Source organism: Ipomoea triloba, chromosome 7, assembly GCF_003576645.1.
Source record: "Ipomoea triloba cultivar NCNSP0323 chromosome 7, ASM357664v1".
NCBI classification, from domain to species: domain Eukaryota; kingdom Viridiplantae; phylum Streptophyta; class Magnoliopsida; order Solanales; family Convolvulaceae; genus Ipomoea; species Ipomoea triloba.
Genome location: NC_044922.1, coordinates 22,212,643 through 22,284,127, shown reverse-complemented (window position 1 = coordinate 22,284,127; position 71,485 = coordinate 22,212,643). Strand labels below are relative to the sequence as shown.

The 71,485-nt window shown below is 37.5% G+C and overlaps 6 protein-coding genes across 6 annotated transcripts; 4 read left to right on the top strand and 2 right to left on the bottom strand.

Annotated features, from left to right (window-relative positions):
• The first annotated feature begins 2,728 nt into the window (after nt 1-2,728).
• Nucleotides 2,729-5,296, top strand: LOC116025824. Its single transcript, XM_031267179.1, has 4 exons — nt 2,729-3,391; nt 3,526-3,566; nt 4,037-4,192; nt 5,056-5,296. The coding sequence occupies exons 1-4, from the start codon at nt 3,157-3,159 to the stop codon at nt 5,122-5,124; spliced, it is 501 nt and encodes a 166-aa protein (XP_031123039.1). The 5' UTR covers nt 2,729-3,156; the 3' UTR covers nt 5,125-5,296.
• Nucleotides 5,297-12,679: 7,383 nt separating this feature from the next.
• On the bottom strand, nt 12,680-13,855 carry LOC116024342. The gene has a single exon (XM_031265237.1). It carries the CDS (start codon nt 13,853-13,855, stop codon nt 12,680-12,682), a length of 1,176 nt encoding a protein of 391 aa, XP_031121097.1.
• A 7,929-nt stretch (nt 13,856-21,784) lies between these two features.
• Nucleotides 21,785-23,941, bottom strand: LOC116024341. The gene has a single exon (XM_031265236.1). The coding sequence runs from the start codon at nt 23,939-23,941 to the stop codon at nt 21,785-21,787; it is 2,157 nt and encodes a 718-aa protein (XP_031121096.1).
• A 1,339-nt stretch (nt 23,942-25,280) lies between these two features.
• On the top strand, nt 25,281-33,272 carry LOC116025716. Its single transcript, XM_031267050.1, has 7 exons — nt 25,281-25,756; nt 26,318-26,417; nt 27,255-27,320; nt 27,441-27,555; nt 28,681-28,763; nt 31,423-31,484; nt 32,768-33,272. The coding sequence occupies exons 1-7, from the start codon at nt 25,542-25,544 to the stop codon at nt 32,880-32,882; spliced, it is 756 nt and encodes a 251-aa protein (XP_031122910.1). The 5' UTR covers nt 25,281-25,541; the 3' UTR covers nt 32,883-33,272.
• An 8,284-nt stretch (nt 33,273-41,556) lies between these two features.
• Nucleotides 41,557-49,449, top strand: LOC116025304 (ubiquitin carboxyl-terminal hydrolase 5). Its single transcript, XM_031266501.1, has 13 exons — nt 41,557-41,918; nt 42,615-42,848; nt 44,177-44,321; nt 44,493-44,552; nt 44,651-44,746; nt 45,268-45,675; nt 45,896-46,036; nt 46,174-46,344; nt 46,655-46,912; nt 47,007-47,155; nt 47,671-48,213; nt 48,343-48,616; nt 49,036-49,449. The coding sequence occupies exons 1-13, from the start codon at nt 41,800-41,802 to the stop codon at nt 49,216-49,218; spliced, it is 2,781 nt and encodes a 926-aa protein (XP_031122361.1). The 5' UTR covers nt 41,557-41,799; the 3' UTR covers nt 49,219-49,449.
• Nucleotides 49,450-54,122: 4,673 nt separating this feature from the next.
• On the top strand, nt 54,123-60,210 carry LOC116025082 (auxilin-related protein 2-like). Its single transcript, XM_031266161.1, has 8 exons — nt 54,123-55,126; nt 55,970-57,629; nt 57,734-57,878; nt 57,978-58,075; nt 58,199-58,264; nt 58,631-58,720; nt 59,187-59,363; nt 59,442-60,210. Exons 1-8 carry the CDS (start codon nt 54,549-54,551, stop codon nt 59,478-59,480), a joined length of 2,853 nt encoding a protein of 950 aa, XP_031122021.1. The 5' UTR covers nt 54,123-54,548; the 3' UTR covers nt 59,481-60,210.
• The last annotated feature ends 11,275 nt before the right edge of the window (nt 60,211-71,485 follow it).

The following is a 71,485-nucleotide window of genomic DNA, read 5'->3' as shown; positions in this document are numbered from 1 at the left end:
CTCCCGCTACTGGCGTTCCCCTGCATAGAAGTTGGACTACTACTATCGGTAGCTCCCTTAGGAGAGGGCGGACTCCCAGCATAGGTAGTTGCCTTTGGGGCAGCTGGGGCATTGTTGATTCTTCGAACCACTCTTTGAGCCATGTCAAGAGGTTCAAGCAGTTGGACCCCCGAGCTCTTGACGCGGTTCCTAGTCAGTGGACCTTGCGCCTTCTAAGCAGCACCGGAGCTAGCTAGAGGTGCAGACTTGGAATTGGTAGCTTGGGCATAGGTCCTCCTGAACATGGGGCTGTTTAATGCCATTGAATGCGTTGGTAGAAGTAGTTTAGTAGTAGAGAGATGGGAGGCAGAGTTGTCCCACTGGGCGTGCCAAAATATGTAAACGCGAAATATTTGAATTGTATATATTCAAAATTCAAAGTATATCGGTTACAATAAGTAGTGTGTATCAAACGAAAAAGGGTACAATCTCTGTATAGAAGTCCTCTGATTCTCTACTAGAAGTATGCCGACTTGACGTGTGTCGAATTCAGAATATGTCGAATTGGAAGTGTGCCGAGTTCAGAGTATGCTAAACTGGAAGTATGCCTTGTTGTGCCGAGTTCGGAGTATGCCGAACTGGAGGCGTGCCGAGTTATGCCGGGCTATGCCGAGTTCTGCCGAGCTATGCCAGGTTCTGCCGAGCTATGCCGAGTTATGCCGAGATATGCCGAGTTCGGGGTATGCCGAACTAGAAGTAGGCCGAGTTTAGAGTATGCTGAACTGGAGGTATGCCGAGCTATGCCGAGTTTGGAGTATGCCGAACTGGAAGTAGGCCGAGTTATGCCAAGTTCAGAGTATGCTGAACTGGAAGTAGACCGAGTTCAGAGTATGCTGAACTGGATGCGTGCCGAATTATGCCGAGTTCGGGCTATGCCGAACTGGAAGTAGACCGAGTTCAGAGTATGCTGAACTGGAGGCGTGCCGAGTTATGCCGAGTTCGGGGTATGCCGAACTGGAAGTAGACCGAGTTTAGAGTATGCTGAACTAGAGGCGTGCCGAGTTATGCCGAGTTCAGAGTATGCTGAACTAGAGGCGTGCCGAGTTATGCCGAGTTCGGAGTATGCTGAACTAGAGGCGTGCCGAGTTATGCCGAGTTCGGGGTATGCCGAACTAGAAGTAGACCGAGTTCAGAGTATGCTGAACTGGAGGCGTGTCGAATTATGCCGAGTTCGGGGTATACCGAACTGGAAGTAGACCGAGTTCAGAGTATGCTGAATTGGAGGCATGCCGAATTATGCCGAGTTATGCCGAGTTCGGGGTATGCCGAACTGGAAGTAGACCGAGTTCAGAGTATGCTGAACTAGAGGCGTGCCGAGTTATGCCGAGTTCAGAGTATGCTGAACTAGAGGCGTGCCGAGTTATGCCGAGTTCGGAGTATGCTGAACTAGAGGCGTGCCGAGTTATGCCGAGTTCGGGGTATGCCGAACTAGAAGTAGACCGAGTTCAGAGTATGCTGAACTGGAGGCGTGCCGAATTATGCCGAGTTCGGGGTATGCCGAACTGGAAGTAGACCGAGTTTAGAGTATGCTGAACTGGAGGCTTGCCGAGTCCTTCGGTGCAAATAATTGCAGGTGCTCGGTGCAAGTAAATTGCAAGCAAGTCTTTCGTGCAAATAAATTGCAGGCGAGTCCTCCCGGTGCAAATAATTAACAGGCGTGTCCCTCGATGCAAATAATTGTAGGTGCTGGGTGCAAATAAATTGCAAGCGAGTCCTTCGTGCAAATAAATTGCAGGCGTGCCCCCGATGAGATGCATATCTTCAGAGCTTCAAAGTCTTCTGATCCTCAATGCCTTTAATCTTCAAAGTGAAGCCACTATTTATAGTGGTGGGGGAGTAGAGAAAACCTAGCAAACCCCATCCTTTGAATTTAATTTAATATTTTGAATTAAATTCAAGGAATGTACCTGGACATCATCATGTTCAGGTTCATGATTTTATAATTTTGAATTGATTTTATAATACCCACATCTTTCCACAAATTATGTGATCCACATGTACTTTGATGGGCCAAACCAAGTCCAAGTCCGTTAATTTGAGCAGCCCAATTGATAGTCTGGTCCAACTCAATTAAATATATTCCTTGAATTTGGGCCAACAGTTCAACAACAATTACTTTAGATTAATTAACTAGGCCAACCAATTATTTATTAGGTCATTTAATCAACCCAATTAAATAAATATCAGCCCAATTTAATTAATTAAAGCAACTAATTGAATAACCAATTATCAGTCACAGCCCAATAACGTTATTTGAATTTTCAGTGCTAACAGGCATAAAGGTTGGGGACTGAATTGTTGCAATTGTTGCTAAAGGTTAGCAATAGTAGTTAGTTTGAAGTTTGTTCATTGATGTCGTACGTCATCAAATCGTTGCAATTTTTCGCCCATGAGGCACGCACTGTGTTTGGTAGTTCGAGAAGGGCTGCACGCAACGCCATATATAAGGGCTTGCCGGCTCTGCCACTACAACAAAATGGGTTTTTAGCAACATATACTTACTGTCGGTTATATATAACCGCCTCTAAATAACTATTTTGAGGCGGTTATAGAAACCGTCGCTAATTTAATATTGAAACTTAAATAATTAATTGTTAATCACAATTACTTGTGGGAACCGCCACTAAATAATTAAAACTCTATTATATCAGTAAATAATACAGTAATAATAATTACTCCATTATTTACTGTCATTCTTCCTTCACCCGAACAGATCTCCTCTCCTGTCGTTCTCCAACTTCTCGCTTCCATCTCTCTGTTGCCATCGCCATTTCCGTCGTGTTTTCCTTCCTTTTTAGTCGATTCCTATCATTTGTTTTCTCTGTTTTGCCCTATTTTCCCCTTTATAGCTCTTATTATTTTCATTTTTCTCTTCGTGTTTTCATCCATAAATTTCTGCTTGCAGTTCCATGGATGCGAAAGCTACCCCCAAATGGGAGTTTTAACGATTCTAATGAAGCTGTTCAGAAGTTAGTTTCGGCGGTGTTGAATCAATTTTATTTATTCCGTCCCTTCTTTTCCACATTTTTTCCTGGTTTTGAGACGATATTTAGGGTTTTACTATCGAGACCCATTTCCAATTTATTTCTTTACGGTTTATCATAATTTCTCAATTATATGGCATTTATCCTGCACTGTAATGCTCTATTGTCGGATTTTTCTCAGCCCCGATTCCGCGATGCTCTCGCCGGAATGGGATTCTTCCAACCGTATCGCCGTCGCGGCCGGCTATTCCCCAACGGAAGAGGGCGCGGCAGAGCCGGAGGAAGCCACGATTTTTTAATTGCGCTTATGGTGAATGAATTATCTGCCCATCGCCACCTGGGATACTCTAGCTCTAATTTAATTTCTGGTAATATGTTGTCCATTATTGATGCAATTCTTTATTTGGTTGTCCTTGCATAAGGTAAATTAATTTAAATTGTTTATTTATTTCTTTATTTTTGAGATGCTGCTGAAAATTTATTATTTATTTTGAGATTGCAGGTTCAGGTCTGAATACTTTGGTGAAAATGAAAGAATTGCAGGTAATTAGGTAAAATTTGCAGGTTCAAGAGGATATAACTGAGAAATGTTGATTGCTTTTGTACTGCTGAAAAAGAATGTCTCTCATATGCAGAAAGCTTTTTCTTTTTAAAATAAATGTCTCGCATTCCTTTTTGACAGTAGGAGCTTTCATTTGCTGAATCACACTTTAAGTTGATTTTTTTTGCATGATACAGGATCCAAATGATTGATTACATGGTAAGCTTAAATGATAGTCATTACAAATGTATTAGGCTTCTAACTTGTTACTTAATTAGGCTCAAAGAAAGAGAATATTATTAAATGATCTAACTAAAAGATGAAAACAAACAAATATTAAATAAAAGGAACTAGACTGGGTGGTTGGCCATCCTCAATGAGTTACTGAAGTGATTTTCTTTAATTGTGTGCAAACATGTTTTTGTGTTGAACGTATGGGTAATCTGATGACATAACTTCTCTTTTCTGTCAGCTTGGTGTATTTCAAAAGTCAAAATCAGGTTTAAAAGCTGTTGCAAGCCCTAGTGAAATGTTTCTAAGTGAACAGCATTCAGATTATGATGTTTTAGTAGGGCGTGTTGTTGCTGTAGTTTTGGATGGATCACGAGCCTTTGTCATTGAAATTCAGGTATCTTTTTATTTTCCAGTTTGTGTTTTGGCTTTAGTGGCTCTGTGTCACATATGTATCACATCTAAGCAAATGGTATGTCACACCTCACTTGGAGTTGTATAGGTAGAAGAGCATTACTAAAAATAAAGAAAAGAGTAAATTTTTGAGTTGTATATCGCTCATTGACAAATTAAACATTTCAATATTCAACTAGGCAGCTTACAACATTACATTTGTAGAACCAAATTGAATAGTTTAGACTTAAGGGTGCTATATATGCTGCATGCAAAACTCTAGCTACACTTGGTATAATTATACAATCATCCCTGTTAGGGCAATGCATTCCCTTCTTAGAGATAAGAAATCTATTATCTAAATACTCGAAGAATTATATTAGATTGTGCCTGGAGTTTGATTGCAAGGGTATATAAGTGATTCAGACCATTTGCTGGTTTTTGAGCATTTGAGAATGTGCTTTATGACTTTTCTTCTGGAAATACTTTCTAGATATTTGTATTATTTTCCTTGTACATTAGCAGACCATTTGTTGGTTTTTATTTAGTTTTCTTACATTAATTTATCCTTTCACCCCACACTTTCTCCTATCCTCTTCCATTTTGAACATTAACATTTGCATTACACATTATTTCTGTCAGCAAGATTATCTCATTATTTTAGGTTATTGGATCTTAAATTAGAAAGACATATAACTTAATTGCCATGTAGCAACTTGTTTCTATTTGTGTTTTAAAGCAATTTCGAGTTGTCCCTGATAATTTATGTGCTTGTTGATTTCAGAGTAGGTAAGTCTGATATTTCAAATATGGTTACTGATAGTGTTGAGTTTCTTTTTGTTTTTTTACATTGATGTTATCTTCTAGGAGTTTGTGAATGATCACTTGCTGTTTCTGTTGATGGATTCAACCCAACACTCTTGCTGTCGCTGTTGATGGAGTTTGTGAAATGTTTGTGTTTAGTATGTTTTTTTTTTTCACTTCTGTTTGAATGTTAAGATGAGAGGAATTGATGGATTCACCACTTCTTGTTGCTAGAGTTTGTCAAATATTAGTGTTTAGTACTTTCTTCCCAATTAAATGTGTACATAGAGTTTATTTGTGATTGCAATACACATTTTAATATAAAGAATTTTTAATAAATATAATTAAATGATAATTATAAAAATATAATAATGTAATTATAAATTATTTAGCGATACTTAATAACCGTCACAAAATTAAAAAAAAAATTAGCGACACTTAATAACTGTCACTAAAATTTAAAGGAATAAACTAATAGTTATATTTAGTGGTGGTTAGAGAATTGTCACTAAAAGCAAAATAAACTACTCTATTTAGAGGCGGTTTCAAAACCGCCGCAAAAAGCAAAGTAAACTACCTTATATTTAGAGGCGGTTTTGAAACCGCCGCTAAATGCAATGCTATTCAATAATTCCCACACTTGTCTAAAACCGCCTCTAAATCCTTTGCGACACACTATTTAGACACGGTTGGAGAACCGCCTCTAAATAGTTTAGTGGCGGTTTTGAACCGCCTCTAAGTAACAAATTAACCGCCGCTAAATAACCTTTTTGGTGTAGTGTGCATCCTTCTTGTTAATAATTTTGCTGCATTTTTTCATTCTTGGGTATGCATTCTTGCTTTTCCTCTATGGTTTTTGGCAAGAAATTGAAGTGGAACACTAAAGCAGCTAAACAGATGGTCATTCGGGTATTGCAACTTTAGGTGACCATTTTGCATTAACTAAGGTAATTTAATTTTATACCCTCTCTGCTCGGTTGGGACCCTATGGTTCTCCTTAAGAGAAGGTTACAAGATTGAACTCTCATGCTGAGGTATTGACTTTTTAGACTGCGCGGACAACAGATAGGGTGGATAATATTCAAAATAAAAATTTATGGCAATAATTACGTTCATAGATAATTACTAATGATAAATGATTATCACCTACTTTTGCGTTAATTAAACTGCTTACTAAGTTTTGCAAATTCATTATTGCCTTTTTAAAATCCACATGATTTTGCCTGGTCTAGAGCCACAGATTTATTTAAAATGGATTTTTTTAGTACTATTGACTCTGTTAAAATGATATATTATCATTATTTTATAAAAAAATTTGTGTTATTAATGGTAACTAGTATTTTCATCCCGGAATGTATTTGTTATAATATTTTAAAAATATTTGGATCGATATATAATTAATTTATTATATAAATTAAAACATAAAATATTATATAATGCAATTGAAAAGATGGTTTGGATCGATTATGTTTTGTGATGCTATCCTTGCTTGAATTGGACTAAATACTTGTTGAATTATTAATAGCTAATGTATAGATGTAAGTATTCGGTGCTGAAACTTTGGAGATTTTATATATCAATGTTTAGGATTTGTAAAACTTGAGCAAATGTGCTATTTGAAAAAGAAAAAAGAAAACATAATATCACCGGTTAGAATTACACATTATTGAAAACCTCTTTGTGGATGACATTGGTAGTAGTAACAGAGTCCATCCTCGTCTAGAGCTAACACCTTTAGGCCATCAGGACAGGTGACTCGAGAAAAAGTCACATATAATTGACCGTGATTAAACACCAGTTTTTTCAGCAATAACCCAACATGAGTTAGTGTTTGGTCCTGACTCTTATTAATAGTCATGGCATATGAGAGCATCAATGAGAATTGTTTACGCTGGAACTTGAAGGGCAATCTCATATTAGAAGGAGTGAAAGACATTCGGGGATAAGAACTTTGGTTCCTTCATGTGTCCCATTAACTGTTCTTGCTTCGACATGTGTTTGTCAATTTTTTTACTATGAAACGCGTATCGTTGCAAAGACCAAGAGAGTGGTCTATGTTCCACAATAGCATAACAGGTACGCCATCCTTTAATGTCAATGAATGATTAGGGAGTCCTAGCAATCTCAAACTATTTAGAAATTTAGGATTGTGTGTTTCTGATAGATTTTCACTGTCTGATTCTACCTTACACAAAGATTCACAACTTAAATATGTTCGTCCTTCTACAGTGTTCATGTCGCACATGTACTGATTAATTTGGTCAACGACATCTAAAGTCAGAGAGAAGATTGCTCGGCCTTCTAGGTGCGACTCATCAAGCATGCCATATCTCGCGCTTGGGAAAGTGCTTTCCACTATAGTTGCTATGGGATTGGGTCCACATTTCAACAAAAACTCTGGCAGAATATCGATCTCAAACAAACCGTTGTATACAACCCCATCAATTCTATCTCCAATGTTTGCAATCCATTTTGAGGAAGAACTTTTTTTTTCTTAGGATTATACTATTCCTATATTCGACCTGAGGTTTCGTGTGTTGCACTTACTTTGAAATTTAAGAACTCACATTCTTTTGGCCTATGACATAATCGATTGGCTCACCTAGGGCACTCTATAATCAACCGGATAATTTTGAACTTAATTAGACATAATCTCCTTAGAACAAGTATCATTTCGTCCAATAAGTATACATGTGAAAATATTCGAAAAAGCTCAAAACTCTCAATCCAGATTTTAAGAGAAATCTTGTGCTGCTCAAGTGTTGATTCAAGAAGCTAAGCTCAAGTCAAGGTTTCCAAGTTGGAGAGAATTTCAACATTTCAACCAACCTCTACTTGGGAGAAGTAGAAAGAAACAGATCAGAGTAAACTTGGAGAAGTTAAAAAACCTACACAAGCATGGCTGCCTAGCTTTGTGATCAAAGGAGCACATTTGGGAAGACATTGTACTATCAAAGGAGATAATAGTGAAATCCTTCACAAGTTGTGAAGAAGAGTGGAGTATGCTTCGTTAACAGCCGAACCACTATAAAAACATCTCTCTCTCTCTCTCTCTCTCTCTCTCTCTCTCTCTCTCTCTCTTACTTATTGTTATATCTATTGCATTGCATACTCACGAACCAAGCCTTAAATTTTCTTAACTATAAAAACGGTGCCAAGTGAAACTAAAAACCGATAAGCTTTTTATTTCCGCTGCGTTTATCTTTTGTCAAGTTCTAACTCTTCTAAAGGGTTTCTACTTGCAAAAATTTTCAAAACCCAGTGAGTCTATTCAAACCCCCCCCCCTCCTTCTAGACTCACTCCTCTACCTCCGGGACCAGCACACATGTTTAACTAATTTTTTTTTATAAATGTTACAGATCGAAGATAATACAAGGGTATGTTTGGTTCATAGAAAATATTTGTAGGAGAAATGGATTTAAAATTCTATGGAAAAACAGTTATTAGGAAGATTGATTTTATTGTTTAATTGGTGGAAAATAAATTAATGTGAATATTGATTCTGATGTAGTAAATACGATGATCTCTACTAATATGTGCAAGTATCGAGGTTGGACCGCGTAGAGATCCTTTAGTTTGCTTATTGGTTTAAGTCTATAAGCTCGGGGAACTAAATGGAGGTCAGACGACCCTGAGCATATATATGATAGGTGAAAATGTCAAAAGTCCCCCTTTCTTGCAATTAATGCGGCATTTATAGTAGAGATGAGGGAATATGCATTAGTTTCTCGGCATGCATGGCACATGGGCTGCATGCACAAGGCCCTACCGGGGCCCTTAGCGGCCCGTCCACGTGTTCTAAGATTCCTGACTTCTTTGGGTGTCTCGCCGCCATATTCGGTTGGAGGAATTGGGCATTGGGCGCTAAGTATCACCGATCAGTAGCTTGACCCGCCCTAAAACGGTCAGGGTAAAACGATTGGTAGCCCTTTCGCCTGGTCTTCTAATGCTTTGCTCGGTTAGGGCTTAGGTTGGGAAGGTGAGCGGCTTAGGTCGGTGATGATCGAATCGGGTTCAACTCGAGTCCCGAATCCTATACTGATCAAATGTAGGCTTAGGTTGGATAGGGGATAATCCCTATCAGATTCCATTGCTTGGTTGGATTTGGAATTGTAATGAATATAGTGTATAAAGACCTATATGCCCCTACACAATAATAATGATAATAAAAGTAAAAAATGAATCACAAACGTAAAATAGTCATGTTAGCTCACTTTTTGTTCCAAGTTCCAAGTTCCATATATGGAAAATAAAATCCTACTCCCACCCTTTGAAAAAGTTTTTCCTCATAACTAAGAAAAACTTTTCATGTAGAAAAAAGTTTTCCATGAACCAAGCAGAGGAAAAAAATCTCATTTTCCTCAAATTAAAGGAGAACTTTTCCTTTTTTTAGAAAAAATTTTCTATTTAACCAAATACCCCCTGAAGGCCTGAAGGCCTGAACGTTTCTTAATTGATAAGAATTTTGGCACTAAGATGATTTTGAGTTTTTGACAAGTCGAACTTTTGCTTTTCCCTTCCTTTTGGTAAAAAAAATAAAATAAGTATTTTGAAATAAAACATTTATTTTCATTGTGCATCGATATTTTAAAGTATGAACTTTTTTAAGTATATACAAAATTTTACTAAAAATGTTGCACATTTTTACCAACCAATTTAAGAAATAATTTACTTTAAATTGACAAATAAATGAATAACAATACATTATAATCCTGTTTGGTAACATAGTTAGCTTATCATCCAATTTTAGCTTATTTGACCACTATTAGCTGTTTGACTTGGTCAAACATCCAATATAAGTGTTTAATTAATTAACTTTTTTGCAATATCTTATTGCTCCAAAACGCTAAAATTCAAAAAGCTGCTCAAAGCAATTTTTTTGATTAGCTTTTTTATAAAGTCATTTTGCATGTAATCAGCTATCAGCTATCAACTAATAGCTAATTTACCAAATATCTTTCTACAAATAGTTAATGCTATCAACCAATCAAATCCACTAACCCAATCAGCTAACAGTTATTTACCAAATACCTCATATATCTAAAAACATAATATGTCTCAATTAAGGTTATATCCTTGATTTATGTCCATCTTTTTGTATGCTAATAATTGTATACATTTTACTTTAAATGTTGTACACTTTAATGTTATTAGACAAAATTGTCCATACTACATTATTGCTATACGAAACTACCCTTACACCGTTACTTTTTAACTTCATCATTATTACCATACACCTATATATATCATATCTTTTTCCTATTCTTTAATTATCACTTTCTTAAAATCATTATATAATTAATTTAATGGTTGATTATATTTTAATTAAATTTCTATTAATGGTAAATCATATATGTGTGTGTATAAATGCATATGTATATATAATTCGAATTATAAATTTTAATTATTTGTATTTATTAATGTTTTAATATTGGGCATGAATTTTTGTGCATCACGCGTACAAAATACTAGTCAATATTTAATAAAAGCTAATCTAAACGCATTTACTTAGTACACATAAACCTTCTGACTCGTGGATCTGGTAGTGGGAGGAGAAGGGAGGTTATTCAGTAAAGAGTTACTATCGTCAATTACTAGGTCAGTTTTCTTCTACTCATCCTAGGAATTATATTTGGTTCATGCATATCCCGCCGAAAGTCAAAATATTTTGTTGGCAACTTGCTTCTTCTTTTCTGCCTACTACTGATGCCTTAAATGGGAAAAAGGGTGTATTGTTCAGTTCAGTGTTTCTTATGTAATAGTTCGTTGGAATCTACGAAGCATTTATTTATTGATTATCCTACTGTACAAACTATTTGGCATTGGGCATGTATTGAAGGGAGTCTTACGCGAGGAGGGCTATCAGATTGGTTCTTTGCAAAGTGTTTGCCTTCAGTGACTAATAATGATTGCAGGTTTGTAATGCTCCTCTGGGATATGGAATAGCCAAAACTTGTTGGTGTTTCAAAATCGACATACTACAAATTATAACATCATTAACAAAGATTTTTCTTTCTTAGAGAATTGAAGAAAAGTTAATGTGAATGAGTCTAATCAAGATGTTAGTGATAGTCAGAGGGTTGAGCGGTAGCGCGAGCCTAGTGTCGAAAAGTTCAAATTGAATACTGATGTGGCGGTTTGTCAGAATGGGGGTTGTATGGGTTTGGGTTGAATGATAAGAGACTCTGATGGAGTATTTTATGCTGCTAGGGGATGGGGTTTAAAGGTATCTACATGTCAAAGGAAGTGGAGACCCTTAGTATTCGCGAGGCATTAAATTGGATCAAAAGATTAAATATTGATAGTCTTGATGTTGAAACTCATACTCAACAAGTTTATTATGCTTTACATACTACTTTTTATAATTCTTTAGGTTTGATTATTGATGATGTTAGGAAATAGCTAGTAGTTTTACTAATATCTGATAAACTTAGACTTCCGTGTTCTAGATCTAAGATTGTAAAAGAGCCTTCTAACTATTAAATCCAATTACTAGATTTGTTAGATGACCTTTAACTATTTACTGATCTAGTGCAAAGAATAGAACAAGGAGTATTAAGCAGATAATGTGCAAAAGAATAATAAAGCAGCAAGAACACCAAGAATTGGTAACCCAGTTCGGAATCTCAATTCCTACATCTGGGGGGCATCACTCTGATTGCCCAACTCTTCATTGATCAATTCTGGAAATGTATCACAAGTTTACAGTAGAGAATCACGCGGCAACTCTAGAAATCTTCATCATCACCATTCTAGAGTTCAGCCTTGAAGAGTTGAAGAATACTGATCTCCCGATCTTCTTGAATTGAGGCTCCCCCTCAATCGTAGCGCAACTGGCTTTCAGAGTGATTGCTTGCCCAATACTTCATGAAGAAGATGCATCTTGAATCAAAGGTAAGCTTTGTTAAGATATCTCGTTATCACATATGAGGAAGCTTTCACATTCAGATCTTTTGTATATGCTCCGATCATCATCGATCACTGGAAATTTTCCTCATATATATCTTGCCCAGATTCGGTTAAGTTTGAAGCCTTCGTAACTGACTCTGATTCCTCTTCTTGTCTTGGTTCAGTGTTTCGTTCAGCAAGCTGTCTTTAAAGCCTTCTGATCCTTCTACTGAACTATAGGAAACCTAATACATCATAAGATAACTTGTTTTTGAACTATCTGCTGAACTAACAAAATTGTCACAAGGACTTGTTACAACTTAGGGAGTTTCACAAATATTTTTCTTTTTAGCAATTTTATTAACAATCTCCCCCTTTGTAGCAAGTTTCTTGGCAATTCACAACAATCTTCCTAAAACATTAGAGATAGTCAAAAACAGTGTTCATTCAAAACATAGTCCAAAAAAAACAGAATTAAACAACCAACAAAATATGAAGATGATTATATCATCATACAAAACAAAAAAAGACCATAAACTAACATGAGACCCTATTACAAATAATCTATTTGAGCAGTGGGGTTTTCAGACTATCTTCTTCATAAAAAAAAGGGTCTTCAGACTATCTTCAAGTAACCAAGTAACCAATCAAGTAACCAATACGATCTTCAAGTAACCAAGTAACCAATGTTTAGAAGGTTGTTTCTACTCCCCCTATTGCAAGGAACTTGTGAATCTGTAGCCACAAGACTCCTTAGCAAGACAAAGTAGAAAAGGCAACCCAGGTATTAGAAAAGAATCAATCAGATTCTGAGGACTCATCCTCCTGGTTGTTTGCAGTGGATTCAGCTTCAGGTGCGGTGGAATCAGCTTCAGGTACAGTGGAATCAGCTTCATGTGCAGTAGATGGATCAGTGGGTGTTTCAGTGGCAGCAGCAGTCATCTCTTGGTCTCTCAATCTCAGTTGTTCACGTAACTGCATCTCAATTGTTCTCTTTTCAACAAGTATCTGTATGATCGTGTTAAGATCTCTGATGCTTTTGTCAAGGTGCTGGGCTGTGAGTTTGCTGGTAAATGGTGCATCAAGGTTCAGAGCTGGGGCTGAGCTACTTGCATGTTCTGGAAAGATGTCAAACACATGACTTCCTTGTTTGAGTTTGGCATCAATTTTTCTGACTTGTGGTGCATCCATAGGCTCATTTGGTTCTAGTTTGAACCCTTGTGAGCGCAGAACTCCATAAATTGTGCAGGGAAAAGGCAGCTTTACCTTGCTCTCCTTAGACTCTGGTTTTCTGAAAGATGCCACATGTTTGAAGATAATGTCACCTATGTCGATAGGAATACCTTTGCCTATCTTGTAGATCAGGGTGGCCATAAGAAAGTTTAATCCTCCTCGGTGTTCATTTGGCATCCAATTTGTCATTGCTAGTTTGTGCAGAATAACATACTTTGTTGTGAGAGATTTGGCTGGCAACATGTTGGTTTCAGCAGGCCAATAGCTGTATGTTCTTCCTGTAATAACCTTTGTGATTGTATTTGCACCAATAATAGGATCCTCAATGTCACTTGCATCTATGCCCAGATACAGATTGATGGTACGTGTGTCAAAATTGTATTTGTTTCCTCTCAGCCAAACACGTCCATAAACATGTGAGCCAGCCTCCTTGATAGTCTTTAGAAGGTTTGCATAAAATTCCTTGATGGCAATAGGTGGATAGCTCGTCTGAGTTGTTACAGACTTGACAAGGTTTAACTTCTCAAACATTGGCATGAGTTGGCACTGAGACTTGAACTTTTCAACATCAGGATACCTTTCGCTCAGGATTTTCCTTTTGTTTGTTGAGTCCCATCTTGCAGCATACTCATCAGATAAGAATTGAGGGGTGATTACTCCAAGAGGTATTACGGCAGAGACATCAGGTTGCTGAGTTTGAGTGGTGTTCTTCTTTCTCTTCTTACTAGCAGTGGTTTCCATAGGGACAGGTTGTTCAGCAATTGGCTGTTTTCTCTTGGTTTTTCGTGCTGGTGAAGGGGTTTCCTTCTCCTGTTGTGCTGTGGATGACCTGGTTTTTCACCTTGTGACAGGGGCGGAAAAGACTTGAATTTTTGCCACAGGATTTTTGTCCACTTGTTCTTCTTGGATCTTCTTCTTTCCTTTAGCCTTTTCTTGGTTCTTCTTCACTTGGGACAAAGGCAGATTGTCTTCTTCATCAGTAGGTTCTGCAACTTGTAATTCTGGAGGATTTCCTGTTTCAAACTCAAAGTCTAATGGAGAATCATCAATGGGATTTGTAGGTGTTGCTTCAGGATTTGGTTCAGATTGAGGTTCAGATCTAGTTTCATCAGTATGAGAGTTTTCTGACTGGATGGGGAGAGGATTTTCAGGATTTTGATGCTCGGGGATTTCTGCTTGTGTGGTTTGTGGTGATGGTAGAGACAGAATTTTATCTTGTGTGGGTTTTGTGCTTTGTGGGATATTCAGGGGAATAGACAGTCTATTTGTGAGAGAGGTTGATCTTCTGTGTTCATCCATGATGTTAAACAAGTTGAGTTTGGTGAAAAGGGAAGCAGGAGGTTCAAGTTGGTGAGGACCATATGCTACAGCAGACTCTAGGTTGACATTATCAGGCACAGGTAGATTTTTATCAGGAACAGGCAATTTTTCATGTTCATCATCTATTGGTTCTTGTTTTACAGACACTAAGGGCATAGGTTTTTCTACAGTGACATTTTCTGGGTTAATTTCATCCTCAGTATCTGATAGAACAATTATATCCTGAAAAAAATGTTAAAGGCAGAAACTATGCTGTTCATGTATAGTCATTTATTGAGAAAAAAAATGAAGAAAGGAGGGTGTTNAGGGAAAAGGCAGCTTTACCTTGCTCTCCTTAGACTCTGGTTTTCTGAAAGATGCCACATGTTTGAAGATAATGTCACCTATGTCGATAGGAATACCTTTGCCTATCTTGTAGATCAGGGTGGCCATAAGAAAGTTTAATCCTCCTCGGTGTTCATTTGGCATCCAATTTGTCATTGCTAGTTTGTGCAGAATAACATACTTTGTTGTGAGAGATTTGGCTGGCAACATGTTGGTTTCAGCAGGCCAATAGCTGTATGTTCTTCCTGTAATAACCTTTGTGATTGTATTTGCACCAATAATAGGATCCTCAATGTCACTTGCATCTATGCCCAGATACAGATTGATGGTACGTGTGTCAAAATTGTATTTGTTTCCTCTCAGCCAAACACGTCCATAAACATGTGAGCCAGCCTCCTTGATAGTCTTTAGAAGGTTTGCATAAAATTCCTTGATGGCAATAGGTGGATAGCTCGTCTGAGTTGTTACAGACTTGACAAGGTTTAACTTCTCAAACATTGGCATGAGTTGGCACTGAGACTTGAACTTTTCAACATCAGGATACCTTTCGCTCAGGATTTTCCTTTTGTTTGTTGAGTCCCATCTTGCAGCATACTCATCAGATAAGAATTGAGGGGTGATTACTCCAAGAGGTATTACGGCAGAGACATCAGGTTGCTGAGTTTGAGTGGTGTTCTTCTTTCTCTTCTTACTAGCAGTGGTTTCCATAGGGACAGGTTGTTCAGCAATTGGCTGTTTTCTCTTGGTTTTTCGTGCTGGTGAAGGGGTTTCCTTCTCCTGTTGTGCTGTGGATGACCTGGTTTTTCACCTTGTGACAGGGGCGGAAAAGACTTGAATTTTTGCCACAGGATTTTTGTCCACTTGTTCTTCTTGGATCTTCTTCTTTCCTTTAGCCTTTTCTTGGTTCTTCTTCACTTGGGACAAAGGCAGATTGTCTTCTTCATCAGTAGGTTCTGCAACTTGTAATTCTGGAGGATTTCCTGTTTCAAACTCAAAGTCTAATGGAGAATCATCAATGGGATTTGTAGGTGTTGCTTCAGGATTTGGTTCAGATTGAGGTTCAGATCTAGTTTCATCAGTATGAGAGTTTTCTGACTGGATGGGGAGAGGATTTTCAGGATTTTGATGCTCGGGGATTTCTGCTTGTGTGGTTTGTGGTGATGGTAGAGACAGAATTTTATCTTGTGTGGGTTTTGTGCTTTGTGGGATATTCAGGGGAATAGACAGTCTATTTGTGAGAGAGGTTGATCTTCTGTGTTCATCCATGATGTTAAACAAGTTGAGTTTGGTGAAAAGGGAAGCAGGAGGTTCAAGTTGGTGAGGACCATATGCTACAGCAGACTCTAGGTTGACATTATCAGGCACAGGTAGATTTTTATCAGGAACAGGCAATTTTTCATGTTCATCATCTATTGGTTCTTGTTTTACAGACACTAAGGGCATAGGTTTTTCTACAGTGACATTTTCTGGGTTAATTTCATCCTCAGTATCTGATAGAACAATTATATCCTGAAAAAAATGTTAAAGGCAGAAACTATGCTGTTCATGTATAGTCATTTATTGAGAAAAAAAATGAAGAAAGTGTTCATGTATAGTCATTTATTGAGAAAAAAAATGAAGAAAGGAGGGTGTTTCAGAATAAACCTCAGGATCCTTGGCCTTAGCTGTTGGTGTTTCAGAATAAACCTCAGGATCCTTGGCCTTAGCTGTTTCTCCTTTCTCGAATGCAAGTGGTTTGAGAAACCCTTCTGTTTCTCCTTTCTCGAATGCAAGTGGTTTGAGAAACCCTTTCAGGTAGTCTAGTTGCTCTGCTCTCGAGTACCACGACCAGATTGGTTCTCCCCCCGGAGGTTTTATCTTGTTGTTGATTATCATGATCATCTCTCGGGATGCTTGATGTTGAATTTCAGAGGGATATTTGTTTGTGAGTCTGGAGAAATCAAAGTATTGGGTTTCGTCTTGATCCATTGTAGAGCTTCGTTTCAAGGTTCTTGATTTTGTGTGAGGTTTGCAAGAGGGTTTGCAGCTTTGAGAGATTTGCGTGATCTTTGATTTCCCCTTTCTGCAACTGGTTTTTCAAAGGTCGAAGGACTCCATGATGACCTGCTTTTTCGGGTCACGTGATGAGGCATGAGGAGAGTGGGAGTCGTGCAGATTTGACAGTTGTCATTTCCGTAATTAATGCTATATCATTTTGGTCAGTCGGGTACACTGTTCCTCAGGGATTATATGCTTATCAAGACAGATGTTAGTGTAGTGCGGAAGAAAATTATAACAAAGAAGAGTTTTGAGAGAAATAACCTGTGATAAGGACAAAAGGGTGTCCCACTTACTGTACTAGTTCGGTGGACCATTACACATGCCAAGTTCTGATTTTAGGATGTTGAATCTGGTCGGATCCAGTGCCTTTGTAAATATGTCTCCGAGTTGTTTGTCTGTTGGTATGTAGTGCAATTTAATGTCTCCACTTCCCACAAGATCCCTGATGAAATGATGTCTGATATCTATATGCTTAGTGTGGGAATGCTGGACAGGATTTTTTGCAATATTGATAGCACTAGTGTTGTCGCAGTGAAGATCAGCACTACTGAACTTTAGTTCATAATCGTTCAGCATCTGTTTCATCCAAATGAGTTGAGTGCAGCAACTCCCAGCAACTATGTATTCAGCTTCTGCAGTGGACAATGAGATGGAGTTTTGCTTCTTGCTGAACCATGAGACAAGGTTTTTGCCTAAGAAAAAACACCCTCCTGATGTACTTTTTCTGTCCTCCAGATTTCCTGCCCAGTCAGCATCACTGTATCCAAGTAGTTCAGTCCCTGAGTCACGTGAATACCATAGTCCATAGTTTACAGTCCCCTTAACATATTTGATTATTCTTTTGACTGCATTCAAATGTGCTTCCCTTAGGTTTGCTTGGAAGCGTGCACACAAACCTACACTGAACATTATATCAGGTCTGCTTGCCGTTAGGTACAGTAGACTACCAATCATACTTAGATAGAGTTTGCCTTCAACAGGTTTTGAGTTGGAGTCTTTTGATAGTTTTACCGTGGTGGAAAGAGGCGTTTTAGCTTCCTTAGCAGAGTCAAGACCAAACCTTTTGACCAAGTTTTGGGCATATTTGGTCTGTGATAGAAACAACCCTGTTTCCATCTGTTTTACCTGTAGACCCAAGAAGCATGTTAATTCCCCTATCATGCTCATCTCAAATTCCTTTTCCATGACTTGAATGAACTCCTTAACATTTGCAGGAGATGTTGAGCCGAAAACAATATCATCTACATAAACCTGGGCCACAGTTATGTGACCAGTGGTGTTTTTAACAAACAGTGTTTTGTCTGCCCCACCGCGAGTGTATCCATTTTTCAAGAGATATTGTGTGAGCCGTTCATACCATGCTCTTGGTGCCTGTTTTAGACCATAAAGGGCCTTTTTCAGTTTATAGACATAATCAGGATACTATGGATTCTCAAATCCTTTTGGTTGAGCTACGAAGATTTCCTCATTGAGAAGTCCATTTAAAAAGGCTGTTTTTACGTCCATCTGGTTCAGTTGAAAGTTCAGAATGCAGGAGACGGCCAACAGTAATCTCACTAACTCAAGTCTGGCCACGGGTGCAAACGTTTCTTCATAGTCAATCNAGCTGTTTCTCCTTTCTCGAATGCAAGTGGTTTGAGAAACCCTTTCAGGTAGTCTAGTTGCTCTGCTCTCGAGTACCACGACCAGATTGGTTCTCCCCCCGGAGGTTTTATCTTGTTGTTGATTATCATGATCATCTCTCGGGATGCTTGATGTTGAATTTCAGAGGGATATTTGTTTGTGAGTCTGGAGAAATCAAAGTATTGGGTTTCGTCTTGATCCATTGTAGAGCTTCGTTTCAAGGTTCTTGATTTTGTGTGAGGTTTGCAAGAGGGTTTGCAGCTTTGAGAGATTTGCGTGATCTTTGATTTCCCCTTTCTGCAACTGGTTTTTCAAAGGTCGAAGGACTCCATGATGACCTGCTTTTTCGGGTCACGTGATGAGGCATGAGGAGAGTGGGAGTCGTGCAGATTTGACAGTTGTCATTTCCGTAATTAATGCTATATCATTTTGGTCAGTCGGGTACACTGTTCCTCAGGGATTATATGCTTATCAAGACAGATGTTAGTGTAGTGCGGAAGAAAATTATAACAAAGAAGAGTTTTGAGAGAAATAACCTGTGATAAGGACAAAAGGGTGTCCCACTTACTGTACTAGTTCGGTGGACCATTACACATGCCAAGTTCTGATTTTAGGATGTTGAATCTGGTCGGATCCAGTGCCTTTGTAAATATGTCTCCGAGTTGTTTGTCTGTTGGTATGTAGTGCAATTTAATGTCTCCACTTCCCACAAGATCCCTGATGAAATGATGTCTGATATCTATATGCTTAGTGTGGGAATGCTGGACAGGATTTTTTGCAATATTGATAGCACTAGTGTTGTCGCAGTGAAGATCAGCACTACTGAACTTTAGTTCATAATCGTTCAGCATCTGTTTCATCCAAATGAGTTGAGTGCAGCAACTCCCAGCAACTATGTATTCAGCTTCTGCAGTGGACAATGAGATGGAGTTTTGCTTCTTGCTGAACCATGAGACAAGGTTTTTGCCTAAGAAAAAACACCCTCCTGATGTACTTTTTCTGTCCTCCAGATTTCCTGCCCAGTCAGCATCACTGTATCCAAGTAGTTCAGTCCCTGAGTCACGTGAATACCATAGTCCATAGTTTACAGTCCCCTTAACATATTTGATTATTCTTTTGACTGCATTCAAATGTGCTTCCCTTAGGTTTGCTTGGAAGCGTGCACACAAACCTACACTGAACATTATATCAGGTCTGCTTGCCGTTAGGTACAGTAGACTACCAATCATACTTAGATAGAGTTTGCCTTCAACAGGTTTTGAGTTGGAGTCTTTTGATAGTTTTACCGTGGTGGAAAGAGGCGTTTTAGCTTCCTTAGCAGAGTCAAGACCAAACCTTTTGACCAAGTTTTGGGCATATTTGGTCTGTGATAGAAACAACCCTGTTTCCATCTGTTTTACCTGTAGACCCAAGAAGCATGTTAATTCCCCTATCATGCTCATCTCAAATTCCTTTTCCATGACTTGAATGAACTCCTTAACATTTGCAGGAGATGTTGAGCCGAAAACAATATCATCTACATAAACCTGGGCCACAGTTATGTGACCAGTGGTGTTTTTAACAAACAGTGTTTTGTCTGCCCCACCGCGAGTGTATCCATTTTTCAAGAGATATTGTGTGAGCCGTTCATACCATGCTCTTGGTGCCTGTTTTAGACCATAAAGGGCCTTTTTCAGTTTATAGACATAATCAGGATACTATGGATTCTCAAATCCTTTTGGTTGAGCTACGAAGATTTCCTCATTGAGAAGTCCATTTAAAAAGGCTGTTTTTACGTCCATCTGGTTCAGTTGAAAGTTCAGAATGCAGGAGACGGCCAACAGTAATCTCACTAACTCAAGTCTGGCCACGGGTGCAAACGTTTCTTCATAGTCAATCCCTTCAATTTGTGAGTAACCTTGTGCCACCAGTCTGGCCTTATTTCTGGCCACATTTCCCTGTTCATCGGTTTTGTTTTAAAAAATATACTTTGTGCCGACTACGTTTGCATCGAAAGGACAAGGCACAAGATCCCATACCTCATTTCTCTCAAATTGAGCAAGTTCATCCTGCATAGCCCTTATCCAGTCTTCATCTTGAAGTGCTTCTTTGTAATTTTTGGGTTCAAATTTTGATGTGTAACACGTGTACCTAGATAACTCAGCTAAACTGCCTCTTAGCATTCCTCTGGTTCGAACACCGGCGGTGGGTGTCCCCAATATGTTCTCAGTAGGATGATTCTTTTGAACATGTGTGGGAACTTGCTTTGACAGTGTAGATGGATGGTCATCTATGTTTGACTGTTGTTCAGTGGGTGTTTTTGAGTCCTCTGATTCCGATTCTAACTCAGATTTCTTGATCCCTTTTTCATCATCTGACTTTCTTTGGTATTGTTCAGTGTCTGGTTCGGAGTCATCTAGTTCAGAGTCTGACTCAGATTTCTTGACTCCTTTTTCATCACCTATTTTTGTTTGGTTCTGTTTAAGGTCAGCAGCTGGTAGATAATCGCCAACTGTTTGCGGTTGATCATCTATAATTACATTGATAGATTCTTGGACAGTCTTGATACGTTTGTTGTAAACTCTGTAGGCTCGACTGTTTGGTGAGTACCCTAAGAATATGTCTTCATCACTCTTTGGTTCAAATTTTCCAACCTTTTCTCTGTCATTTAGGATATAACATCTGCTTCCAAAAATGCGAAAGTACTTCAAATTTGGTTTCCTTCCTCGCCACAGCTCATATGGTGTATGCGCCATCCCAGGTCTAAGATACACTCTGTTGATTATATGACAAGCTGTATGAACTGCCTCTGCCCAAAAGAACTGAGGAAGGTCTTTGCTATTTATCAAGACTCGAGCCATTTCTTGGATGGTTCTATTTTTTCGCTACTCCATTTTGATGGGGAGTTTTTGGGGCTGAGAATTCATGACTGATTCCATTTTTGGAGCAGAAGGTCGAGAAGTGCTGATTTTTGAATTCCCTACCATGATCCGACCTAATCCTCACAATTTTACCAATATGTAATCCCTTCTCTTTTTGCAGCTTCAAACACAGCTTCTCAAACTGTTCAAAGGTTTCTAACTTGTTTCTAAGGAACATTACCCAGCAAAAGCGAGAGTAGTCATCAACACAGACAAAAATATACATTTTACTTCCCAAACTTTCCACCTGTGTTGGTCCGATTAGGTCCATATGCAGAAGATCCAGACACGAAGAGGTTCCTATATGATTGAAATGTTTGTGTGGGGTTATGGTTTGCTTTCCCAGCTGGCAAGGGCCACATACACCAGTTTCCTTAACTTTGAACTTTGGTACCCCCCTTACACATTCATGACTTATGAGATGGTTCATATCTTGATAATTCATGTGCCCAAGTCTTTGATGTCAAAGATCTGTATTACTAGAGGTGGTGCTGCAACACAGAAGATTTGAAGACAGAATATAGCAATTGTCAGAGGATCTTATACCTTCCATAATAACTTTGTTCAGTTTGTCCTTAACAATGCATTGATCTTTCGTGAACCCTACATTCAACTTTTGGTCGCACAACTGGCTGATGCTGATCATATTTGCTTTAAGACCTTGTACCAGTAGTACCTTCGATAGTGAGGGTAGTCCAGCTACATTGAGGATCCCAATACCCATGATGTCACCCTTAATTCCATCACCAAAGGCTACTTGTCCAGTATATGGAATCACATTCTTGAGGAATTCTTTACTGCCGGTCATATGCCTAGAACAGCCACTGTCGAAATACCATTTTCCCTGTTCTTTTTCAAGAAGCATAGAATAGCAAACTAGATCAGATTTTCTTACCCAAACTTGACGACTGACTGGAGTGATCCATTTCTTTTGAAATTTGTCAGTTCTCTGATCACTGTAGAACCTATAACATTCCGGTCTCGTGTGGCCTTTCTTACAGCAGTAGTGACATGTTGGGTTATATTTCCTCAAAATCTTCTGGTTGGTTTCAACATTTGTCCAAGTGCTAGTACTTGCAGGGACAAACTTAGTAGTGAAAGAATTTTGAGAGTTTCGAGTGTACCCCAAACCATTTCGAATGTTAGGTGATCTTCCGGAGTCAAGGATTTGATTGAGAGTTGATGTTGTGTTCATCATTTGGATCTGTTTCTTGTAAGCTTCTAATTCTGCCGAGAGCTTCATCACTTTGGAGTTGGACTTTGCTAGTTTAACATTTGTATCAGCAACTTGTTTCTTCAGGGATTCAATGTTCTTTTCAAGAAACTCAGTTTTAGAATTTGTGGTTGTGTGAGTCTTCAAGAGAATATCCCATTTCTTGTACAGTTTGATGTAGGATTGTTCAAGTTCTTCATAAGGTATTTTATCTACATCTTCATGATCTGAACTATTATCCAAGTCCGAATGAGATTCAGCAACAACTGCAGTGAATGCTACGAAGTTTCCTGATATTTCTTCATCTTCATCTTGAGCTTCTTCAGAACAATCTTCATCACTCCAGGTTGTTGCCTTCATGGATTTCTTTCTTTTGAGGTAAGTGGCACATTCCACCTGAATGTGTCCGAAACCTTCACATTCTCTGCAGTGAATTCCTTTGTTCTTGTTCTTAACTTCCCCTTGCTGCCATTGATTTTGTCGAGTCAAGTTTTGATTTTGACCGAACTGATTGATTTGACTAAGGTTCTTCTGCTGATTTGGATTTGATGATTTTCCGACGGTTCGTGATGAGTTAGACGAGGATGGAGCAGCACTGTTGGGTCTGTTTTGTTGATTCTTGCCTCCTCTGTTTCTCCAATTTATTTGTTTGAGAATCTTGGTGAAATTTCTTGTTATCATTGCCACAGATTCATCATCCAGTTCTTCACACTCTTCTTCTGAGTCACATTCTTCGGCAATAAATGCAACATTCTTACCCCTTTTTGAGTTGTTGTCTTGCGATAGGATATCCATTTCGTATGTTCTTAGATTGCTCATTAGTTCCGCAACAGATTTTGTTTCCCAACCTACGCTTTCTTGAATTGCAGTGACTTTCATCCTGAAGCGTACAGGAAGGGATCGAAGAATCTTCCTGACCAGTTTGTCCGAGGAGAATGGTTCCCCCAATACGGCAGCTTCGTTCTTCAATTCTTGAACTCTAGCATTAAATTCGACGATGGTTTCTTCATCTTTCATCCGTAATTCTTTAAATTTGGTGAGGACTTGCTGCATCTTGGTTTGTTTGACAGAGGAGTCTCCTTCATAAAGTTTTTCAAGAATTTCCCAGGCATCCTTTGCAGAGCTGCATCCAGCAATTAACCCGAATTGACCCTCATCAAGCGATCCAGTAATTGTATTCAGTGCCTTGTTGTTATTGTCACTGTCGCTAATTTCTTCGGCGTTCCACTGTTCAACCGGAGCGAGAATTTCTGACTTATCTTCTTGAATCCTTTTGGGGTGAGTCCAACCATGGGTGACGGCCTTCCACACATTCACTCCTTGTGCCTGAAGATAGATCTTGGTTCTTGCCTTCCAGTAGGCATAATTTGTACCGATCAGTTGAGGAGGTCTTGCTTGCTCTTCCATATCTTCTTTAGGGCGCACAGCAGCCAATCTTGAGAAGAAGGGTTAGTAACAAGGAAAATAGAGAGATTCAAAAGGGATTCAAAGGATCATTATCAAGGGAAAAGACCTTGAGGCTGCGCTCTGATATCAAGTGATAAACTTAGACTTCCGTGTTCTAGGTCTAAGATTGTGAAAGAGTCTTCCAACTATTAAATCCAATTACTAGATTTGTTAGATGACCTTTAACTATTTACTGATCTAGTGCAAAGAATAGAACAAGGAGTATTAAGCAGATAATGTGCAAAAGAATAATAAAGCAGCAAGAACACCAAGAATTGGTAACCTAGTTCGGAATGTCAATTCCTATATCTGGGGGGCATCACTCTGATTGCCCAACTCTTCATTGATCAATTCTGGAAATGTATCACAAGTTTCCAGTAGAGAATCACGCGGCAACTCTAGAAATCTTCATCATCACCATTCTAGAGTTCAGCCTTGAAGAGTTGAAGAATACTGATCTCCCGATCTTTTTGAATTGATGCTCCCCCTCAATCGTAGCGCAACTGGCTTTCAAAGTGATTGCTTGCCCAATACTTCATGAAGAAGATGCATCTTGAATCAAAGGTAAGCTTTGTCAAGATATCTCGTTATCACATATGAGGAAGCTTTCACATTCAGATCTTTTGTATATGCTCCGATCATCATCGATCACTGGAAAATTTCCTCATATATATCTTGCCCAGATTCGGTTAAGTTTGAAGCTTTCGTAACTGACTCTGATTCCTCTTCTTGTCTTCCTTGTCTTGGTTCAGTGTTTCGTTCAGCAAGCTATCTTTAAAGCCTTCTGATCCTTCTGCTGAACTATAAGAAACCTAATACATCATAAGATAACTTGTTTTTGAACTATCTGCTGAACTAACAAAATTGTCACAAGGACTTGTTACAACTTAGGGAGTTTCACAAATATTTTTCTTTTTAGCAATTTTATTAACAATATCTATTTCCAATTTGTTAAACAATTTACAAATCGTGCTGTTCACAATGTTGTTAGGGGGCCGTTTTAGAGCCAGATTGTGGCGAGGGGCTTCATGCACCACCTTTACCCATTACAAGTATTTTGGTTGGTGATTTAATGCATTGATATTCTTCTTTCACAAACAAAGCATTTTCAAAAAATGTAGTAATTCAAAATGGACAAATATCCCGTCCTTATTACCTGCCAATGACCCTCGCTCGTCCTACACTCCCACAAAAAACCAAACCATATTTGCTTGTTAATCCCTAAAAAATTGCAAACTAGCACCAAGTCTTCCACAATTTAAAAAACGAGCACCTCCAGTAATAAGAGTTCCGTACGGATTTTCTCTTCTTCTTCTTCTTTCGCTCTTCCCTGCCCAGCTCACGTCTCCCTTATTTCCTGATTTTTTTTCAACTGCGATATCAGACAAATTTCCGCTATCGTCAGCTAAAGCTTTAGCGTTAACTCTATCCAAAACCCTTGGAAATTTTATATTGACTACGATTTTCATCCACCGTTTTCTCCCCACGCTAATTTTATATCTGTGTTTGTTATAGAGGGAGCTGAATTTTTGGTTTGTTTTTTGGTCCTTGCCCGTTCTGGATGGCTGCGAGTGCGAACACGGCGGCCGGAAATGGTAATAATGGCAGTAATGGCCAGGAAGCGGCGAATACTGCGAATGGTTCCACCGCCAACGGCCTCTCTGTCTCGGATAACTCGGTGGTTGGGCCCACCAACGCGGCGCTTCGACACAACCCCGGCCTCTCCGTCGAATGGGCCTCCGAAGAGCAGTCTCTCTTGGAGGAATTGCTCAAAGAGTTAGTCCCTTCTTAGTTTTTTTTTTTTGGTTCCTTCCCCTATATATTAAGTTTATTCTGTGATTCTGAAGTTTTGAGCTTGCGTAATTCTTGATATCTTTGGCAGTGTTTTCAGTTCTTGATCTAGGAGTGCGGAATTCCTTTGATTTCTTAATTGGATGCGAAAGATTTGTTCTTTAGGAGTTTGAATATCCGTGTTTGTTCTATTTTGGATAAAAAGTACTAGGAAAATGTTTGCTTTTAAGATTTCTCAATTATGCCGAAAATTTGTTCATTTTAGTTGATACCTTAGCTTTGTATGTCCCCCTTGTAAATCTGAGAAATAAAAAATTGATGAAGTATGCCACTGCTAGTTCTATGCCCTTAAGAAGCATTGATGAAGTGTTGTCTTCCAACTTTCCAAGAATATAGGCATATTAATTTTTTTATTCTACTTCTGCTGCTAATGAGGAAATGCTAAATTAATGGCAAGACAAGAAATCACAATATTGGAAAAGTCACAAATGTGATTTTATCCACACTACATTACACTACTCTAATACAGCAATGCACTTTTCGCAGATATGCTTCTGAAAGTAATTTAGTTCGGTATGCAAAAATAGCTATGCAGTTGAATGACAAAACTGTTCGGGATGTTGCCCTAAGATGTAGATGGATGACAGTAAGTTTTTATTTCCTGTGTACAGCTGGTTTTATTTCTTCTTATCCGCTATCAAGATATTTGACATATGTAACTTTTTGATAAGAATAACACTGATAACACAACTGCCAGTCTGCCACTGCCTTCTTCCAGATCGGGAAGAGATGATCTGGAAGAAGGCGTTGAGTGCTGTGTTGTTGTCTCTTTGAGATCTTGAAGTGGTGGAGATGAGCTCTCAGCTATGGCTTGGAAATGGCAGCAATGAGCCATGGTCAAAGGAGACACCATTGCCACAACTTTTTCAAAAAAAAATTTCTTTTGATGAAGGATTGCTAGATTTGTTTTGGTGTCTTTTTAAATTTTTTGGCTAAATAAGCCACGTCAATCCTTACAATCATCATTGCCACATAAGCAATTTTTGACATATTACTTTAAAAATGCCAATTGCACCATTTTTAAGATTTAGGTATTCAATTGGATCTTTTTATTGTTTGATAGCTTAATTATTGCTTTGCAAATAGCTTGAGGGCCTATTTCACTCTTGAAAGTTAGTAAATCAGTGCACTCTATGGTCATTCACACGCTATACCCATACACATCTTCATCTCCGTGACAGCAATTTCCTTTCTTTCTCAATGGTTTCTAATTCCTGAAAGCCGCCCTGCCTTCCACTTTAAAGTGTATATTTTCCCATTACTTCCAATAGTTGGTGGCACCAATCTTGAACGTAGTGGATGCGGGAATTCTTTGTTTAACTGGCAATTACTCAACATAATGATGATACAGCTGTCTTTTGTGGAGCAAAGACCTGCTGCTTATCTAATAATACTGTCCGATCTAAAAGTTTTCTTGTTGCAGAAAAAGGAAAATGGCAAGCGGAGAAAAGAAGATCAAAATTCATCAAAGAAAAGTAAAGACAAAAAGGTAATTCCTTATTTGCACATTCTACTCTTGTTTTGGCTCCTTATTGCGAGTCTGTACATGTTCAGTGGCTACTTAAAAGTGGTTAAAAATAACACTGCTTTTATTATTTTGACTTATCAGGAAAAAGTTACTGACTCTATGCCAAAGTCTACACATGTTTCAAATCGTACTAATGGCCATCCTTATGGTCAATCTGTGATGTCCATGGACAATGATGATGGCATCTCTTACAAAGGCATGTTTGTATTTGCTTCTTCTACTCTTCCAATAGGTTATGAATGTGCAGAAATTGTGTTAAAAATGATATGCAACCTCAACATAAGGTGTTAAACCATGTTTAACAAAGGTGGATCCTCTCCCCCAAACTTCTTTGGCGAATACATGATTGTCTCTCCAAACCCTTTCTTCTCCTACCCCCAACCACTCCCCCTTCCGTCAAAATGTAATTGGCAACTATATACGAGGATTGGGTTGCAATTGTGCATGTTAAATGGGTTAGGTTTATGTGTTATATGGTTATTATATAATGGTCATTGGTTGCAATTTTGCATGTCAAAATGTAATTGGCAACCCTTTCTTTCTTGCTGATTACTTCTCTACCCTTTAGAATTTTATTTACAATTTGCATAATAGTTAGGGAAAAGGGTCATATAGGCCCCTAAACTTTATACCAAATGTCAATTAGGCACCTAAACATTTAAGAAATGCAATTAAGCCCTCAAACATGTTATTTTTGGTCAAATAAGTCAAGTTTACCGGTTTCTCCGGGGGAAGGTGACCTCAGGTCACCGGAGATGGCTAGGCCAGAAGTCGTTGCCGTCGCCGGATTGATACACATGACCTGTAATAACAAGTCATTTACCTGTTTTTCGGCTTTATTGTCTCAATTTGACATGTTTAAGGGCTTAATTGCACTTTTTAAAAGTTTAGGTGTCTAATTGACTTTTGGTGTAAAGTTTAGGGGCCTATTTGACCCTTTTCCCTAATAGTTATTAAGCATTTTGAGATTTCAATTGAACCTGCATATCATAATGTTTAAATTCTTTGTGATGTTTCCTTTATGTACATTTTCTGGATCCAAATGGTACACTAATCTAATTTTTTATATATATCCTTAAAACTGTAGTTCCTTTGGTAAAAACTGTACTCATTTATTTTGTTTTCTGAATTTTGGTAGATAACAAATCATTGCTTTCTCCTAACAACTACAATCTATATGGAAAATGATAGGAGAAGTAAAAAATTTAATGTACTTGCACTATTATTTTGCAGAATTAAGGTCAAAACATAATATTCCAATGCTCAATCTTACTTATTTTGGAATTTCATGCTTTCACTCAACAAGCTTTGGCATTTGCAGATATTGGTGGTACCACTGGGCAACTTCTTGAGCAAAATGCCCAGTCCTTGGATCAAATTTCTGCAAATGCTGCTGCCTTCAAGGTTAGTTTGAAATCTCTCCCCCACACCCCATGTTTTTCTCGAGGATTTCTAATAGCTAATTGTGTTAACAATAAGTCTTGGAAACCATACATGACTGCCTGGCGATTGGACTTTTACATTGGGTAAAAGAAAACAGCAATTCTTTCTTCCATAAGTTCAGTGCATCAGCCATTGTTTTTTAGACAGTTCTCAAATGTTCACTGCTTAATGTGGGTCACATATTGAAAGAAATTAATCTTTTCTATTTTTTTCCCAGAGCAATGTCAAGACCTACTAATATAAAGATTTGGCAGGGTTTTAGTCAACTTTGTGCAATGAATTCATAATGACAAAAATTCAACCACTAATGCTTTATATGAATACAAGTTCAGCTCACTTGAGTTATCAGTCACCTTCATGGATGTAAGTAATAAGGCTATTTTTTCAAGAAGAAAATCCATGATCCATGATTTTAATGGCAATGGGGCAGGGCGGGGGATTTTAATGAAATTCTTACTCCATCCCCGCCCCCGCGGGGATTTTGCGGGTGCGGGTAATACCAACCCGTAACTCTTATCATTAATATCACGCATAAATTTAATAAATATCTTATAACTACAATTTAATTATCGCATGAATTCGTTTTTTTTATGTTTGAACATATTATACATATGCATATCAATGTAGTTCAGACATGAAACTTTATTTCATGCAGATGCAGTAACTTTTAAAAAAAGATTTCAATTTGTAATCCCTTGATTATAATATTATATCTTTTATTATCAATTATTAATTTGATTATTTTTGGTCTTTCAGTTTATTCAAATTGACTAAATTCAATTAAAAATTACTTTACTCTCACCAAAATTTTATTTATTTTTTAATATGAGGGAATTTTAAATATGTTGAATTAAATTTAGTCAACTTAAAAATATCAATAACAAAAAATGATCACATAGATAGTTATCGAATAAAAGTGAAAATATGACTATTAAAAAAATATCGGGTTGTTTTAATATTGATGGATTAATCAAATTTAGTTCCAAATTAACATGGCATGCAATGATTACTATAATAAGTATGCGCAATCCGTTTGTGTTAGTAAATATTGTAACTAGAACAATAATCAGATTAAAGAACCACAATGACAAGAACTAATTGTTCTCAAAATTATTCTCCCTACGTTTTTTGTTTCCAGAATAATCAATAGGACCAAACACATGATTACATATTATAGTCCATCATGTAGTTCCATACACAAACATACGAATAAAAATCCATTAAGAAAAACTAAGACAATGAGATGTTAATGAATTTGAATCCCTGAGGCACTAGCCCATAAAGAAATTCAATTCATTATGCATTTTTAATTATACAGGATACATAAATTTATATAATAAGTTAATACCATGGTTGAAAAAATCGTGTATTTTTTTATTTTTAAAAATTTTGTTATATTTTAAATTTTTTAAAGACTAATAATTATAAATTATAGGGAAAAGGGTCAAATAAGCCCTCCAACTTTACCTAAGGAGTCAATTAGGCCCCTGAACATTTTGAAGTAGCAATTAAACCCATCAACATTATATTTTGATGCAAAAAAGTCCATAAGCCTATTAATGACCTGTGATCACAGGTCATTAAGATTCCGGTCAAATTTTCGGCACACAGGCTATATTCCGGCACAAAACCCAGTGGTTGCCTTCTCCAGTGAGTCACCGGTGACCGTCGAACGGTCGCCCTTGACTTTTGTGCCGGAATATGGGTGCTGAAAATTTGACCGGAATCCTAGTGAACTGTGATCACAGGTCATTAACAGGTTTATGGACTTTTTTGCATCAAAATACAATGTTGATGGGTTTAATTGCTACTTTAAAATGTTCAGGGGCCTAATTGACTCCTTAGGTAAAGTTGGAGGGCTTATTTGACCCTTTTCCCTAAATTATATAATACTTTAATAGTTAATATTAAAATATTAAATATTCACCTAAAAATTATCTAGAGTTTGTACAATTTCGGGTTGTTTCGCTCAAAACGTGTTGTTTTGAGTGAAATAACCCATTAAAAAACGAACAATAGTCAATCGGCCGACTAGGCGGCCTAGTCGGTGCCTAGGAGGTCTAGTCGGCGCCTAGGCGGTCAGCGCTTAAGCGGCCTAGGCGAAGCTTAGGCGGTCGCCTAGCCGGCCAGCCACCTAGACCACTATTTAAGGTGATACGCCTAGGCGGTCAACCGGCGCTTAGCGCCTAGGCGAGGATTAATCGGCACCTAGGCGGAATTTTTGCAACACTGGTTAATACTAATAACACATATATTAATATATATATAAAGTGCGGGTGTGGGTGTGGGGATACCTCCCCCGCACCCATTACCCAAATCGTGCGGGTATTTGATACCCGTTGGGGCGGGGATGCAGGGAACCCGTCGTGTGCGGGTAGAATTGCATCCCTAATTTTTGTTAGACAGCAATGTAGTAAGAATGTTGTGTCCTGCTGCTTTTATCATCCTCCCACTGCACATGGTACCTACTGCCTTTTTGGTACTACTATGCTGACTGTTTAGATTCTGATTAATATATTGATCATATTAACAATTCAAGTTGGGAAAGGAGTGTTATTCAAATCAGCAAGCATGATTCATGGTTGGGAATGATGATACTGAAATCTCTCTTTGCATGCAGATACATGAGAATATTGGGCTTTTCTGCCAAGTTCGAAATAATATCCTCACAATCTTACATGAGTAAGTCAAATATTTACTCTATGCATGCTTTTTCCACTTCCATAATTTTAGCAGTCCTTTGCAACAGGTGATTTTTAGTAGTTATATAATTTGCAGTTTTGCACCAAATGAATTTCGTAGTCATAGCTTTTGCACACTTCATAGAATGATGTTTGCAACAGCTGCAATCATTCCAAAGTTTCATGTGTTTTTCCAACATTTGTACTCAACAGTAGCTCAGTGCTAATCATCTATTCTGCTCTTACCACACATTTCCTGAAATTCCTTAGAGATTGTCAGTTTGATATAATTCAGAAGCATAATCTTCTTGAGGAGTGGTAGTGTTACTAATGAGATGCTCAGAGATATTTGACAATCATTTGTGTTTACAGTAGCTTGAGATTTGTCATGTACAGGCACTCAAAGATACACAGATATGTGTCTCTGTGTGTGTTTCTGTGTAGACACTAGTTCCAGATGTCTTTTGAGAGGTGAATGAGACATTGCATCGTTAGTGACAATGAATGGATCTCATCATCTACACTTAGAGACCAGTGGTGGGAAGCTTTCTTCTCAGTTCTGTGTACATGGTCTTTTAGTGGCATAACAACACATATCACCCAAGGGGGGAGATGGGGCAAGAAAGAAAATAATGGTACGAATATTTACAAAAAGAAGAATGTTGGTTTGTCACTTTCTAGAAATGGTCTCACTTACATAATAAATAGGAGAAGGCTTTTGTATGTTGATAGTGGAATGTTGTGTTAAGAGTCCCACATTGGAAAAATAAGAGAGAGCATATGAGTTTATACGGTGCCATGTGCATTATAGCCCAACAATTGAGTGACATTGACCCAACCTTAGATTATAACATGGTATTAGAGCCTGGTTTGGTCCACTTTGTGTTTCACCAGGTTAGATCCAAGCTTTCGTTTCCGGGGGAGGGTCAAATCCCAAGCCTTCTTGTTCAGGCCACTTTGGTGACGTCCAGACTCCGTCTTTTAGTGTGGTTTGGCCTGGGCCTTGGCCCAATCTTAGATTATAACAGTTGCGGGGGCCTTGGCCCAATCTTAGATTATAACAGTTGCTTGCCAAGTCAGTATGTTGTGGTTGGCAGCTAATAGTTCCATTTTACAAGAGTAGTTTCTGACCCATTTTTCTGTCATGATTCAAGAAAGTCTGTTAACTTGCTTTAGTCATGTATATCTTCCCTCTTTTTTTCTTTTCCTGGATGTGTGATGTTTCAATTATGCATATGAATGGGTAATTCTGATGCTTAGATTTATACTTGTTGAAATCTACAGTAGCTTGAACGATTCACCGGAAATAATGAAGCAGATGCCACCGCTCCCTGTGAAGTTGAATGAAGAGCTTGCCAACTCTATCCTTCCTCTACCTTCCATGCCAAAACCATCTTGAGATCCTGGCCTGGGTTGCCATTGCTGTGCTGACTCCTCTTGTTAAGACCCTTTTGATTAATATCTAGATAGAAAAAATAAAGTGGCTGGCTATTCTGGTCGAGCTGTTCCTCAGTTAGTTATAAACTTGCAGTGGAATATTTATTCATTTTTAGGCAATGCAATGCAGCAGCAGTAATTTGGTTTCCTTGTTTGGGTATGTTTAGGATTAGTTAAATGTAGAATGTGAATACAGTTAGTGTTGTTATAGCATAGGAAGGAAGTAGTGGATACTGTAAATTGTTGAAGGAGAAAATCTCATTCTATATTTGCTTCTTTGATCTGTAATTTCTATCAGACTCCAACCTTGTTTTGTTTATCACTCATCAATGTTAGTCTCTCGTTACAGATTTTTTTTTTTTTTTTTAAATTTAAAGAGTGACATTACACTTGTGTTTTACCATTTTTTTGGGTTCTTTTTTAAAAATATAACTCAATAAATAAATAATACAATAGAAAAAATTTTGAAACAATTTTGATTCTTTACAAAATAGTATATGCTCTATACTTTTTTAATTTTTTTCAGCCCATAAAATTAATGTCCCACCATCGAAATTCAATCCTGTGACCAACCATTTATAATGATTACATAGATGTCATCACACTACATAGTAAAAATACATCATTGGTCATTGTTTTTTCGAAGAATAGAATAGGCAAGGAATGGAATAGGCAATTAATAGAATAGGAATTATATTCTATTGTTTGGTAAGGAATAGGCTTTAGGAATTATATTACACTGTTGGGTTGGTTTAATGAATATAAATGAAATATCTTTTAAAAGACATAAATACCCTTATAAAAATATGTAGAAGTAGTAGTAGTAATAATAATAATAATAATAAAACCTATAGTTCGATTATTTTTATAAATAAAAATATCTATTTCGAATTATTTTCAAGTAAAAAAAGCGAAAGCCAGGTGGTCCCCCGGCCTCCAAACGGCGCGGGTTTAAGACGAAAGTCGAGTGGTCTGCCAGCCTCTAAATGGCGCGGGTTTAGGCGAAAGCCAGGTGGTCCGCCAGCCTCCAAATGGCGCGGGTTTAGACGAAAGTCAGGTGGTCTGCCAACCTCCAAATGGCGCGGGTTTAGGCGAAAGCTAGGTGGTCCGCTAGCCTCCAAATGGCGCGGGTTTAGGCGAAAGCAGGGTGGTCCGCCAGCCTCCAAATGGCGTGAGTTAAGGCAAAGGGTCGGGAAACCGACAAAGTTGGGCAATGATGAAATAGGCGAAAGCCGAGCGAGTTAACAACATTGTTGTGAGAAGAAGGCAGAGAAAGCTCCAAAATCCGAACCTTAGGATCCAAAGGATTCCAAGAGTCCAGGTTATGAGACTTAATTAATTTCCTGAGGTATTATAGTCTGAGTTATGGGGCTTAGTTGGGTTTAGGAGCTATTGCGTATAGCGGAGTTTAAAGCATAAAAGCCCGAGCCAAGGCACTTAGTTAACTTTCGAAGATGTTTGGGAGGTGATCGTAAAGACCGGGTGAAGTTATCATAGCCAGCCGATCGATTATACTTAGCAGGAATTTTGCGACAAGTGAAAAGGCGAAAGCAGGAAAGCAAAAACGATAGTTCAATGAAATCAAAAGCCCTATATACTAATACAGGGCGAGCAAAAATTAAGGATAAATGGCCAAGCTAATTAGGCGTCGGGCTGAGGGACTTCGACCATTTCACCTTCAGTTGGTCCAGTAGGTGGGTTACGTTTGGAGCTCCTAGAACATCGACAGTTAAGTTGCAGAGTAGCTAATGGATCTTCCTCCTTGTTATGGAATATAGATATAATATATGAAATCTCTATAGATTAGGCAATCTTTAGGGATTTAGGTAGGTAGCCATATGGAGACTTAGTTTCCTATTCCTATTAGGATAGATTTGGTATCTAGTTTAGTATATATAGAGGCATAGAGAAAAACCCATTGTACTCTTTCATTATAATATACTCATACATTATATTATTCTCTGGTTTTCTCACATACTTTGCTTCCACCTAACTGGCGGGTGGGTGTTATTCTCCACCCGCCAGGTCTTTCAATCCCTCAATTTCAACACTCCTCCATAGTGACAGTATCCCCTTGGCCATCCTCTACAAGAGTCGGAACCGGGGTGCTGTCTATCCCAGCCATGGAATCGAGGTTGGCTGATGAGTTCAGATAAGCATTATCCATCGGAATCTCGCCGCCAGCTGTATCCGCCGAGGCATTCGCATCTACGTCCTCGGCCCCCTGGTCATCTTTGGGGGAAACTGGGTTGGTCGACCGATTAGGGTCGGGCATCCAATAGGGAAAGCCGCATCGAGTCGGTGAGTAGGTCTTGTCCTTGGCCGCAAGCAACGCGTAAATCTCCTTTTAGGCATCTTGATGCCCAGAGGTGTAGTTCACCTCCCCAAGGTCGAGCAAGAACCTCTTTCCCACGGGGCCGGCCAACCATTTGTCAACCACCTCTTTTGCGTACAAATCAGCGTGGGTCATGGCTTCCTCATGAAACACCTCTGACTCTTTAAACTCTTTCAGTGCATCCTCCAGGGTCAACTTCAGGTCCTTTGCCAACTTCTTGGCACTCTCTTGCTCCTTAGTCAGACTAGCGTTCAGCTTGGCAACCTCAACCTTCAAGCCCTTAACCTCCTTAGCATGAGTAGCCTTGGAGGACTTGAGAAGCTCGGAGTCCTTTGTCATGTCCTTGATCGCGCCGTGAAGCCCGGCATGTGCCAATTGCGCTTGAAAAAGTGACAAGTGTAAAGACTCGGACGCATAGAACGAAAACATAAAAAAGAGAGAAGGTTTACCCAGTCGCTATGATAAGCGAGCGACTGAAGAAGGTGGATAGGGCTGGTCCCTTCCAAAGACTGCAAGTCTTGGGCAGAAATTATCCGATCCAACCAGCGAAAAACATTGGCCTTCGCTGTGATGACCCCCTCATTAGGGTTAGCGTTTAGAACGCGTTTCGCCTTCTTGGAAGTAGTGGGGGCGGCTGAGTCAAAAGCCTGCTTAGAGCTGGATGTGCGCCGGCGCGGCTGTTGAGTGGAGACATGGGTGGCAGCCATGGGGTTCGCCCCAATGATCATGCTGGTTGAAGGGAGGCGCGCAGCAAGGTTCGGATCTAGAGAGGTCGGAGCAGCGGCCTTGGCTTTGCCCTTCTCGGCGGCGGAAGCTCGGGTTTTGGCGCGAGCTCGGAGGGCGGCGCGATGCTCATCCATGTTGGCAGTAGAGGCTTCGGAGTCTGAGGAGGAGGATATCTCAACTAAGCCTTCCAGCTCTTCGTCGTTGTCTGCGGACTCGACGTCGGCGCGAGGTTGGATAGTCTTCCGGGCGATGAGCACGTCGGTATCACTGTCGGCTAAAGGAAAGAAAAAAGGTTAGAGAAGAGAGGGGAAAAGGAGGAATAGAAGAGAATTAGAAGAGATAAGTGGAAAGAAGCAACCTGCAGAGGCCGCCCTTTCAGGCAATAAACCAACTCTACCAAGGGCCTTCATGTCAGACCAAACCTGGACGGGAATCGACTGGCCTTTCATTGCTGCCACGACGACCTTTAAGGTCGGGTCGTCTAGACGAGGCCTCCTGTCTAGATGATAGAAGGATGGGTGCCGGCAGAGAGGAAAGGAGAAAGTGTCTTGAGGGTCAGAAGGTTTGACAAAAAAGAAGTCTCTCTTCCATTTTTTAAGGGAGTCACTTAGGCCAGCTATAACCCGCCAACCCCTCCTTTGGGAGATTTGGACAAATCCTGTAGAAGGTTTAACGACCTTTGTGACTTGGAAGAGTTGGTTGAAAAGAGGCATAGTTGGGGAGAATTTGAGTTCGTGGGATGTAGTCAGGAAGCACGAGAGAAGGCGATGGGAATTGGGGACGAGTTGTCCGAGTAAGATGCGAAAGTAAGGGAAATAGGTAGGTAAGAAGGGATGGAGGGGAACTCGGAACCCAAAGAGGACTGACTTACAATGAATGACAATGTAGCCTCCAGAAGGAGGGTCATGGATGTCACGGCCATCATTCGCCAAGACGATGACCTTGGGCCCCAATAGGGCCCTCATGTGCTTGAGCGTTTCTTGGCTAGTGGTTGAGGTGAACTGGACGGGGAAGTTTAAGTCCTCATTACAACCTGGGGCGCGAATAAGGTTGGCCCATAGAGATATTCCGGCCTCAGCCATAGCTGGGTAAAAGGGTATTTCCACTAGGGCGTTGGCCGGAATTTATAGGGAAGGAAGAGGAAAGAGATGAGGACGTGTGGCATCGATTGGACGGATGGGAGAAAGACGGTACAGTTGATTGACGGTTGACGTGTGAACGTAATCATGGCGTTTATCGGGAATTGAAAGCGAGAATTAAAATGAGAAAGCGAAAAGGGCGATGTGATAGTGTCAGAAGTCATCTGCCCCATAAAAGATAAGGGTCGAAGGTAGTTAATGCAGTAGATTTGACAAGTGATGGGATACGAATGAGATAAAATCAAAATGTGAGGGGTTGGGCCAGGACGAGCGAGCGACCGTGCAAGAAGAAAGCTCAGGAGCCTGGTTGCAAGTAATTTTCCGAGTCGTGCTTCGCGTAACTCAGGAAAGTGAGGGACTGGGGGGGGGGGAGTAAAAACTTTCTTTAAAAGGGCTTGGGCAATGGAGTTGGGGTGACGAGAGGACATGCCAACGAAGGAAGACCGAGTTATCAGTATTTTTCTGAGTCGTGCTTCGCGTAACTAGGGAAAGTGAAGGACTAGGGAGCAAAAATTCTCTAAGGAAGGAAAATCAAGATGTTTCCCCAAGCTGTGCTTCGCGTGGCTAGGAAAAATCAGGGACTAGATGATGAGGGTAGGGCTAAGGCTCGGCACCTAAGGCTCGGAATGGGGAAAGATCCGACCGATGGGAAAGACAAGAGATGTGGAGAAAGAGGGGGAAGCGGCATGTCGAGGGTTGGCCGGAAATTGGTCGACCGGTCGCGGATTTGTCTATCGAGGTTATTCGGCAGGCTGCTTTGCGAAACATGTTCAAGGATGAGTTTAAGAATGAAAAGAATATGCTTGGTGGCTTCTCAAGTGATAAGGCAGTTCGACCAACCTAGAAGTCGAGACCGAGGCAAGGAAAGCAGTTGCAGAGTTACATAAAGGCGTTTTTGGAAGGTTTCCTGAAGGTGAAGGCGGTTAGGCGCGGGATTCATGCTAGACATATGGAAAGAAGGTCGGTTTAGATTAAGAAAGTAGCCAAACGTAATAAGGAAAGAAATCCTAATTTGTATATGGTAGTTTAGGGTTACCAAATGGGAGAAATCCCTCATAACTTGTATAAATAGGGGTGTAAAGCCTGGAGAAAGGCTAAGCAATTCATAATACAAAGAGGGCTGAAACGTTGCTCTAATCTCATCTCAAATACTTAGTCGATTTTCCGATAGTGTTGGCCTGCCGATCAACCATCTGTGGTTGATAAAACCAACAGAGTGAATTCCTCTTAAAACAAGGATATGAGAATAAAGACATCAGTCCTTGCATCTTCACTAAGAAATCATCTGATGGATTCTGTATTATATCCCATCTATGTAGATGAAATAAATATTATAGGGACATGCAAGGATGTCAAAAGGGCATGCTTGTGTTTAAAGGAGGAATTTAAAATGAAAGACTTGGGGAAAATCAAGTTATGTCTCGGCCTGCAGCTCGAGCACCTCCCTTGAGGAATATTCATACATCAATCCAAATACACATGCAAGTTATTGGAAAGATTCTACATGGATAAATCTCATCCACTTAGTACTCCAATGGTAGTCCAATCACTTGAAGTTGATAAGGACCCATATAGACCTAAATAGGATAATGAGAATATTTATATCTTGCCAACTGCACTAGATCGGATATTGCATTTTCAGTAAATATGCTAGCTCGATTTAGTGTTGCTCCAACCAGAAAGCATTGGAATGGCATAAAACATATCCTTAGATATTTGTAAGGCACAAAAGATTTTGGGTTTCTATTTAAAAGAAACCAAGACACCACATTAGTGAGATATTCGGATGCTGGTTATATGTCTGATCCACATAATGCTAGATCCCAAACCAGATATGTATTCCTTTGTAGATGTACTGCTATCTCATGGAAATCAGTTAAACAAGCACTAATAACTACCTCGTCAAACCGCTCTAAAATCATTGCTTTGTACGAGACCTTAAAAGAACCCCCACTGTCCTGTATGAGGACAATACCACATGTGTTACACAAATGAATAATGGATATGTTAAAGGTAATCTCACTAAACATATTGCACCAAAATTCTTTTATCCACAGGAGCTCCAGAAGAGTAGTGAAATATAAGTTCAAAAGATTCAATCTAGTGAAAATCTAGCAGATCTAATCACTAAGTCCTTACCTACATCTATTTTTGAAAAGTATGCACATAAAATTGGTATGTGTAGGTTAGGAAGGTTGTTGTCTTCAAGGGGAGCAACAACATCTCGGTGCACATGAATTATGGGTCCAGAAGACCAAAAACTCTTGCAACCCTAAAAGATTGAACCCAGAAGGTTACGGTTGTACTCTTTTTCCCTTAATTGAGTTATTTTTTCCCACAGGGTTTTCTCAGTGTAAGGTTTTTAATAAGGCAACCGAAGCAACACATGCATTACCTATATATCGTGTACTCTTTTCTCACCTAGATTTTTCCACCGGGTTTTTCTAGTGAGTTTTTAATGAGGCATGAATATGGCTAAATAATGTCCAATAGGGAGTGTTATAAAAATATTATGGACATTATTACATAATTGTCAACTACTCCAAAAGTCATTCAATTCATCTAAATTATCAATATTTGAATCTAATTACACAAATAAAGCACATGAGGAACATTTTGGGCAAAAATATATAACAGATCAAACAAAATGCATGAGTCATAAGGCATACATAATTATTTTTTGACACTTATCAATCTTTCACCTAATAAGTCAAACTCCGCACATCTTTTCTTTATTGAAATAATGAAAATTTTATTATCACAATTTATATAATATACAAATTGAAACTCACAGAAAGATACACTACTTAATCCAACATTCAAAATCTACTAATCCCAACAAAATTCTTTATACAAAGAAAATCTAGCTCACAAAATAAGCCCAACTTGAACTCAAAACCCTAATATTGATATAGTTAATTAGCTTCCATCTCCTTCTCAACACTACATCATATCGAGAACTTGTACTAGCCACAATCAAGGTGAGCATCATCAGAAAACAACCTTCATCCTCTCCCACCAAGTCTCCATCTTACAGTAACCTTCCAAAACCACTATATCTAGTATTTCAACCTTCACATATTCCATAACTCTCCACGACTCAACGCCTCGCTTTTACTGGAAAAATTCACCAACACCCCAAGTTCTACCACCATCTTCTCACAAACGCCACTATATACACAACAACCTCATTCACTTATTTGAGCACCACCACCCCAACATGAAAAAGAACAAAATATATGTATATAGAGAGAGAAGAACTCAAGTGAAACAAGCCAAAATTCGACAAAATCTCTTACAAATCCTTAGATCTACAAGAAAAAAGACCCAATTTATGACCAGATGAACAAAGAAATAACTAGTCCCTTTTTGAGGACTTGAAATAATCACCGTAAAGGGATAACATTTTACAAATGATCAGTGAGAGATGTGGATGGGCTGAGAAAGTTTCCTTTCTCTATCAACTGCCCATTTGTCTATCTCGGCAAAAAAATAACTTTTGAAAAAAAATTAAACTTTTCATCTGTAAATATCACATTTGGTTTTTCATTTTATAATTCTAAGAATTATGCTAAACTCTCTCTCTCTCTCTCTCTCTCTCTCTCTCTCTCTCTCTCTCTCTCTCTCTCTCTCTCTCTCTCTCTCTCTCCCTCTGTAAGTGTCAACATAATAAAAACAATAAAAACAAAAGAAAAACAAAGCAAAGAAGAGGTGATCGATAATCGAAGCTCACACAGGAATATTAAATAGGAAAAAGAGAAGTCTAAGAAGAATAATGGGTGATGGGCCATTGGCATACTTGAAGAACGAGACGACAGAAGGGATGCAAAGCTTTTTGCAGCTCACAATAACGAACAAAATGCTTAGATCTGGTAAGTATTTGACCTAATAGATAGTATTTTAACCCTAATATTTTAATTATTATTTAACTGCACTCTGAGAAAAAAATGAGAAAATAATTTTTTCGCGATACTCAGACGCATTTGGTATCAAAAGCCTTTTCTTGATATCAAATCAATAAGTTAATTGCTTTCTGATATGCTTGATTAATCAAATTACATAACATTTACAAATATTTTCATCTCAAAGATTCCTTATTTTTGCTCAAATTCTTTATTTGAGGAAGCATGAGTTAGTGAATTGAGAATATGAGATGTTTTACATACTCAAATAAATATTAACTATATTATTTGTTAACATATAACTTGTAGCATAATCAAAATAACATAATATAGGAGTCAAATGGGTATTTTTATTGTTAAGTATTCATCTTTAATTGATTTTTTTTTGAAAAAAAAAAAACAATGTTAATTATGTGAAGTTAAATAGAATAATATTCAAAGGAAAAGATTTGAGAAATGCAGCATTCTTCACGTACAAAACGCATAAATAATTTTTTAGAAGGAGCTTTTACACAAACAAAGATTTTATCCGCATTTTCTTCTTAAATTTATATTTTCCGCAAAGGGAAGGGATCATTAATGTGTGCAATAATCCAAACCGTTTCTTAGAGCAAAAATTTCCAGTCTCTCTCTCTCTCCCCAGGCACCAGAGAGTAGAGTACTGAAACCTAATTTATGTGAAGAAACCAAAAATTTCAGTCCTAAATACCCTGAATTTTATTTATTTTTTGCTAAATTTACTCGTCACTGAGGTGAGGAAGATAGCGGCTCCAGGAGATGCCGGAAGTTAAATCGGAGCTGACACCAGAGGAAGAGAAGCTGTGTATCAGAGACATTTCAATCTCCGCGGAAGCTCAGACCAAAGAAGGCGATACATTCTATTTAATCACTCAGAGGTGGTAACTATGCAAATTTATGTCTTTTTTTTTTCCTCAGATAAATCTGAAAACTCTGCAGCAGCATTTTTCTAGGGTTTCCATTCATGTTTTCTATTCATAATCTTTTTTTGTGTGATGATTAAAGCAGTTTGTTTTCCCAAAAATATGTTTGGTTGAGAAGCAACAAGGGTTTTAGTCGGTGGGCAAGGGTTCAATTGGTGCCCCTTAGTATCAAAAGCCTTTTCTCTTTCAGTCTTCAAGAAAATACCAGGAGTACTATATGCTTTATTCTTTCTGGTTGTTAAAATAAACAGAAAATTATGATCTTTATCATTTTTATTGAAAGGAAAATATGATGAACGGGATTGATATTTCTGATTTGCTACTTGTAATGGCTTACATCTGACTTCTAGGTTTTTGTTTCATTGAAACCCTCCACTAGGTTTAATTATGAAAAACACTGAGTTTTATGCAGTTCAAACTTTAGTCCCACTTCAGAAAATTATGACATATGTTGAAATAAAGTTCATCGGACTCAGAGAGTAGGCAAGTCTTTTGTAATTATGTTTTGGGAGAAGACAGTTGCTAATTAGTGCAAGTTCATATGCTGAATTCTGAAAGATTAGTCCTTTTTGCCTTATTTGTATATGTTAACATCCAAAACATGGTTATATAGTCTTTAATATATATCTACTTCTCACTTTTTCTGTACAGGTGGTGGCATGAATGGCTTGAATATGTCAATCAAAACCAGATTAATGGTTTGAATGATGGATCTGCTTCTGAGCATTGTGCTCTGAAAAGGCCTTCAAGTATTGATAATTCTGACATTATATATGAAGCAACATCAGAAAGTTCTGTAATGGGAATAGAGCTCCGTGATACTCTAGTAGAAGGCACTGATTATATACTGCTTCCTCAGGAAGTCTGGAATCAATTATACACATGGTAATATGGTATATAAGCATCTTCTGTTTTCTTAGACTAGATGATATAAGTTGTAGTTTCAAGTACATCTTTAAGATTTTCCCTGTCCTAACAGCTTCAGGCTGCCCTTCCTAACATGAGCAGGGGTGGTTTTGGGGGGGGGGGGGGATGCATGACTTTTCTGTCAGAATTTTAACTTCATATTGGGATTATAAAGTTCTTAAAATCACTAAATAAGTGAGATTATTTAAGAAACCTGCGATTGTTTCTTTTGATTTATTGGCCTCTTACAGATCATATCACTTGCATCCTAGTGGCTAATGGGAATGGTTTTGCTGCATCACTCACATGCTATCATTCGCCACTTTTTTGCCCCTTCAACCATGACAGGATAGAACTTCATATTCAAATATTTGTTACATTAGAGAAGCCTTTAATCTCAACAGTTTATCCAATGTACTCCTTATGAAATAAAGAGTACAAAAAACTGCAGTTTGGTTTATACATATGTCTAGCAGTTATTCTAACTAAAATGTGATAAATCACACAAGAGTCCTCAAATACATTTCTTTTTTAATTGGTGGACCATTGATGATTTTCCTTCATATCCTTCTTTAATTAGTGCTTGCTAGATGAGAATCAGTCTATTGATTTCTAATTGTGAAGATTAACCTGAAATATAATCCCTATTTTGAAGTTTATTCTGCTTAGATTATGTCACTATAGGGCAATGCTAAAAACTGCTTGCCTGGTTTAGGAAATGCATGACTTTTCTGTCAGAATTTTAACTTCATATTGGGATTATAAAGTTCTCAAAATCACTAAATAAGTGATATTATTTAAGAAACATGGGATTGTTTATTTTGATTTATTGGCCTCTTACAGATCATATGACTTGCATCCTAGTGGCTAACGGAAATGGTTTTGCTGCGTCACTCACATGCTATCATTCACCACTTTTTTGCCCCTTCAACCATGACAGGATAGAACTTCAGATTCAAATATTTGTTACATTAGAGAAGCCTTTAATCTCAACAGTTTATCTAATGTACACCTTATGAAATAAAGAGTACAAAAAACTGCAGTTCGGTTTACACATATGTCTAGCAGTTATTCTTACTAAAATGTGATAAATCACACAAGAGTCCTCAAATACATTTCTTTTTTAATTGGTGGACCATGGATGATTTTCCTTCATATCCTTCTTTAATTAGTGCTTTCTAGATGAGAATCAGTCTATTGGTTTCTAATTGCTAAGATTAACCTGAAATATAATCCCTATTTTGAAGTTTATTCTGCTTAGATTATTTCACTATAGGGGAATCCTAAAAACTGTTTGCCTGGTTTAGGTATGGAGGCGGTCCTATATTGGCTCGAAAAGTAATCAGCTCAGGGCTCTCACAAACAGAATTGGCTGTAGAAGTTTATCCTCTACGTCTCCAATTACATCTGATGCCAAATGATGAGTGCTCTACCATAAGGATAAGTAAAAAAGTATGAATGAGCAGTATCAACTTACATTTGCTTAAACTCCCTACTCCCGCAATGAATATGAAAACAAAGAAAATACAACAGGAGCAAGAAGGAATGGAATAACACTGTTGATCTTACATATTCAAGTTTACTACAGGATTCAAAATGTTTATTTTTCTTTCTTTTGAGCAGGAGACAATTGGAGAACTACACAAAAAAGCTTCAAAAATCTTTAATCTTAATCCAGAGCAAGTAAAGTCTTCATCAGTGTGCCTTATGCTTTGCATCTTCATTTGTCTTCAATAATACAAGTTATGTTTCTACTACTTACAATAGTTTCTGTGTTGCAGGTGTGCATATGGGACTACTTTAGCCATCAAAAGCATGCTTTGATGAATGACATGGAAAAGACACTGGATGATGCAAATATTCAAATGGATCAGGATGTGGGTTTCTTTATTTACGAACATTTAATTTTTTTGACAACTATTATCTCTGCTAAAGAAATCAGTTTTGCATCAGAAAGTTAGGTCCACATTTAAATTGATGCCTGTTGATCCATCCACAAAGCCATTCTTATCATTTATGTCCAAGTTGATTGTCTGTGAACAGCTAGAATGATGTCTATGTATGTGTTTTGTGTTGTTAGCTATCCTTTTCTCCCTGATGTGCTGTCTTTTCTTTTTGTGAAAATAGAGACAGGGTGATGTGAAAGACTCGTCTTTAGACAGTGTGCATCTGCATGAAAAGTTTTATAAAAGCTAATATGAGAACAATTTTTAGTTTACCATTCAAAGTGTGCTCTTTGATTGAAGTTTTATTAGACCAATCATGTGTAAATGTGAATGATGGGCCAATTGTCTAGTAACCCTGAAAACCTTTGTCCCCTTTTAAGTCATTTCAATATTTAATAAACTTGAGTATGATGCTTTTTTCTCCTTCTCTTGTATGTGACCACTTGAAGCAGATCTTAGTGGAGGTTGTTAGTAATAATGCTGGTGGTGGTGCGAGTTTCATTCATGATAATGGATCTGCACCTAATGGAACAATAACGGGTCACGTCGAACCTTCTAAGTTGAATTTTTCAATTGCTGGAGGCCTTTCTGCAAGCAAGGGTTCAGCTAGAAATGGCAATGCTGAGTTGTCTCAGTTGCAGAGCCTGGCTTCTCCAGTTAGGGAGACAGAGAAGACATATGGAACTAGTGGTGTTAGTACTAGGGGATCTGCTTGTGGTCTTACTGGGTTGTTAAATCTCGGAAATACATGCTTTATGAACAGTGCAATACAGTGTCTGGTTCATACACCAGAATTTGCTCGGTACTTTCGAGAAGATTACTATCAAGAGATTAACAAGCAGAATCCTTTGGGGATGGTGGTGAGTTTCATATAACCATGTTTATGCAAAGGCTTTATTTCATATCCCAAGCTCATGATAGGCTGACAGAGATTGTATAATTATATAATCAAGTAAGGTTTTCCATGGCCAAACCTACTTTTGCAGAGGGACTATCATGTATTTGCAGAGAAAATCTTCTTAACTGTAAATATGCAGCTTCATAAATTTTCTTATCTTTACTCTTCTAACCAATACACAGGGTGAGCTGGCTTTAGCATTTGGTGATTTGCTTCGAAAGTTGTGGGCACCAGGGCGCACTCCAGTAGCCCCACGTCCATTTAAGACAAAGCTTGCTCGTTTTGCACCACAATTTAGTGGTTATAATCAGCATGATTCTCAGGTAATAATGCATATAAAAGAGAAGAGAAACATTGATATGATTCTAAGGTGGTATAACCTATGTAAAAATTATTTCAGTTTGTATGTATATGCTAAAAATCTTCTACATGGTTTTTTTTTTTTTTTTTTTTTCTGTAGGAACTTCTTGCATTTCTATTAGATGGACTTCATGAGGACTTGAATCGTGTCAAACACAAACCGTATATAAAATCAAAAGATGCAGATGGTCGGCCTGATGAAGAAGTTGCTGATGAGTACTGGGCAAATCACATTGCTCGTAATGATTCAATCATTGTGGATGTATGCCAAGTGAGTGAACTATTTAGACACACTGACATATACTCTCCACTATATAACTAAGACACTGTTTTTCCATATATATATATATAACTAAGACACTGAAATTCAATCTTCTACCTTGCCATTAAGCTTTCATTATAGGATGTGCTTGGCAAAGGCAAGTAATTAGGAACTCTCTCTTAGAAAAATTATTTGGAATTTGGCCTTTTTATTGTGTGTTCTTTATTTTCAGAACTGAGTCTGGATTTCAGAAATTGCAATTTTTTCCAACTTTAATTAAGCCAATATTCTAAGCTAGAGTGCCCTCCCCATTTCACAGGGTCAGTACAAGTCGACTCTTGTTTGTCCTGTATGTAATAAAGTCTCTGTTACATTCGATCCATTCATGTACCTTTCCCTGCCGCTGCAATCTGCCACCACCCGAAGTATGACGGTGACAATATTCACTTGTGATGGAAGTGCACTACCTTCAGCTTGCACGGTTACAGTGCCAAAGCAGGGACGCTGCAGGGACTTGATCCAGGCACTTGCCAATGCTTGTTCTTTAAAGCCTAATGAGAAGTTCTTGCTTGCTGAGGTTAGTACTGCCATTATTTTATAATCTTTTATTCTTTCAAAGAGGGTCAATCATCTCTATTTAGGTTTACTTCTTTGTCTTCGGTTGCTTGTAGATACGAGGCCACTTGATTCATCGGTACTTGGAAGACCCTCTGATATCTTTATCTTCTATAAAAGATGATGACCACCTTGCTGTCTATAAGATCCCTAAATTGGTGAAAAGCTCAAAATTTCTCCAACTGATTCATCGGCGTGAAGAGCGGTAGGGGTATTTTGTTCTTTTATTATGGTGGAGCACATAAGGACTTTCTTCTGGTTTATTAGACATATATGCAATTGTTTCTCCTGTTTGCGATGTCATGACAGAATATTTGATAGACTACTAGCTGGTTTAGTTTCCTTTTATTAGAAGCTTTTAGAAAGAAGCATTTGGGCTGCCTCATCAAGTGCCCTTAAATTTTTGTTATCTTCTTCTCTTTCATCAACAAATGGTTATCTTAATTTCAGATAATTGTGTGCTTGTTATAAGTTTTCTAGCTTTTCTCAGATTTTGCATGCTTTTGTGTACAAAAAATAATTTGAGTGCGTTTTCAATTAATTTAATTTTACGGAGTATTATTCAGATAGGTTGGTCATGTGTGCTAGCTGCAAAGGATTCTAGCTTTACCCCTGTTTAGCATGCCTTTGTGTAAGGAAAATAATTTGTAGGTGCCTGTTATTCAAATTGCTTGGTGCATGAACATCATTCCTGATTAAGCATTGCCTTCTTCTTTTCAGTGAAGTTGGTATTTCTCAGAGCAGTGTGGGTTGGAAGCCTTATGGAACACCTCTTGTTTCACCAATCTCATGTGATGATGCTATTACCAGAGGCGACATACAATCAATTGTTTACAAAATGCTCTCACCAATGTTAAGAACAGAAAATCCAGGATACTACAATTTCTCTAGTGCCAAGACATCAGTAGCAGCACCTAATTCTTCCAGTGCAGCTGGCACTAGTGAAGCATGTAAAGATTCTGGTGTTGCCGATGCCAATGAGAAACTACCTTTGCAGCTGGTTGATGAAAATAATGCATGTATTGACCTAACCATTGGAGAAGATAAGGCGGTTAAAGTGTCCTCCTCATCAAAATCTATACTGGTATTTATCGACTGGCCACAGCAGCTCTTGGAAAATTATGATACTCACTACCTTGAAAACTTGCCGGAAGTAACAAAATATGGGTCAGTCACAAAGAAAGCTCGTACTGAACCTCTTTCATTATACAGTTGCTTGGAAGCGTTTCTCCGTGAAGAGCCTCTGGTGCCTGAAGATATGTGGTGGGTTCTTCTTCTTCCTTTTAATTACAGGACCACACCATCAGATCATACATATAATTTCAGTAAGATACTAATGCTCCTCATCTTAATGACACTATTTTTTTCATTATTTGTCCAAAAATGTTGAAGGTATTGTCCTCAGTGCAAGGAGCGACGACAAGCAAGCAAGAAGCTTGACCTTTGGAGGCTACCTGAAGTGCTCGTTATTCACCTTAAAAGGTTCTCATACAGTAGGTCAATGAAACATAAGCTGGAAACTTTTGTCAATTTTCCCATCCATGATTTTGACGTGACAAAGTATGTAGCAAACAAAAACAACTCTCAACGGCAGCTTTATGAACTCTATGCCTTAACAAATCATTATGGTGGCATGGGAAGTGGGCACTACACAGCACATATCAAGGTAAACGATAACATGTGTACCCAGGGGTAACCCTATCCAAGTTGTCTAAGGATACAAACTTGTAACCACAAGGTCACAAGATTGAATTCCAGCCTTCTTGGTTTGAGTCAGTCAGTTATAGGTAACTTAGGCTTGTTTACTTCCTTGTGGTCCTTTGCCGGCTAGGGTCACAAGACGAGGTTTACTGCAGGTTTCCCTCGTCACTCCAAAAAATAACATGTGTACCCTACAACTGTACGTTTAAGTCTTAGCCTTATGAATAACCTATTCATAATCACGGTTCAGAATGTTGTATAATATTTTATATGTAAACAAAAGTGTTCTCTTTGGATTTTTTATGATTCTCTTCACCACAAGAATGAGTTTTCATGTCCAGATTATTCTAGAGAACTTACTTTTGTGGCTTCAATGATTTGCAGCTTCTGGATGAAAATAGGTGGTACAATTTTGATGACAGCCACATATCTCCAATCAATGAAGAAGACGTGAAGTCAGCTGCTGCTTACGTTTTGTTCTATCGGAGGGTAAAAACCGATGATAATTCTGCAAGCAATGGGATAGCGTCCTCGGGTGGTCACCACACCATCTCTTCTCGCAAGTAGCATGCTAGGTTTTGTACATTCATGTAAGAACTGGAATTAGCGGATTATATTACTGTATTATTATTACTTAGAGAAATATATAGGCAGCATATACAAGCAACTGGATGAAAATGATCTTTAAAGATTTTGCAAATCTGAGAAATTGGAAAAGATGTTTAGATATTATAGTTGTGTTGCTTAACTAAGTCAACACATGTTCTGTACTTCTATATGAGTCCTATTTGTGAGCTATTCAGGGTCAAATTTGATTTAGTTATTATCGAGCTCCAGTAGTTTGAAATAAGAACATGTAGGGTACCAAATTTCATAAGAGATTAATACAATTTTATGTGAAACTAAATTATTCCAGTGCAATAAATGATAAACAAGTATTAGTAACAAGGGAAAGGTAAATTTTAATAATTAGTGTTTTAGACTTTGAAAAAGTTTTTTTTTTTTGTTTTTTTTGTTTTTTTTTGTAAAGGAAAACTTATACGAAGTATTAGTTTAAATATAGTCAAGCTCCAAAACATGAAAAAAGAGAAGAGAACGGGACTGAGAAATAGACCACACAACCAGACTTGGACAAGACCCCCCGAATTAGAAAGTGGGCGACCTTGTACGTAGATTGTTTAACAAACAAAAAGTCAAGATTAACAAAGTCTCTAGCTAGTTTCCTAATATTATTAGTAATAAGATCAAAATGTTTTGGTTCTTTATATATGTAATAGTTTTTCATGCGAATGAGATAATGCTCAATGTTTATTTTTAAATAAGTATTTCATAGTATATCAATGCAAGATTATATAGGAGATGTTCATGCATATTTAATTGAATGTTGAATTTGTTTATTTAAATCGGTAATTCAAAGTTTATGAATGCAAGATATAATATGAGATTGATTATAATTTTCACTAAAATAAATGTTTACAATTTTGTAAAAAACACTAATCTAAATACTTAGTCTAAAAATGATAGTATAAATAAATACTACTTTTTCGTAGCCTTTTTAATTCTCTTTTGGGTAACATTGTCATTGTCTTTATCTTCAGTACTTATTTTTATTTATTTATTTATTGGTATTTGGTAATGTGTCATGTGCAATTGAGTTATTGTGATAGTATAGAGCACAACGTCCTCTTCAGTACTTATTTTTATTTATTTATTTATTGGTATTTAGTAATGTGTCATGTGCAATTGAGTTATTGTGATAGTATAGAGCACAACGTCATGCAATGAGATTATGATGTAGGAATGAAGTTGTGGATTTGTCTCGTTGTGTTTGTATATATGACTGAGATCATAACTGAGATCATAATTGTACTATGATCTTGCAAGCGCCGCCTATTGATATTTGGTAGTGGTAGTTTTTCCCCTTACATGTTTCCGCCGCCTATTGATATTTGGTAGTGGTAGTTTTTCCCCGTTTTTCCCCTTACATGTTTCCGCCGCCTATTGATATTTGGTAGTGGTAGTTTTTCCCCTTACATGTTTCATGATGTGTGTCGTACACTCTAATGTCAGTGGTAGAGTCAACAGTTGCCTCCACTAAGGCTCGAACCCACTCCCTTCCATGTGGGAGTGTAAACCAGGTGCCACTAGACCACAAGATCTTTGGCAGGTAATCGACTTTCAAGCAAAAATGATGGTAATAGGAGCAGATGACCCAATGTACTGCCGAGCCTTTTTCTCAACACTGGGAGGAGTCACGCAACGATGGTTCTTATCATTATCGTCGCAATGTACTGATTGCTTTGAGACCTTAGGTGAACGATTCCTAATATACTTCGAGGGGAGCATGAAAACCAAAAGGCATTTCATGACTCTGACCGCCATACAACAAGGAGAAGTTGAGACCCTAAAAGAATTCTTAAGAAGATGGCAAAAGAAATTACAAACGGTGGAGGATCTAGATGACCGAACAGCCTTAACACTCTTCATGGAGGCCTTAAGATCAGGAGACCTATTCGCTAACCTGCGAAGGGATACACCTGAGATATATGCCCAAGCTATCTAGCGAGCCAACAAATATGCAGAGACAGAAGAAGCCTTACGACAAAAGCAAAAGCGGGAAGCAAAGCGACCCCGTGATGAGGCAGGAATGCATCTAATGGACCAACCGTCAAAAAGAGAAAGTAGACTAAGTACCCACAGAAGACCTACCAACCCCCGTCATGAAGTGGGTCCCATACCTAGGACCCATCAAGTGTATGAGATACAACCACCCGCCACATGGGGGACCTGCCGCCGCCACCTCCCTTGCAACCAGATGACCAACCACATCGTGTTCGACCATCCGATATGCTGCCTAAATATTGCCATTATCACAGGCGTTTGGGACACACTACTGAGGAATGCATCACTCTACGAAAAAATCGAAGACATCATCCAAAGAGGGTGATCAGCTACTCGTCCCAACCAATGGCTAAGGCAACCCGAGCACCCAAGCAGGGACCCTATCCCTATTGATCGAGGAACAAAGCCCCCGCTGGAAGGTCCCAATAGGCGAGACAATGAGTGTGAAGAACATGAAGAGCAAAACTAGAAACACAAGCCCGTAATCCACTAGAGACGATATAAAAAGACCAATTGAGTGCGTCTAGAATTCAAGACGGCACAAGAGATTTTACTTATAGTTAGAAAGATAAATTCGTCTAGTTAGTTGTCATGTACTTTTGACCATTATAGTACGATAATACGATTATTAGTTCAAGTTATCAGTGAGCCACTCTCACACATTTCAGGAATCATTCGGTCTTCCCACCGCCCGATCGGCCACTAAAGATCTTCAGGACCGTAGTTAAGACAATTTGCACCCGAACGCTTACAAGATAATAATCAGGTTACAGTAGAACATATGGAGATGACGACTTAACAAGGTCAGGCATTGAAGGGCATGGGGTACAATCGAGAATTATGGGTAAGAAGTTTAGGGTATAGTATAGTATAGGTGTTATAGGAGAATAGTTTAGTAAGTAAAATGGTCTAAGGCAGTGTTTAAGAATCCACGCGGTAGTTAGGAAAACGAGGCCTAGGAATAAGTCTAGACGATCCACAATTCCCATTAGCCAGTGGAAGACATATATACCCACCACAAAGTGGAAGAAACCTATACCCACTAGGCAGTGGAAAACTCATATACCCACTGGCATGGTTGAAAAAATCGCTAGGCACTCCTTGGGCGATCGGGGAGCGCCTAGCGCCTAGGACGCCTAGGCGGAAATTAATCGGCGCCTAGGTGCCCATGTATTTTTTTATTTTATTTTTTATTTTTAAAAAATTGTTTAAGTATTTTTAATTTTTTAAAGACTAATAATTATAAACTATATAATACTTTAATAATTAATGCTAAAATATTAAATATTAACCTAAAAAATATCTACAGCTTGTACATTAAAATAAAAAGAACAATAGTTAATCGGCCAACTAGGCGGCCTAGTCGGTGCCTAGGAGGTCTAGTCGGCACCTAGCTAGGAGGTCTAGGCGGTCAGAGCTTAAGCGGAGCTTAGGCGGTCGCCTAGCCGGCCAACCGCCTAGACCACCATTTAAGGTGATACGCTAGGCGGTCAACCGACGCCTAGCGCCTAGTTGGGGAGTAAACGGTGCCTAGGCAGGATTTTTGCAACATTGCCCACCGGAAGGTGGAAGACACATCCTTCGCGATAAGTTTGTTAGCAATATTTGGTGATTCCCAAAATGCAATATCCTTAAGGTATAAAATACATTGGCATATTTGTACACTAAATTAAAATATGACATTAGTAAGCTACTTTGAGTATTGCGCATTTTGTTTGATTCCCGTAATGTCATGCCTTAGACTAACTATGTATTTGCCTTTATTGTAGCATAGTGACGTTTTATAAAAGTATTTATTAAGTACACTATGTTTATTACCTCTAAACCACACAAAGTTCAACACTTTATATGAAACCATTTGTATGACGAAGCACATGTATATATTACTCCCATTGTTCTGTATGAGGACAACGCAACATTTGTTGCACATATGAGTAGTGGATATGTTAAAAGGGACCTTACAAAAGTATATTGCATCTAAATTCTTTTACTCACACGAATTCTAGAAGAATGGTGAGATACAGGTTCACAAGGTTCGTTTTAGTAACAATATAGCAGATTTGTTCACCAAGTCCCTACCTAAATCTACATTTGAGAAGTATGTCCATAAAATTGGGATGCGTAGGCTAGGAAGATTGTTACGTTGTTTTTAGGGGGAGCAACAACATCTAAGTATGAGTATGATTGATTTATTGGTCTCAATGATCAAATATTTTTATATACATCCTAAAGTCTAAACCCTAAAGGTTTATGGTTATACTCTTTTTACATTAACTGAGTTTTTTTACCACAATATTTTCTTAGTCTAAGATTTTTAATGAAGCAACCGAAGCGACACATGAATTACCCATATAACATGTACTCTTTTCTCGTTTAGATTTTTCCCACATGATTTTTTCTAGTGAGTTTTTAACGTGGCATGATTATGGTTATATAATGTCCAAGGGGGAATATTATAAAGATTTTTAATATGGACATTATTATTAACATTATTATGACCATTATGACCATTCATGGTGATGTTTTGTAACAATCATCCTATTTATTTTATTCCTTTATTATTGTATTATATATGTGTGTGTGTGTGTGTGTGTGTGTGTGTGTGAGAGAGAGAGAGAGAGAGAGAGAGAGAGAGAGGATTGATTGAATAAAAATGAACCTGCGATTTTCCTGTCTCTATTTTCTGTGTTCTCTGTATTACCATTTTCATGTCCATATTGGTGCACAACAAATTACAACAAAAGGAAGAATAAAGAAAAAAAAAAAAAACTTAACCAATGCTACCGTTAATATGTATATAATATATTAGCCTATAATTAATAAATTATTAATAAGATTAAATAAAACAAAAAGAAAAAAAAAAAAAAGTAGCCGAGAGTGAGCGAGACAGAAAGAAGAACAGGCTACGGAGGTGGAGCAAGGAAGACGAAGACAGGAAACAGAGAAAAAGAGAAGACAAGAAATCAACTCATCTTCCTTCCCCTTCAAACCCTAATCAATATTTCTCCATCTTCCTATTATCTGTATCAAGCTATATGAACACATATATCTATATGCATACATATATTGCCATTAATCCGTTGTGTTCATATCATATTCATATATGGAATAATAATCTTTGATCATTCAGTCGCAATTGTCATCTCAGTTTGATTCAATTGGAAGCTTTTGCCCTTGCAGTCCATTCTAATTTTAGATCCATTACAGAGATCTTTTCCCTGCTTCCGAGGGGGAGATTTGGGCTAAGATCTGCAGCAATTTGAACAGTCTCTGCAATGGATGAACTGGACGTGTTGGCGCGAGACTTCGGCCTCCGACCTGGTGGCAAATCGGTACCTATGAGATCCGACGGCGGAGATCGCCGCTCTGCCTCCGCACGGTCCTCACCGTTCTTAGACGATCGCGAGGGTCCAGTGTTCAACGATGTCTTTGGTGGCCCGCCAAAGTATACCAATTCCAATACCAACAATAAGGCCTCGACGATGATGAATGATTTCGATTACAATTCCATTTTCAAATCTGGCAATGATTCAAAGAACAATAACAGCAAGACGTCATCTTTGCCAGTATACGATAAACCAGTCTATGATGATGATATTTTTGATGGAATGCCTGGTGGACTCAAGAGCAAATCAGTGTCTTCGTCAACGGCTAGGTTTGACGATGATGCGTTTGCCTCTGTGGCTTCGCAGCCAAAAAAGAATCATAATACTGACCAGTTTGATGATCTTCTAGGGAATTTTGGGAAGAATGAGAAGGTGACTGAAGTCAAGAGTAGTAAGAGTTCAAATTCAAGAGGGTTCGATGATTTGCTAGCTGGTTTTGGGAGTGGTAATCCTGCCAGTACTAACAGGTATCTCTCAACAATGATGTCATTTTAAGATATTAGGAGTAAATGAGCTTTTGTAAACCTGTAATTGTTTGATGTATAGCATTTGATGTTATTCGTAATTTGAATTCACATTGTTCAATTGTGCCAACATGTGGACAGTATATACAATGTTACCGAAAAGATATCACATTACTTTATCAACTGCCCTGTGTGCTTGGTTGATGAATGGGTAATGGGGCAGTTAAAACATGGATTCAGATTGGATCAAAGTTTTTATGTTGATACACACTGGAGAAGTAAATGGTGTAGCATTGGTTAAATGAAGCATCATATCTGCACTCTCCAATCCTCTGTGATGTGGCATTTTGTTCTTATCAAACAATGTTTTCTTTTTCATTTAGGAGGGCCATATATAGAAGAAAAAGAAAACATTGTTTGATAAGCCATAATGAAATGTGATGCTGTAAAAGTTCTCATTGTGTAGTGTAAACCATCAACCACTGATATCCTTCTCTCTAACGCAATGTTTCTGAAAATTTTGCTAAAACTCAAACATAGCATGAATGTGAAATTACAAATGAAAACCACAACTTAAAAGGGGCAATTGTTTGTATGGAGATACATTCCATAGGAGGTATAGGGTGGAACTGAAACTGTGATGGGTACCAGAAGCATCTCAAGATTGAATGGATCGAGTGAGCCAGTATTGGAAAGTATGAATAATCTTTTCTTACCATAAGCCATACTATATCTTGTCACACCTTGCATTTTATTTGATGCAATGATATCCCCTCTAGTTTTTCTTGACCATATAGTTTGGATATCAAATAAACTAATGAACAATCAACATTTTGTTTCATGCAGGCCATTTACAGAGTCAAATCAACCATCCAAACTATCTGGGAACTCCAATCGAACTTCAAGCACAATGGATGACCCTTTTGGAGTATTAGATACATCTTCAGCCCCAACCCCAGGGGTATTCTCTGATCCATTGGAAGGCATCACTAAGCCTGGTAAATCTGGAAATGCAAAGGTCGATTCTTCATCTGTTTGGGGTAGTGCATTTGATGAATTGGATCCACTCAATAGTTTTGGTAGATCAGTGCCTCCATTTTCCCCTGAAAGGAATAAGAAAAGGAATAATGAGAGCCCTACTTGGGACCGATCAGGGAAGGGTGAGAGGCAAACATCTACTGTCAGAGAAAACATTGAATCTTCTTTCAGAAATTCTGAGAGCCATCCCCAGAAGACCATTCATGGAGACAGCTTTCCGGGGTCTTTGTTTGATGCACCTGCAACAGATTCTCAGAAATCTTTTAGCCAAGAAGCTGCTTCTTCCCCTTATCCTCAGTATGCAAGTGTAAATCGTGATGAGAATAGTTCCCAGGTTGATATGGCTCCTAGATCAGAGGAACAAGTGCAGGCTTCAGAAGATATTTGGATTACAGTATCAGAGGTTCCCCTTGTCACCCAACCTACAAGTGCTCCACCTCCATCTCGCCCCCCTCCTCCAATTCCAAGACAGACCTCTAAGTCAGGGACAGGTTTCTTTGCTGCGCATCCATGGAGAGGTGATGATTATTCATCAGCACCAAGTTACAGTGAATACTCTCAGAGTCCTAAGACTGCCCGTGCTGCGTCTAAGAGCTCTCCAGTTTCACAACTGGATGAATTTGAGGAATTTGCCATGGGTAGGGCTCAGAACACTGTTGACGGAACTGCCAGTGCTCTTTCTGGTGAAGAAATGAATGCTAACTCTGTTGCTGCTGCATCTGCTGCTGCAATGAAGGAGGCTATGGACAGAGCGGAGGCTAAATTTAGGCGTGCAAAGGAAGTTCGGGAAAGAGAATATGCAAAGGCTGCTAGAACTAATGTGCAGTTAGATAAGGATGAACAGGACTTTCATGAGATGCAAGACAGAGAATTCAAGGAAGACCCAGAGAGGTTAGAGCGTGAACGGCGTCAGCGCGTAAAGGAAGAGGAAGAGAGGGAACAGAGGAGACTTGAAAGGGAGAGGGAGAAAGCAAGGGAGATTGAGAGGGAACGGCTTAGACAGGCTGTAGATAGGGCTACAAGGGAAGCACGTGAAAGGGCAGCAGCTGAGGCACGTGAAAGAGCTGCTGCTGATGCTCGTACGAAAGCTGAAAGAGCTGTTGTGGAGAAGGCAGCTGCTGAAGCACGAGAGCGGGCTGAAAGGGCTGCAGTTCAGAGAGCACAAGCAGAAGCCCGTGAAAGAGCTGCTGCAGAAGCAAGGGAAAGAGCAAATGCAGAAGCGAGAGAAAGAGAAGTACGAGAAAAAGCTGCTGCTGCCAAGGCTGAGGCTGAGGCACGTCGGCGGGCGGAAAGAGCTGCTGTAGAAAGGGCTGCTGCAGAGGCTCGTGAGAGAGCTGCTGCTGAGGCTCGAGAAAGGGCTGCTGCTGCTGCATCAAGGGTGAACCAACAAAAGAATGATAATGATCTTGAATCATTCTTTAGTATGGGTCGAGCAAGCAGTGCTCCAAGGCCAAGGGCAAGTCCTCCTGTGAGTACAAATTATAACATAATGATATACTGATGGCCTTTTTAAATTTCAAGTATGTTATTTCACACTGCAGAGTTATTCTGTTTCATCATTGCTATTTCCAGGATACTACGTTTGACATGCAATTCCAGAACAAGGGAGGCTCTGAAGGGGCAAAAGCAACATCTTCATTTGGTGGAGCCACCTCTAACATGAGGAAAGCGTCGTCAACTGCTAATATTGTGGATGATCTATCTTCAATTTTTGGAGGTATTTCTTTATTTTGCTTTTACCTATAAGATATGAAACTTATTTGCTACTAAAGCTATGTCATGGCTTACTGCTGACTGAAACTTTTTTCTTGGAAAGCTGCTCCATCATCTGGAGAGTTTCAGGAGGTTGAAGGGGAAAGTGAGGATAGAAGAAGAGCTAGATTGGAGCGCCATCAACGCACCCAGGAGCGAGCGGTATACTCTCATGCTTTATTTGCTTTTGTTTGTTCAGGCCCATCTGTTATGCTGGATATAGCTTTGAGACTGCCTTGCAAAGTGTTTTTTTGTATATGATGATAAATTTGAAATTATGTTCAGGCTAAGGCCTTGGAAGAAAAGAATCAACGTGATCTTCAAGTCCAAAGGGAACAGGAAGAAAGACATGTAAGTACCTTTTTCATGGACAATATGCAACTATTTCACCTTTTGATGGCCATTCGAGTTTACAGTATTCATCCCTCTAAAACAGAAACGAAAAAATGGATTAGGTAGAAGGCACAGTCATGCATATGGCCTTAGCTAGCAGTGCCTCAGTGTTATTAAATTTTTAGGAATTTGTGTTCAGAAGAAAAATTTAGATAAGAGTTAAATATTGCCAGGAAACACTGGCTAACAGTGCATACATATACTGGAGGATGGATATGCCCCAAGTCCGTGTCTTATTAAGAATCTGAGTTGTCTTCTTGCATGTCTTGCTTATGTCATTCAAGCTTTTATGTTATCTGTCTGACTGGCTTGATCTGTGTACAGAGAATTGCTGAGACTTTGGATACTGAAATCAAGAGATGGGCTGCTGGGAAGGAAGGAAATCTGCGTGCGCTTCTTTCAACATTGCAATATGTGCGTTTGATTGCTAATCATAATTTCTCCATATTCTATCTGTGAAATTACCACCTGCTGAAAAAGAAGAGTGAATCTAAGACAAACTCTAAACTACATTGCCATTCAAGAATTAGCAATTTCAATTCTTTTAAAGATTTTATATTTTCATTTCAAAATGGACTTCTGTTGTTTAGATATTATCTTTAGTTTCTGCTTTTTGTTGATTAAGTTTCAGTCCTTTTAATACTTGGACAAAAGTTCTGCAATATTCTCTGTGACCACTTAGTAGTTGGCACTGCTGGCTTGGGCATGAGGTAATAAACTTTATTCTGTAGTTCTAAGGACACATTATAGTGTTAAGACTACAAGGATTTATAGGGCATAGGGGGTATTATACTGATGTATTATTGAGATCTGAGTTTGATTGGTTTTTCCTATATTTTCTGGTGTCTGGATCTAACATTCTCCATTCATGAATCATCAGGTGCTTTGGCCTGAATGTGGTTGGCAGCCTGTTTCTTTGACAGATTTAATTACCGGTGCCTCTGTCAAAAAAGTATATAGAAAGGCTACGCTTTGTATCCATCCTGATAAGGTGCAGCAAAAGGGTGCCACTCTGCAGCAGAAATATATTGCTGAGAAGGTGTTTGACCTTCTTAAGGTACAAATTATTGTCCTACATTACTAATGTTACTGCTTTAGTGGACCGGGCTAATTTTTAGTGTCCTATCTTGAATAGGAAGCATGGAACAAATTTAATTCAGAGGAGCTTTTTTAGATACATCATTCATTAGCTTTGAGGGGACTTTTTGGACTACTGGTAGAATGGTAGATGTTATGCACCCACAATTAAGAGAGAGATATAACAGCTTGTGCATGACCACCTATGTCCCTTGTTGGTGTTGGATCTTGCAACTTGATACTGGAGATCCCTCTAGCTGCTGAGTTGCATGATAAAGTAAAATATACAGCTGGCTGTATATTGATGTCAATGTAAAAGGCAGCATGGGTGCCTGGTGCATCTCATCTCATCTCATCTCATCACAGTTGAAGTGACAGGTTGGTGCAGAATAGGATTGTTCCCAATCATCCCATGCATCAATGTCACATTTGATTGCCCGCCCACATGGTGTGCATCAGATGATCATTTTGTTTCCCCGTGATTCTTTTTGCTTCTCGTCAAAGTTTCTACTCTACTCTACGTGTTTGTGTTACGAGATACGCCAATGCCTCTCTATATGGAGCACTGTATTATTGTTGAGATTGAAAGCTAATACAAAATGTAGTAGTTTTTTGTATTTCTTATCTTCGGTTGACAGAGCTGTGGCCTGTGGGTGAGGGCGTTCTCTCCTTTATTCCCCTTCTAAACATGTACAAATTTCATGCACTGGGGACTCTGTTTCTGCCTTTTTCAGGTTCCTTTGTTTTTGAATTTTGATCGTCAGATGCCCCTCCATGCAGGATTACAAATGGTAAGGAAGTCACTTTATCCTTCATCTTAAAGAAAATGTTAGTCTTAGCAAATTTTTGTGGCTTTTGATAATCAATTTTCTTATGAAAAATGCTAAGCACCTTTACAATTCTCACTCACAAAACAATCACTCCATGATATAGTAAAATGTTAGAGGCTGATTTATTTTTTTCATTTAATTTTTATTTAAATTTTCTGTTTTAATCTTTGATCTTTAAGTAGTGGCTGTTTGTGAGAAGTAAAATTTATGGGTGTGTAGCATGTTTCTTTTCATATTTATTTTACAGGTTAATTAGACTAATGCTTTAGATCCAAAACTTCTCATAACCAATCATTATTGCATGGACCATGGTCCACACAGCTGTGTGGACCAAAAATAAAAAGTACATTATTTTTGTACTGAAGGTACATTATTTTTGTACTGTAGGTAAATTATTTTAGGGTACATTATTTTTGTATTGAAGGTACATTATTTTATATATACTATCAAATAATGTACTTACAGTACAAAAATAATGTACCTACAGTACAAAAATAATGTACCTTTTATTTTTGGTCCACACAGCTGTATGGACCATGGTCCATGCAATAATTTGCCTCTCACAACACCTTGGGCCCTATTTGGTAAATGACTGTTAGCTGATTGGGTTAGAAGGTATGATTAGTTGATAACATTAGCTGATTGTAGAAAAGTATTTGATAAATTAGTTGATAGCTGATTGGTATAATTTTTTTTCTCAAAAAGCTAATTGAAAAGACTGCTTTGAGTAGCCTTTTGAATTTTAGTATTTTGGAGTTACAAAAAGCTTATTAACCAAACACTTATATTGGTTTTGTAACCAAATCAAACAATTAATAGTGATCAAATAAGTCAAAATTGACTGATAGACTGATTATTTACCAAACAGAGCCTAAATTGTTTTTCAATTGTATATTAAATCAAATTAAAACTTTTTTGTTTAAGAAAATAGTGTTTTTAGTCCTTGAATTATAGCATAACGATCGATTCAGTCATTGAATTGCTCCCATATTTATTTTTCATCCATCAATTGTTACAAAGGTGACTTTCTTTTCCACGTCAAGATGAAATTAAAATTTTATGAAGTCTAAAATAGTAGGGTTAATTTTGTAATTTTCACTTAATTTCTTATTCCCTCAAACAAGAAGGAAAAGCATCTTTCATTATTTTGTGATTTATTTAATTTTTTTAAAATAATCATTTTGTGACATTTTAGTTCTTAGATTTAACAGCTTGATATGCTTTAAGGGGAATGTATGATGACACACTTCTATACTGTTGCATTGATTTTTCATTTTTCAAGTATATTGTATTTGAGTTTCATTTTTAAGTATATTTTATTTGATTTTTCATTTTGTAATGTATGATGGAGCTTTTTCTTTGTTGTTATGTACACGCCGACACGAGTACATTCCAATAAGAGTTTAAGTTTTCTTTTTAATATTTAAAAGAAAAAAGATAAGATTCAAATTGACCACGTAACTTGAAAGTGCAATTAGGCCACTAAATAAAAAAAACAAAAGTGCAATTAGGTAATTGAGCACTCCAAATGTATGCAATTTCACATGATAGCAGGTTACCATCTATTTTATCAAGTTACTTGCTTACGTGGATGGTGAGTTAACATTTTATATTAATTTTTAATAATAAACTATTAAAATAAAAAATAATAATAATAATAATAAAACACATGCACCGACGGCCAATCCTTTCTCCCTTAATAATACCCTTGCTACAGTGATAGGAAACTTGCCTCAAATTTTATTATTATTATTATTATTATTATTATTATTATTTACGAAAAGTCAACTTCTTTCAAAATCATAAAGCAAAAGTTGTTTTGTGAAAGAAGTTAATAATAATAATAATAAATTAATTAATTAAATTTGATTCATCCGCATGTTTCTTTTAAGGTGGCAAGAGTATTATTAAGGGGTGGGGAGAGGGTGGCCGCAGGTGTATTTTATTATTATTAATATTAATTTTTTTTAATTTTTTAAATATTTTTATTTTTTTATTTTAATAATTTATTATTAAAAATTATTTTAAAATGACAACTCACCATCGACATAAGCAAGTAACCTGATGAAATGGATGGTAACCTGCTATCAGGTGAAACTACATACATTTAGAGTGTCCAGTGGCCTAATTGCACTTTTTTGATTCAGTGGTCTAATTGCACTTGGTTACGTTTAGTGGCTAATTTGAATCTTATTCCAAACAATTATTATGAGATGGAACTCATATATCTAATATTTTGAATGTGAGAATGAGAAATTAAGTAGTGATTGTAAAATTACAAGATTATTAGTGTCATTCCGCACCATGAACTATATTGGATTATTTATGCCGCAACTTGAACTTTCATAACGTCCATTTCGATACACAAACCATTAATTTTTTTCATCTACCATTTTTCACAAGTTACCAGGTTACAATGATGACATGGCACAGGTAATTAGCTTATGTGGATCTTCTTTTTAAGTCAACCCAAAATTTTTAAGTAAACCCCAAAAATCAACGCCTCACGCTACCCCTCCCCCGTGCCTTCAGTCGAACCAGTGCTCACTAGACCAAATCACCACAGCCCCACCACAATCCACTGCTCCTCCCCTCCCTTGCGGCAGCGTGCGCCGAGCCCACCGGCGACCTACCTAGGGGTGACCGCGCTTCGTTCTTCGCGGTTCCAAGGTTACACAAACCAGAACTGGAACCTTGTATAAAGGTTCCAATTCCAATTCAACCGAAATTTTTTTTTATAGTATATATAATTATATATAATATGTTTTGTTATTATAAAAATCATATTATAAATTTTTTATTATTATTTTGGCTACTACCTACTGGTAGTAGATAAATATAAATTTTTTTATATATATATTTAGCTATTGCCAGTAGCTAAATGCCTAAATATAAGATTTTTTTATTATTATTTTACGGTTTCGGCAGTTGTTGGGCTGGAAAAGGCTTAGAAGAAAAAAGAAAGAAAACAAAAAAAAAGGTCCAAGTCAGCATAGATTACCTATAACTTATAGGTAACCTGTAAAAATGCTAGATGAAAAAAAATTAATGGTTTGTGTATCGAAATGGACGTTATGAAAGTTTAAGGTGCGGCATGAATAATCCAATATAGTTCATGCTGCGGGATGACACTTTAGCCTTTTATTTAAAACATTTTAATGATTTTATCTAGTTGTGTGTAGAAAATGTCATGGTAATAATTTAAGGGTAAAAAAGTGGCAAATTATTCTGTGAGTCGGGTTCACCTTGCAAGGTGGACCCCTAATTTAAAATTCACAATTTAGATACTGAACGTTCACAATTTATATATTGGATATTCACAACTAAATGTTTACAATTTACGCACTAAAGAATTGTGAGCATTTAGTAGGTAAGTTGTAAACATTCAATATGTAAATTGTGTATTTTGAACACGAATCTACCTTGCAAGGTGAACCCGAGTACATGGTATAGCTATTGAAAAAGGTGAATGTCAGCAATTAAATGGCTGAATTAGCCATTATGTTGTAATTCAAAGGCTAAAAAAGACCATTTTCTCTTTTGATTTTTATCCATCTTGCACAAATACAATATGTAGAGTAACACAAACTATTATATCAATTAGTTAAAGAATAATTATTATGTAAGACTGTTTCACATTAGACGTGTAATACTTTTCAGCTAAAATGTAATTTTTTTAAAAGTTCATTGAAAAGTATAATATTTTAACTAATAAATATTACACATTTCATGTTAGATGGTCTCACACATAACCACTCTTAAGTTAAATGGTGCAATAATTAGAGGGAAATGTGGTCATTGTATGAAATTGTGCATATAAAATCATTATTCGAAATTATTTAATCTCATCACAAGTTGACAAATCAAATTACATTAATTTTTTCTTTTTAGCAATAAAGAAGTTAATTATATATACATACATATATATAGATGAAGTAATAAATATATGATTATATATTATATTTATAATTATATATTATATCATTCATACTATATATATATATATATATATATATATATATATATATATATATATATATATATATATATATATATATATATATATATATATATAAAATTTATGTACATACATACGTACACCACACAAAATACATATATACTACATATACACATACATAACAATCACCCAATTTATATACATTCATATACATTTCTCTATATACGTACAAACAGGCCCGTCCCTGGGCAAGGGCGGGCTGGGCCCTTGCCCATGGCCCACCCTGAAAAGGGGCCTACCACCCTAATCCACCACCTTTTATATGTATACTATTATATTTTCGATTTATGTTATTAATGTACATTTAATCAAACAAATTGATTTAGCTTAGTTGGTGGGGCTTACGATTTTTATTGTTAAGGTCAAGTGGTCGAACTCTGGCAGCATATTTGCGTAATTTTTTTCTGTAGTACGTACGCATATATATATTTTTATTTTTATACTTGAAAATTTCCAAACTCCCATGGCTGTTTTATATGTTTATTTTTATACTTTAAATTTTCCAAACTTCCATGACCACATATATATTTATTTTTATACTTTAGTTTAAATTATTTGACATTAGTTTTTTTTTTCATGTAGTTACGTACGCGTGTATATATATATATATAGGGTAGGGTTCCAATGAGACCACTTGTTTAGATAAGATCGTGAGATCAAATCTTGTGTATTCATGCAATATTTTTTAATGGTCTAGATTGATTGAAACACACACTCCGTTCCCACACATTTAATCACCTTTCGCACACACTTCAACTTGGAATCTTAATCAATCTAGTCCATTAAAATATTTTGAGATTAAATCTTGTACATCGATCTAAAAAATTTTAATGGTCTAGATTTTTTGCACACTCACTCAATTCGCACACATTTAATCATCGTACACACACTTAATCACCGTTCCCACACATTTACTTACCGTTTGCACACATTTTATCACTGTTCGCACACACTTTAACTTAGAATCTTAAATCAATCTAGACCATTAAATTATTACATGGATGCACAAGATCTGATCTCACGATCTTACCTAAACAAGTGGTCTCATTGGAACCCTACCTAAACAAGTGGTCTCATTGTGAACATAGACCCGGGTCCACCTTGCAAAGTGGACTCGGTTCCATGACACAACAATTGATAAATTTCATGTATGGCCCATTTTTTATGCTATGCCCCGGGCCTATAAAATGATAGGAACGAGCCTGCGTACAAACTATAATATTTATATAAATTTATATATGTAAAATTACATACATATGATATAGGTGTGTGTGTGTGTCTATATATATATATATGTGTGTGTGTGTGTGTGTATGTATGTATGTATATTGCATTCACATAACAACATGAGGACTAATCGTCCCCATTGAATCTTATGGTGCGTTTGGTTCGCACATGGGAATCGGAATCGGAATGGGTATCAAATACTTGGTAAGGGTAATGGGTTTTGGTGAAAGTATTTAGCATGTTTGGTAGTTGGGTGGAATGGGAATGATTATTAATAGTTGGGGAAGAAATGATGAAGGAAGATGAAACCCTTATTTAATAAGGGTATGGGTTTTGCCATTAATGGGGTATTCCAAACCCATAGTAGCATTCACAAAACCTATCAACCAAACACTAACAATCACTTTGATACCCATACCTTATGCCTAAACCTCCCAACCAAACACACCCTTAGATTTAGATAGATGGGATGATTTCAAAAATATAGATATTAATTAATAGGGAAAGAATTAATAAGGGAAACCTTGGAATTTGAATAGCAATGTAAATTAGGAAATTATTTGATAAGGATGCTATGCATGACTTTAGGATTGTATTTATGGTGGGATAAGATTCCCTACTTCCATTTATTATGATTGAATATTATTATTTATTTTGGAGTTTTATTCATTAGTAATTATTTCAATAGTTGAATTTGATTAGTTCTGTATGTTGTTGCATCGATGATAGTGCATTGTGTGCACTTTTGTGTTCTATCGTGTGTACTTTGGTATGCTCAAACGACTGCACACCATTACTTGTGTGCACTTGCGTTGTTTAATTTGAAAATATGAAAGCCTTAAAAATATTAATTACTCCGTATTATGCATCTATGCATCTCTAGGTGTGAGTGTGTGCACATTTCTTGTTTGAAATGTGCATATATATATATTGCCAAAGATTTTGCTTTAGTTATGTGTGCAATGTCCCCTTTTTTATTCTGTCGTGAGCACTAATCAAATTGAATGCGTGCACTTATGTAGACTATTTTGTGCACGTAATACAATACAAGTGCACATACCCACTACACTGTGTGCACATTTGTGATACGTGGTGTGCACTGCATGACAACGACAAAAACTAACAGACCATATACATAAGCAAAAGGTCTATCACATGTTTATTATCATTATTCAAAAAAAAAAACAAAAACAAACAAACAAAAAAAAACAAAAACAAAAGTATAGGTGCACTAATAGTAACATTGTAGTGCATAGCTGGATTAAAGATCATTGAGATTTGAAAACCGACAGCGTAGTCGAAATCGAGTCTTCAAACTACGAAATTGTGTCTCATCCTCTACAATTAGCTCGTGCACAATTGGATTAAAGATCATTGAGATTTGAGAACCAATAGTGTAGTCGAAATATGAGTCTTCAAACTATGGAATTGCGCCTCATCCTCTACAGTTAGCTCGTAGTCCGATGCATCCCAAAGTGAGTCTTATTGCAACTGAGCAAGAAAATCCAAAGGCGATGTCACAAAATCATTATTACCCGGGGTCTCCTGAGTTACACAACCCTTAGATTGAGTTCCCTGGCTTTATTAGTTGCATAACAAATACATATAAGAACCCATAAACAACAAAGTTATATCTTTAAAAACAAAAGACACAAAAGCACCAACAATATAACAAAAGTGCATTCAACATAACACCATCATGCATAGGGGTGGGCAAAACACGGACAATAGGCGGTTAACCGACCGAACCGCTGAAATTCGGTTAACCGTAACCGAACCGAACTTTTCGGTTCGGTGAACGGTTAATGGAATTTGGAATTTTCGGTTAACGGTTAATTCGGTTCGAAACAGCCGGTTAACCGAATTAACCGAACGGTTAACCGAAAATTAATATATATATATATATATATATATATATATATATATATATATATAACATGAGAAATCCCTAATCCCTAATTTCATTTGAGTTCAGCCGCCCCCAGCCCTCTTTGTTTCTCACTCTCTCGCAATCTCTCATTCTCTCTCAAATCTCAATCATCGCTGACGCCCACCGGCTACCGGCCACCACCCTTAGCCCTCACTGCCTCTCTCGCGCTCTCTCTCTCACCGTCAGAACGCAACTGCCCCTCACTGTCTCTCTCGCACTCTGTATCTCTCACCGCCCCAGTCCGCCACCAGCCCACCGCCATTCGCCAGCAGCCTAGAACCGTGGACCTGCTCCAGCCTCCAGGGATAGAGGCCAGTAGGCCACCGTCCACTGCCTGTCAGCCACCGCCAGCCACCCAAGCCCCTCACTGTCTCTCTCGCACTCAGTCCGCCACCGCCAGTAGGCCACCGTCGACAAGGACACGCACACGAGGTATATATATATTAACAATGTTTTTTAGTTATCATTTCCAGTAATCCAGTGTGCTGTTGTCTCATGCTGTCTGCTGTCAAAATGATCTGTCAATGTTTAATTTGCAGAATATGCTTGTTAGTCCTTGTTATTAGTTATTACAGTAGCTTATTAGTTATTTGCTTATTTACAGAATTACAGTAGCTTATTAGTTATTACTCCTTGTTATTTGTTAACATTTCACATTTGCAGTATATATATATATATATATATATATATATATATATATCTTAACAATGTTTTTTTAGTGTTAAATACTTAAATATATTTTTTCTTTCTAATAATAAAAATTTATTTTTTTAAGTAGTAATCCAGTGATCCAATGTTTTGTATCTGCTAATTACTTAATTAGCTTATGTTGCATTGATGATTTGAGTATGTATTGATAATTTATGTAGCTTATGTTGCATTGAGAAATTTTATTAATGTTGCTTGTAGATGTCAATGGAAGAAATTTCTCCGTTGTATACGGCTCTTTCGTCAGATGAAGTTGCTATTTCAACAAGTGAGAGTGCAGGTGCAAGTCAAATTTCAAAAAAGAGAAAAGCAACAAAATCTAGGTCAGAAGTTTGGTCTCATTTTAAACAAGTTACTTCATCTTCTGGTGTTACTTCATGTAAATGTGTGCACTGTGGGAAAGAATATGCTTGTGATACAAAGAGAAATGGAACTACATCATTAAAATATCACATGAATGCATGTAAACAAAATCCTAATAATGTTGACAAGTCACAATCTCAAATTGTTGTGCAAAAAAAGGGTAATGAAGGGGAAGGGGCTATTTCAAGTTGGAAATTCGATCAAGAAGCTATTAGAAAGGCTCTAGCAAATATGATTGTGAAGTGTGAACTACCCTTTAGATTTGTGGAGAGTGAAGGTTTGAAGGAATTTGTTCAAGTGGCTTGTCCTATGTTTCACATTCCTTCAAGAAGAACAATCACAAGAGATGTTTTTGGTCTTTTATTTTTTAGATTCTTCATGGAATGCAATGGAACCTACCTTGTGAATTGTGAGTAAGGTGTTTATGAAGACTATGGACTATGGACTATGGATGTGTGTTTGTAATCTTTGATTCTTTGTATGTGAAATTGCTTGTATTATGACTATGGACTATGGATATTTAGACTTTGGATTTTGGATTGAAGATTTGAAGTTATGGATGTTTTTGCATTTTGTTTTTATATATTTTGTTATAAATTTACTATGATATGCATTTTATTTTAATTGGATTTATTATTTTAGGTGTTAGTTTTAGAATTTTAAAAATTATGGTTAATCGGTTAACCGACCGATTAACCGAAAAAGAATTCGGTTCGGTTAATTCGGAAATAGAAATTTCGGTTCGGTTAACGGTTAAAGGGTTTGACAAGTTCGGTTAATTCGGTTTTGGTAATTCGGTTCGGTTAACCGTTCGGTTAACCGAATGCCCACCCCTAATCATGCACACACTAAGCAAAAGAAAAACTAACAAGAAGAGATATATACCAAACACAAAACCCCAAAAATAGTGCACATAGAAATTCACATTGGTCCACACACCAAGATAATGAAACAGACATCCTACAATATAATCACTAGTGCACGCACTCAATCATTCAAATGCCAGACTCACATAGAATATACACAGAATCCATCCTTCTCCAAACTTTATCGACTTGATGAGTAAGGAACTCTATTATTTCCCGCTCGATCTTTCTACATCCGTATCTTCCCCACAAAAAAAAAATGAAAAAAGAATAAAGCAACATTTGCTTTTTATTATGAACCGCTTTTCTTGTTTAAAAAAATGGAAAATACAAAAAAAAATCCAAAAAGAAAAAAAAAAGAAACTAAGATAATGAAAACCTCACCTTTTAATATTTGAGAACTAGTGCAAATTGCATATCAACCTTTGTCTCTCTCCATACAACTCGTCATCTGCTGCAGCGCTAAAAGTAAGATGAATTCAAGCCGAAAAAACTAAGGCGAATAAAGGAATGTCGCATAAGAGATACACGAAACGATAGTAGAAAATGAAATCTAACACTATCGGCAGTGACAGAGTGGTTGATGTGCGAAGGGTGTACGCATTTGACCTTTGCGCATAACTCGAAGAGAACACAAGTACCAGACTCATAGAGAATATAGAATACCCTAGCGATAAATCAGAAAAGAATCCAAAATTACCTTAACTTCATCACTAAAAATATATCTACCATATAAAAAATATAATATTTACAATTAAAAACCCAAAAAATTACCGAAAATACCTTTATGAAACAAAAGAAAGATCATTAAAAGTTTTAAAAAAAAAAAAAAAATACAGCCATCGGATCAAAGAAATAAATGGATCAAGTGCGAACCACTCACCCAAGAAAGAAATGAGAGCGCATGTCATCCGTCCACGTATCCAGATCTAACGGATCAAAAACACTGATTTTAAGAAAAATGCGGTGGCATTCTCGTAAATAATTGAACATCGAAGTGCAAGTAAATTTTATTACAATGCAAGTAGCAGTTTCATATAGTAAACCTAAGTGCAAATAAATTGTATTACAAGTGCAAGTAAAATGTATTACAGGTGCAAGTAAAATGTACACTAAGCATTAATACTAAGTGCAAGCTAAATTACTTGCACTTGTAAGTGATTTTACTTGCACGTTTTACTTGCAAATGTGCACTAGCTACCTGCACTTATAACATAATTACTTGCCCCAAAGTTTGAGTTATTTACGAAAATGTCACCGCGTTATTTTTTTAAAATTACATCTAATTCGTTGATATGGACACGTGAACGGCTGCGAAGCGTTCTCATTTCTTTCCTAGACAAGGGTTCGCACCTAAGCGCGCCCCTTTATATATATATATATATATATATATATATATATATATATAATAATTTGTGCGTATTTTTTACCAATAGAAGCTTTTTTAATTGATCCTATATATATATATATATATATATATATATATATATATATANTATAGGATAAAATAAAAAAGCTTCTATTGGTAAAAAATACGCACAAATTATAACCGTAGATGTAGTTCAATCAACAGCCCAGATTGGATATTAATTAAAAAAACGCGCGATGGCATGTTGGTAATTTTGAGTAAGTAGGTCAGATTGTCTTTTCTCTTCTTCAAGTGCATCAGTTTTATTTCAGTACTTAGTTTCTCCTTTGAGTGCACATCTTTGTACCTTTGAGTGCAAACATTTGGCCTCCTAGTGCACGTTTTGTAGCATTTAAGTGTCTGTTTTCCTTTCTAAGAATGCACAATTAATTTTCTTCTAATTTTCCTTTTAAGTATCTTTTTTTCTCTTGCCTTCTAGTGATCCTCTTTATGCCTTCAAGTGCTCAATTTAATACCTTCTAAGTGTATGTGTGTCATACTATTGTGTAAAAATAAAAAATACTTAGCATTCAAGTGAACCCTTTTTTTTCTTCTTTAGTGCAGATTTTTTGCCTTCAAGTGCATATTTTTATGCATTGAAGTGCATGTTTCTTTGCTTTCAAGTGCACAATTCTGGGCAGTATTTGTTATATCTTGTGCGTTTTTTTCAATAACATATAACTAAATTTTTAATGAAATTTGTGAGATTTAAAAACGATTTGTATGGTAATTGGTTCAATAACACTTAAGTT

Excerpts from the sequence above, each read along its gene's own strand:
- LOC116024342 (XM_031265237.1), bottom strand. The coding sequence starts at position 13,855 with ATGGAAACCACTGCTAGTAAGAAGAGAAAGAAGAACACCACTCAAACT.
- LOC116024341 (XM_031265236.1), bottom strand. The coding sequence starts at position 23,941 with ATGGAAGAGCAAGCAAGACCTCCTCAACTGATCGGTACAAATTATGCC.
- LOC116025082 (XM_031266161.1), top strand. The coding sequence starts at position 54,549 with ATGGATGAACTGGACGTGTTGGCGCGAGACTTCGGCCTCCGACCTGGT. Across the intron at positions 55,127-55,969 it reads AATCCTGCCAGTACTAACAG|GCCATTTACAGAGTCAAATC; the intron begins GTATCTCTCAAC and ends TGTTTCATGCAG. Across the intron at positions 57,879-57,977 it reads TCTATCTTCAATTTTTGGAG|CTGCTCCATCATCTGGAGAG; the intron begins GTATTTCTTTAT and ends TTTCTTGGAAAG.
- LOC116025304 (XM_031266501.1), top strand. The coding sequence starts at position 41,800 with ATGCCGGAAGTTAAATCGGAGCTGACACCAGAGGAAGAGAAGCTGTGT. Across the intron at positions 44,553-44,650 it reads TTAATCTTAATCCAGAGCAA|GTGTGCATATGGGACTACTT; the intron begins GTAAAGTCTTCA and ends TCTGTGTTGCAG. Across the intron at positions 48,617-49,035 it reads ACTACACAGCACATATCAAG|CTTCTGGATGAAAATAGGTG; the intron begins GTAAACGATAAC and ends AATGATTTGCAG.
- LOC116025716 (XM_031267050.1), top strand. The coding sequence starts at position 25,542 with ATGGCTGCGAGTGCGAACACGGCGGCCGGAAATGGTAATAATGGCAGT. Across the intron at positions 25,757-26,317 it reads TTGGAGGAATTGCTCAAAGA|ATATGCTTCTGAAAGTAATT; the intron begins GTTAGTCCCTTC and ends CACTTTTCGCAG. Across the intron at positions 28,764-31,422 it reads CAAATGCTGCTGCCTTCAAG|ATACATGAGAATATTGGGCT; the intron begins GTTAGTTTGAAA and ends CTTTGCATGCAG.
- LOC116025824 (XM_031267179.1), top strand. The coding sequence starts at position 3,157 with ATGGCATTTATCCTGCACTGTAATGCTCTATTGTCGGATTTTTCTCAG. Across the intron at positions 3,392-3,525 it reads TAGCTCTAATTTAATTTCTG|GTTCAGGTCTGAATACTTTG; the intron begins GTAATATGTTGT and ends TTGAGATTGCAG. Across the intron at positions 3,567-4,036 it reads TGAAAATGAAAGAATTGCAG|CTTGGTGTATTTCAAAAGTC; the intron begins GTAATTAGGTAA and ends CTTTTCTGTCAG.